This window comes from Triticum aestivum, chromosome 3B (assembly GCF_018294505.1).
Source record: "Triticum aestivum cultivar Chinese Spring chromosome 3B, IWGSC CS RefSeq v2.1, whole genome shotgun sequence".
Taxonomy (NCBI): domain Eukaryota; kingdom Viridiplantae; phylum Streptophyta; class Magnoliopsida; order Poales; family Poaceae; genus Triticum; species Triticum aestivum.
Window position 1 is genome coordinate 62,330,968 of NC_057801.1, and position 72,089 is coordinate 62,403,056.

Below are 72,089 nucleotides of genomic sequence, written 5' to 3' on the forward strand. Positions count from 1 at the left end.
GTAAGGTAGATGCCTATATTAATTCATACAAAGATCATTACTAATAATGATATGATTGGTAATACATTCATGACTACTCTATGTTGCCTTGACGCATGCAAGCCATGCTATAGAAACTGAAACTTGCAAAACAGAGTGAAGTAAATTACTTTGATTTGTTAGACACAATCTAGATCATCACCAAGAGTCGTCAAAGAACATAGAAAATAGTAAAATTAGTGTTATTTAAATTTGGCCTTATTTTGCTATAAGCAATAAAAATCAAGCATACAATAGTTGTTGGGTGATAATTCTTTGGTATTTCTAAGGCCGGCAGTGGCACGGGAGGTGTCGTTGGCGCCACGGGCTAGACACAAACTTGATTAGATTGCTACTACATTGCTGATCCGTACCTCTAGGAATGTTTTGCTGATCATGTCAACCTGCAGGCTAGCAATTTGAAGAGACAGTTGCACAGATATTGGCATATACAGTCCCGTAGATTCTGCCAGTGAACATATAAAAACAGCATGTCCGTGAATCTAAATAAACTATAGCAGTGAATTGTTGATGATGTATAACCTCATTTGCATCTAGCTTTCATCCAGCATTTTTTATTTATTTTATCCAACATCTTTGTAAGCATCTGTTGGGCCAGCCCAAGTAGACAGAACAATATAACAGTGTAAAAGACACCGTGCTCATATTATGATATGGTGTTAGGTTTACTTGCCTACAAGTTTGGTTCCACTTGGTACGGGCACCATGCTCTGCTATCAGCGTATCTGTAGTATCAGGGTATTGTTACTACCTTGAATGCTGAATTTAAGGCTGACTGATCATGTATTAGTCTGACTCCCTTCTGAATTATACATAAGCAGATTTTAGCAGGTCATCCCATGGTTGTCCACTAATCTGGTGTCTGGTCCATCTTCTTACCCTTGCAATTTTAGTATCATCTGTCCAATCTTGCCTTGACTGTGTATAGACTGTTGAATACTTCAAACAATGAGCAATTTGAAGTTCAGAAATATGACAAATATCTAAAAATGGATTCGTTTTTGGAGAAATAACATTGTGTAGAGTGGAAATGCAGAACTATATGTTCCTATTTCACCAACTGGTATTGAATATGTGGTCAATCTTTGTAGAAAAAACTACAAAGTCTAAACGTTAGTGTGTGATACATATGGAAAATTGTGATGTCTATTTTTTTGAAATATTTTTACTTTATAAAAAGTTTTAAACAGGGCATAGCATTAGGTTTCATATTTTTGGCCAAGACGCTCCGCGAGGCGATGGCACATGGCCGGCAAGGCTCGTTCTTAAGCGCACCAGCCCGCAATTGAGGCGGCGCCCACGGCGCAGCCGTGGCCTTCGGAACGCACCGCGGGGGCAGTGCTACCGGCCACCAGCGCTGCTCCTCCCAGACGGTGGTGCCTATGGCCATGGTCCACTGGCCCCGGCCGGGCTCCCTGCGGAGGCGTGTGGGTGGTGGCCTCTGACTTGAAGTCTTCTTGAGATTTGTACGTCGATTGCTTGGTCGTCTCTTTGTGCTGTCACTACGTGTACTGAAGATTAGTTACTTCGCTTTGACTTGGAGCGAGGTGCAGTGGTTTCAGGTTGCTGATGCTGATATTTTCATGTGATGTTTGAATGATTGTGTGTCTGACCAAGCGTAGTTGCGCTTCTGACAATGTATTGGCCTTCCTTTGCTGCACCGAAGTTAGTGAATTGTTCACCATGCTTGACTTTGTTCTTAGCAGGGAAATTTGTGGTGATTCGTAATCAAACTTGCAAAGAACATCCTTCTGATTATGTTTGAAGAGGTACGATGGATGGTTGAGCTGAGACCACTGTTTGATATTTGTTTGCCTTTGCTTTGTAACCAGTGAGGGCTGAAGTGAATGAATCTGGAAGTGCTTTAGTGATTAATGCTCTGTCCCAAGTTAAGCATATTCTACTTCCGGTCACTGGCCGCAAGCCTTACCTTTCAGTTCTAATTCCTTGAGGTACCTTTGTGATGCCTTTATTTGTCCATGTCATTATTGTGCCTGCCATATGGAATTTTGAGTTTATCTTTGGTCAGCTTTCTTATCAAATGATAGCCCTTTTTGCTCAAGTTGATTTGATTAAATCATTTTCAGATCACCACAGTTGTGAATATAGCCATTGTTTCAACAGAACAAACCTAAGCTTAGCATGAAAGAGAGTATGAAAGTTCTGATCTCTTCAAAATATGTGAGGGGCCTTGCTACCTTAGTTGTTGCATATGGCATTATAATCAATTTTGTGTAAGTCACATGGAAATCGAAGCTCAAGGCACAGGTAACTTTTTCCGGCTTTTGTTTTTCTTCTTTCCTTGTACTCCTTTAACCTTTTCATGGTTCCTTATTCATTTTGGCAGTTCCCCAGTCCAAACGAGCACTCATCTTTCATGGGTGATTTCTCTACCGCAACTGGACTTGCAACTTTCATGATGATGCTGTTAGGCTGGATTACATTCCAAAGATTTGGTTGGGGGGTGGCTTCCATTATCACCCCCATAGTTTTGTGGTGACTGGCGTTGGTTTCTTTTCTGACTTTTAACAAGTGCAGTTCATTGCCGCAGAGCAGTCTTAGAAGATCCGTGCACATGTAGCCTTATTTCTTATTCCAAATTTCATCATACAAAAAAAAAATACTCAGTGTAACCTCATTTCTGATGTTTGCGAAAATTAGATTATAAAAATGTTGCATAATGGCACATGAAGCAGGTTACATTTCATTTTTTGCCCGGTGCAACGCACGGGCATTTGTACTAGTAATAATAAAGAAAATTAGGTTTCTGTCGTACGTCATAAAAAATACCCTCGAAGTTGGCAAGAATTACCTACCAATGCCACCCGTAAGTTAAATAAAAAAACGATTCGTTTTTTCCCAAATTCGTCGTCATCAGCTGTTATATAAAGGTAATACTGCACATATAGCAAAAGCTCAGAATGGCGCAGTGGCGCAAACATTTTTGTCCCACCGCAGACACCAGGGTTCGAATCCCAGGTTTAACTAATTTTCCCAATGATTTTTGTCACGCACCTCCCCTCCCCACCCAGTGTGCGTTCATGGGCCGGCCCGGAGGGCGTGACGCCAATGTTTTTTTTCTTTTTATTGCATTTCGTCTTTTGTCTTTTTTTTCTCATTTCTTTTGTTTTGTGTTTTTCCTTCTTTAGATTAATTTGAGATATCCAAATTTCAAAACATTGCAAAAATTTGAAATCATGTTCGAGAAATCATAAAATATTTGTGATTTCAAAAATGTGTGGGACATCATAAAAAATCACAGTTTTAAAAATATTAGTGATTTTAGAAGAGTGTTTGCAAATTATTAAAAAATTAAAATTTCGAAAAAAATGACAGGAAATAAAACTATGTTCATGATTTTAAAAAATAATCGTGTATTCAAAACAAATTCATGAATATGAAAAAAATGTCCACGAAATGTTAGAAAATATTGAAAAACTCAAAAAAATTGCAAGTTTGTGGTCGATGAGATTTGTTTTAAAAGTTTAAAAGTGTGTCGTGCAATGGCAAGCTCATTGCCTTGGGATTTACCATGTCGACTACATTGCGATCACGTGGATATCGCATATGTCAGGGTATTGAGTCATACTTATTTGGCTAGAGTGTAATTCTTTATCCTCAAGTTCTGCAGATCCCCCCCCCCTTTTGTGATGCACCTCCCCTCCCCCAGTGCGTGTTCATGGGCCGGCACGCAGGGCGTGACTCCCCTATTTTTTTCATTTCATCTTTTGTATTTTTCTTTTATTTTCTCATTTCTTTTTTTTGTTTTCTCCTTTTTTAAATTAATTTGATATTTCCAAATTTCGAAACATTGCAAATTTTGAAAAACATGTTTGAGAAATCATAAAATGTTTGTGAATTCAGAAATGTGTGTGAAATCATAAATTTTTTGCAGTTTCAATAAATATTAGAATTTACAAAACTGTTCGTAAATTATAAAACATGTTCGCAACATCGCGAGTCATTGTGTTAAAATAGAGAACGCTCATATGTCAGGGTATTGAGTCAAACTTATTTGGCTAGCATGTAAATTTTCTCTCCCGTTGCAACGCACGGGCATGTTTGCTAGTCTTGTATTATCTATATATAATACTGCAGGTGTAGAAGCAGTATGGTTTTCTGGTGGTGACTGAACGGTAATCTTCTATGAGATCGACTGATCATAGGAAACTGATTCTTCAAGATTTATGATCACTATTGGTTCTTACTATTGACGGTTTTTCCTTGACCAGAGAGTGGTTTGTAAGGTAAAGACTTGCAATCAACTTAACTTTCATTAGTCCAGTCGAATAAACTAGTTATCAAGATTTCTAGGCTAGCACTGGGGCTATTCATCAGATGAATCAGAAAAGCAAAAAAGCCGCTGGTTGATTAATCTAGGTGTTGTAACAGATAGAAATATACTTCATCCGGTCCTTTGTACTCCTCATATACTTGACGCAACATTTTCTTTGGTTCCGATTGATATGTAGACTGCAGACTGTTATGCAGCTGCCATTGGATGGCGCCCTTAACTAGGCAAGACAAACTAATAAATATTTTTGTATGAAAAACTGAAACACATGTAAATTTGCGAGCAGAAAAACTTGAACTTAGTCCTTGATACATGGCACTACTCAAGGTGCTGAATCTATATGTATGTTGCATACATAGCTTTCATTAGGCAAAAAAAGAAAAAAAATGTAAGTAAGCAGCTTCTAGTGTATCTGTAGAGCCTTATCTAATTTTTGAAAGCATTCATTTTCAGCTTCCAATTTCTGCTATTCCCAGAACAAGTCACCGTGGTGGTTTGGGTGGATCTCCCTTGCCGAGTTTGTCTGATCGATGGCAGCCATACTTGAATCGTTGCTTGGATCATGTGCCAGTAAGTTGCAGAATATCATTACAGATGAGGCCATACTAATCCTCGGGGTGGAAGAAGTGCTCAGAGAAGTCATGCGACGAGTAGAACTGATAAAATGTTGCATATATGATGCTGAGAAAAGGAGGACAAAAGAGCTAGCAGTAAACAATTGGCTTGGCCAACTGAGAGATGTTATATATGATGTTGATGAAATCCTAGATGTGGCTAGATGTAAAGGAAGCAAGATACTTCCTGATGATCCTTCTTCATCATCAAGCAAATCAGCTGCATGTGCAGGCTTCTCAGTTTCCTCTTGCTTTTGTAACATCTGGTCACGTCATGATGTTGCTGTTCGGATTAGAAGCCTCAACATAAAGATAGAAAACATTTCAAAGGACAAGATATTCTTAACGTTCAACAATAGTACACAACCTGCTGGAAATGGTCCAACATCCAAACTGATAAGAAGTTCCAACCTCGTTGAGCCCAACCTTGTGGGAAAGGAGACCATACGTTCTAGCAGGAGGTTGGTGGACTTAGTTCATTCACACAAGGAAAATAAGTCTTACAAGCTTGCTATTGTTGGAACCGGGGGAGTTGGTAAGACAACACTAGCTCAAAAGATATACAATGACAACAAAATAAAAGGAAGCTTTAAGATACACACATGGATTTGTGTGTCGCAAGATTACAATCAAGTTACTCTTCTGAAAGAGGTTCTCCGTAATATTGGCGTGCATCATCAGCAAGGTGAAACCATAGCCGAGCTGCAGAGAAAGCTCGCAGAAGCAATCAAGGACAAGAGTTTCTTTCTTGTTCTAGATGATGTGTGGCAGTCAAATGTCTGGACAAATTTAATAAGAATTCCAGTAAACGAAACAGCTGTTGGAGTAATATTGGTAACTACAAGAGATGATCAAATTGCAATGACAATAGGTGTGCAGCATGTCCATCGAGTTGATCTCATGTCAGTAGAGGTGGGATGGGAGCTACTTTGGAAGAGCATGAATATTGATGAAGAGAAAGAAGTGCAAAATCTAAGAAACATCGGGATTGAGATTATTCGTAAATGCGGCTGCCTCCCTCTTGTAATCAAGGTTACCGCTAGTGTTTTGGCAAGCAGAGGTCGTACGGAGAATGAGTGGAAAAGGTTTTTGGGCAGATATGCTGGATCCCAGAGCATGCTTTCTGATGAATTAGAATGAGCTATACGTCTAAGCTACGACGAGTTACCGCATCGTCTGAAGCAGTGTTTCCTTTATTGTGCTTTGCATATTGAAGATTCTCTCATTCGGCGTAGAGAAATTGGCCAGTTATGGATTGCTGAAGGGTTCATCATGGAGCAGCAAGGCCAATCACTAGAAGACATAGCAGAAGAGTACTTCTACGAGCTAATCCATCGAAACCTCCTCCAACCAGATAACAAATATTTTGATCAGGAGAGATGTAGAATGCATGACCTCCTGAGACAGTTTGCTTTAAATATATCAAGAGAAGAATGTTTTGTTGGAGACGTTGAAACATTAAGAGGTGAAAATATGTCAAAGCTACGACGTGTTACGACTGTCACTAAGAAGGATATATTGGTGTTACCTAGAGTCGATAAGGTGAAAGTTAAGGTGAGGACTTTCCTAAGTGTTCATGGTGCACAGAGAATGGAGGATGCATTGTTCAAGAGGTTTCTGCTTCTTCGTGTTCTGGTGCTGAATTACTCACTTGTACAAAGTGTTCCTGTTACGGCCGTAGAGGCCCACCGGGCAATCTTAGCCCACAAGTTATCTTAGGTTAATTTTTATGCAAGTTATCTTAGGCTAGTCGTTTTGAGGTTGTAAATATTAGTTGTAAGATACCTTTTGAGATTAAGCAATAAAGATAGTTCTATCATATTGCCCGGCTCCAGAGGAGCCGAAAACCCTAGCCGCACCGAACCCTAGCCACCGCTGCCCTTCTCCTCCCTCGCGACGGCGCCCACGCGCCGGAGCCGCCGCCCTCGGCCCCAACCCTCGCTGTCGGTAGGAACACTAGTCCTACCAATTTGGTATCAGGTACCCGGGTTTCGACCATGTCTTCGCCGCCTCCAATTCCGCCACCACCGCCACCATCGCCGCTGCCCGTCAACTCCACCACCGCCGCCGCTTCATCGCCGGGCATCACGGCCTCGCTCTCGGCGGGCGCCATGGCGTCGCTCTCGGCGCCGATCTTCCCTGCAACCGGCACCGCGCCGGGCCACGGCCTACCGCCACCCCCCCCGTCCAACACGTGCCGCCGTCGCCTCCCCCCGTGCCGCAGCAGTTTACGCCGGAGGCCATGGCCGGCGTGCTCAACGACTTGGTCGTCGCGGTCCAAGGCATCCGCCTCTACTTGGCTAGCCCGTACGGGCTGCCCCCGCAGCTCCATCCGGCCGTGACTGCGGGACAGTCGGCGCTGCCATGGTACTCCGTCCCCGCGGCCATCATCAGGGGTTACCAGGCGCTGCCCTCACCGATGGCTCCGACGCCGCCTTGGCCACAGTGGTCGACGCCAGCGCTCGCGGCGCCACCCGCGCCGCCAGCAGCCGCCTAGGGCCCGCAGTGGGTGGCCTACTCCGTCCCTGCGGCCATCGCCGGGGGCTACCCGGTGCTACCATCACCGGCCGCTTCCACGCTGCCCTGGCCCCAGTGGCCAACGCCAGCGCTCGCGGCGCCACCCACGCCGCCAGCAGCTGCCCAGGGCCCGCAGTGGCCGGCCTGGGCCGCGCCACCCACCGCCTCGCCGTCCCTCCCGGTGGCCACAGTGCAGGTTCCACCACCGCCCAGCCCTAGCCTGTGCCGGTCCGCGCGAGGCGGTCTTCCGATCCAGGAGGTCCGGTTCCCGTCGTCACCATGTCCGCTTCCGGGCTGGCTCACGGGACATCGCCTCCGCTGGTTTACACGGAGGCCCGGGAGTCGTCGGGTTCCCAGTTGCAGCCCAGGGCGTCGGGGGCCACGGGGGCCTACGACGGCCTTCCCACCATGGACCAAGCACCGTCATCAGCTCTCTGCACCGCCGAGGCAGTGGGCCATGGCGCGCCAAACCAGCAGCCGCCCCGGTTCGCCAAGCTCGACTTCGCCACTTATGACGGCTCAGACAACCCGCTTAACTGGCTCAACCAGTGTGACCAGTTCTTCTGCGGGCAGCGCACACCCGCGTCGGAGCGCACTTGGCTGGCTTCCTACCATCTCCACGGGGCCGCCCAGACATGGTACTACGCCCTCGATCAGGACGAGGGCGGCATGCCCCCGTGGGAGCGCTTCCGCGAGCTGTGCCTTCTTCGCTTCGGACCGCAATTACGCGGGAGCCGATTGGCTGAGTTGGGCCGCCTACCTTTCACCTCCACGGTGCAGGATTTCGCCGACCGCTTCCAGGCCTTGGCGTGTCACGCGCCAGGTGTGTCGGCCCTGCAGCGGGCTGAGCTCTTCGTCGGCGGCCTTCCAGATCACATTCGCGTCGACGTGGAGCTTCGCGGACCCCAGGATCTCCAGTCGGCCATGTACTACGCCCGCGCGTTCGAGCGCCGCGCGGTGGCCATCCAGCAGGAATCACCATCTCGGACCGTTGGGTCGCTACCAGGGTCGGATTCCGTGCAGGGTCGACCTGCGCAGGCTTCTGTGGCACCCCTCGCCGTGACCGCGGGACGCCCGTTCAGCCGGCTCACCTCGGCCGAGCTCCTCGAGCGTCGCCGCCAAGGATTGTGCTTCAACTGCGACGAGCCCTACACGCCCGGCCATGCCTGCCCGCGACTCTTCTACCTGGAGGTTGCAGACTACATTCCGGAGGACGCCGTCGCCGCCGACCTGGCCGCCCCAGCTGTCGAGAAGGTGTTTGACGCTGGTTGATCGCCTCGAGGAGTTCCACCAGCGCTTCCCCACCTTACAGCTCGAGGACGAGCTATTTGTGCAGGCGAGGAGAAGTGTTACGGCCGTAGAGGCCCACCGGGCAATCTTAGCCCACAAGTTATCTTAGGTTAATTCTTATGCAAGTTATCTTAGGCTAGTCGTTTTGAGGTTATAAATATTAGTTGTAAGATACCTTTTGAGATTAAGCAATAAAGATAGTTCTATCATATTGCCCGGCTCCAGAGGAGCCGGAAACCCTAGCCGCACCGAACCCTAGCCGCCGCTGCCCTTCTCCTCCCTCGCGACGGCGCCGACGCGCCGGAGCCGCCGCCCTCGGCCCCAACCCTCGCTGTCCTGCCCCTACAACCTAAGGAGCCGAGTCGGTAGGAACCCTAGTCCTACCAGTTCCAGATTGTATAGGAAAATTGATTCATCTACGTCTACTTGATCTGAATTATACTGGCATATCTTGTCTTCCAGAATCCATTGGCTCCCTAAGAAACCTTCAAGTATTAAGCTTGGATTATTGTGGTTCTCTGCATAGTCTTCCTTCAACAATGACCCAGTTGTGCAGTTTAAGATGTCTTTCTCTTGACGGTACAAAAATAGATCAGATTCCAAAAGGGATAGCAAAACTGAAGTTCCTCAATACTTTACAAGGATTCCCTGTAGCTGACGGAAGTTATAATGTTAATGTACAAGATGGATGCAAGTTGGAAGACTTGTCTTATGTGTCGCAGATGAGGGGAGAGGGGCTTTGGTAACTAGTGCTGTTTGCTCTTGCTACAGTCCTATACTCCTATACTCCTGCTTGCCTCCAGTATGCTGGTGGTATTGTGGATCTGGTAAGGCAGCAGGAAATCAAGAAATTTAAAGATTTTGTTCGTTCCATTCATCTTCTCCAGTTAATCAGAGTATACCTCTACTGCATGCAGGGAAAATTTTGTCTCAGTCAATTGTGTTAGCCATTCCTATTGCTCCACAGATCACTCATGATAGAACTGATCCTCCGCCGCTCTCATCGATGTCGTATCACTCTCATCAGTGGTGTATCTGTTTAGTTACTGGCATCAGGTATGTATTGGGTCTCGGTGTTCTGCACATCTGGATCTCTAACGCAGTGGTACTCCTTTTGTTCACTAGTTGATCGATAATCTTCTATTATGTATTGCAGGTGTAGCAGCATGGTTTTCTAATGGTGATTGACCGATAATCTTCTATTATCCATTTTTATTCTAGCTTGGGCTCAATCTTACGAGATCTTATGAGTAGCGGTGGGCTGACTATCGGAGTAAACTGCATCTTCAAAATGATCACTATTGATTGTTGTCATTGATTAACTCGAAGACTGGTTTGTAAGGTAAGACTTGCTATGGTACAGAGCTTGCAACTTTACTTCCATGACTACACTGTAATAAATTATCATGTTTTCCAGTCTAGAAACCGATTATGGGTTAAGAACTTACGCCTGAGAAATAAAAATATGTAGCTGACTCAGTGCAACATTCGGTGTGTATTTGCAGCTGCCATCTGATGGCTATTCAACTGAGCAAAACAAAACAATTTTAACATACAAAACTAAAACACATGTTAATATGCAAGCACAAGCAGATAAAATGACAGAAGGCCAACTCAGGGATTTAGACCTCAATACTTGGCCTTGGACCTCAAATTGCATAGCTCCATTGTTCTAAATTCGTTAATATCTTCTATACAAATATATATTAGAGACACATATGGTCATTGTGAAAGCATATTAACAAACATTGTGTATTCATTTTCAGGCTTCACTTTTTGCCATTCTTTGAAACAAGTCACCCTTGTATTTTTTTGGTGGACCTCCGCCTTGTGCGTGCAATTTCATTTGTTTGATGGCAGCCGTTCTAGCATCTTTACTTGGATCATGTGCCAATAAGTTGAAAGATATCATTATTGATGAAGCCATATTAATCCTAGGGGTGGAAAAAGAGCTCACAGAAGTACTGCGACGAGTAGAACTAATACGGTGTTGCATATATGATGCTGAGAAAAGGAGGACAGAAGAGCAAGCAGTAAACAATTGGCTTGATCAGCTGAGAGATGTTATGTATGATGTTGAAGAAATCTTGGACGGGGCTAAATGTAAAGGAAACAAGCTACTTCCTGACCACCCTCCATCATCTTCAGGCAAATCAGTTGCATGTAATGGCCTTTCAGTTTCCTCTTGTTTCTGCAACATTGGGCCACACCGTGATGTTGCTGTTCGGATTAGAAGCCTCAACAAAAAGATAGAGAACATTTTAAAGGACAATATATTTTTAACATTCAAAAGTAGTGCAGAACCTAATGGAAATGGTCGAACATCCAAAATGATAAGAAGTTCCAACCTTGTTAAGCCTAACCTTGTGGGAAAAGAGATTATACATTCTAGCAGGAAGTTGGTGGACTTAGTTCTTGCATGCAAGGAATACAAGTCATACAAGATCGGTATAGTTGGAACAAATGGAGTTGGAAAGACAACACTAGCTCAGAAAATATACAATGACCAAAAGATAAAAGAAAGCTTCCAGATGCACGCATGGATTTGTGTTTCGCGAGACTACAATGAAGTGACTCTTCTTAAAGAGGTTCTCCGGAATATTGGTGTGCATCATGAGCAAGGTGAAAGCATAACTGAGCTACAGAGGAAGCTTGCAGAAACAATTGAATGGAAGAGTTTCTTTCTAGTTCTGGATGATGTGTGGCATTCAAACATATGGACGGATTTATTAAGACCTACATTACATGAAACAACTGTCGGAGTAATATTAGTAACCACAAGAGATGATCAAATTGCAATGGGAATAGGTGTAAAACATACCCATCAAGTTGATCTCATGTCAGTAGAGGTGGGATGGGAGCTACTTTGGAAGAGCATGAACATTGATGAAGAGAAAGAAGTGCAGAATTTAAGATACACATGGATTGAGATTGTTCGTAAATGCGGGCGCCTCCCTCTTGCAATCAAGGTTACAGCTAGTGCTTTGGCAAGCAGAGGTGCAACTGAGAATGAGTGGAAGAAGTATTTGGGTAAATTTATTGGCTCTCAGAGCATGCTCTCGGATGACATAGAAAGAGCTTTGTATCTAAGCTATGATGAGTTATCACATCATCTGAAGCAGTGTTTCCTTTATTGTGTTTTGTATGCTGAAGATTCTATCATTGCACGTGATGAAGTTACCTGGTTATGGATTGCTGAAGGCTTCATCGAAGAGCAGCAAGGACAACTACTGGAAGACATAGCAGAAGAGTACTACTATGAGCTAGTACATCGGAATCTCCTCCAGCCAGATAGGACAAGATTTGACCTTGCTAAATGCAAAATGCATGACCTCTTATAAGACAGCTTGCTTGCAAATTATCAAGGGAAGAGTGTTTTATTGGGGATGTTGAAACATTAAGGGGCGAGAATATGTCAAAACTGCTACGTGTTAACATTATCAGTAAGAAGGATAAATTAGTGTTACCTTGCATTGATAAGGTAGAAGTTAAGGTGAGGACTTTCCTAACTGGTCCTGGTCCATGGATTATTGAGGATACATTGTTCAAGAGATTTCTGCTTCTTCGTGTTTTGGTACTAAATTGTGAACTTCTGGGAAGCATACCAGATTATATAGCAAAATTGTTGCATCTACGCTTGCTTGATCTATGTAATAGCGGCATATCTAGTCTTCCAGAATCCATTGGCTCCCTCATAAACCTTCAAGTATTGAGCTTGAGAGACTGTTCTGCTCTGCACAGTCTTCCTTCGGCATTGACCCGGTTGTGCAGTCTACGGTGTCTTGATCTTATTCAGACACAAATAACTCAGGTTCCAAAAGGGATAGGAAAATTGAAGTTCCTTACTAGATTGCGATGATTTCCTGTTGGTGGAGGAAGTGATAGTGCTGAAGTACAAAATGGATGGAAGTTGGAAGAGCTTTCTTCTATGTCACGGATGAGGTTTCTTTATCTATCTAAATTGGAAAGAGTGACTCACTGTAGTACAAATACAGTGTTGACGGACAAAAAACATCTAAAAGAACTAGCACTGGTGTGGAAACGTACTAATGGATTGTATTTAGAAGATGTCAGCAATGCTGAGAAGGTGTTGGAGCAGCTAATACCGCCAAGCAACCTAGAAAGCCTCTTTATTTTTAGATTATATGGTCGTCAATATCCCACCTGGTTTGGTACCGCCTGTTTGTCCTCACTGATACACTTGGTCCTTGCAACTGTACAATCATGTGCGGTCCTTCCACCGATTGGGTAGCTACCTAACCTGAAATTTCTAAAAATTGAGGCAGCATATGCAATTACCAAGGTTGGACCTGAGTTTGTTGGCTGCAGGAAAGGTGATCCCATACGCAACAAGTTAGTTGCTTTCCCTAAACTTGAATGGTTGTCCATCGGCGATATGCCCAACTGGGAGGACTGGTCTTTTTTTGAAGAAAAAGAAGAGGATGCAGAAGCTGCTGCTGGTGATGAAGTGGGAGAGGATGGCACTGTTGTGATATGTAAACAGGATGCCCAGTCTGGAAGATTGCAACTGTTACCTCATTTGGCGCGATTGCTACTCCAGGATTGCCCAAAGCTTAGGGCTCTCCCACAAGAGCTTGGAGAGCACGCTGCCACCTTGAAGCAGCTTCATTTAATCAGAACAAATAACTTTCAGGCTGTGGAGGACCTCCCACCACTAATAGAAAAGGGGGCAATGGTCCAGGCCGGGCTAGCCTATTAGTCCCGCTTCAGTCCAGAACCGGGACCCATAAGGGCATTGGACCTGGTTCGTGAGCCCCGGGGGCCGGCCGGGCCACGTGGGCCATTGGTCCCGGTTCGTCTGGACCTTTTGGTCCCGGTTGGTGGGACGACCGGGACCAATGGGCCTCGCTCCTAGTCCACCACCATTGGTCCCGGTTGGTGGCATGAACCGGGACCAAAGGCTGCTCTTTAGTCCCGGTACATGCCACGAACCGGGACCAATGAATTGCCTATATATACCCCTCGCCCGTGAGCAGAGCACTCCCACTGCTCTGCTTTTCCTGGCCGGCGAGGGGAGAGCTTTGTGGTGCTCTAGCTCACCTCCTATGCACACGAGGTGTTCGATGGAATGCTCGAGCCACACTACTTAAGCTTTCTCCTCTCCAAGCTTGACCTCCAAGCTCCATTTTCCTCAATATTTGTCTAGGTTTAGCGGTCCGTCACGTTTCGTCCCCGTCTTTACCGCCGTCGATCGCCCGCGCCGATCTCATCGCCGGCACCACCATGGTGAGCCTCTTGTTCTTATCTTCTTTCTGAAAGGAAAAATATTCTTACTTGTATGTTTAGATAGATACTTGTATTATTTTATTACTTTTATTATTGCATCTTATATAGTGCGATGGTTTTGGTATCCGCCCACGTCAGCCCTCGTCCTGTCTATGATTCGGATGTGATATATATTATCTTTTCATAACTATTGGTTCATTTATTGTTTATGAAAATTATGCCGACCAACGTGACATAGATTTTATTTATCTAGGAGGTTGTTGAACCGGAAATTCCAACCGACCCTATTGTCGAGAGGTTAAATTTAGTTGAAGAACAAAACAATTTCTTAAAGGAAAAAATAAGAAAAATTAAGGAGGAGAAGATGATATTGGAGTTGCATGTTTCGGATGTCGTCGATGATCACAAGATCAAGATGGATGCAATGCGCTTGAAGATTAGAAAGATTAGAAAATATGACATTCATACCGAGGCTTGATATCATTATGCCGTTGGATCAGTTGTTACCTTGGTTGCGATTATGATCGCATTTGTTTTCGCATTGAAATGTTTTACATAGTTTCAATGTATGGTTTAATTAATTTATATGCTCTGCAGAGCTTTATGTTGTTAGATGAGAACTATGTATGTACTTTGGTTTTAATGTGATGCTGAACTTCTATTAATTTGATCACTTAATTATCTATTCATGATGTTCTGTAATGATTTTTGACACACTTAATTATATATAATGCACGCAGATGAACCGGCAATGGATGTACCGTGAAAGACACACCTTCGAGTACATTAAGGGCGTGCATGATTTTCTCGAAGTGGCTGAGGCAAATAAGCAGAATGGTTTTATGTGTTGTCCATGCCCTATATGTGGGAATACGAAGTCTTACTCTGACCGGAAAATCCTTCACACCCACCTGATTTACAAGGGTTTTATGCCACACTATAATGTTTGGACGAGGCACGGAGAAATAGGGGTTATGATGGAAGACGGTGAAGAAGAAGAGTACGATGACAACTATGTGCCCCCTGAATACGGTGATGCTACTGAAGATCAATAGGAACCAGACGATGTGCACGATGATGCTGCAACGGGCGAAGCTGCTGAAGATCAAGAGGAACCAGACGATGTGCCCGATGATGATGATCTCCGCCGGGTCATTGTCGATGCAAGGACGCAATGCGAAAGTTAAAAGGAGAAGCTGAAGTTCGATTGCATGTTAGTGGACCACAAAAAAGGGTTGTACCCCAATTGCGAAGATGGCAACACAAAGCTCGGTACGTTACTGGAATTGCTGCAGTGGAAGGCAGATAATGTTGTGCCTGACAAAGGATTTGAGAAACTACTGAAAATATTGAAGAAGAAGCTTCCAAAGGATAACGAATTGCCCGACAGTACATATGCAACAAAGAAGGTCGTATGCCCTCTAGGATTGAAGGTGCAGAAGATACATGCATGCCCTAATGACTGCATCCTCTACCGCGGTGCGTACAAGGATCTGAACGCATGCCTGGTATGCGGTACATTACGGTATAAGATCAGACGAGATGACCCTGGTGATGTTGACGGCGAGCCCCCCAGGAAGAGGGTTCCTGCGAAGGTGATGTGGTATGCTCCTGTAATACCACGGTTGAAACGTATGTTCAGAAACGGAGAGCATGCCAAGTTAATGCGATGGCACAGTGAGGACCGTAAGAAAGACGGGAAGTTGAGAGCACCCGCTGACGGGTCGCAGTGGAGAAAAATCGAGAGAAAGTACTGGGATGAGTTTGCAAGTGACCCAAGGAACGTATGGTTTGCTTTAAGCGCGGATGGCATTAATCCTTTCGGGAAGCAGAGTAGCAACCACATCACCTGGCCTGTGACTCTATGTATGTATAACCTTCCTCCTTGGATGTGCATGAAGCGGAAGTTCATTATGATGCCAGTTCTCATCCAAGGCCCTAAGCAACCCGACAACGACATTGATGTGTACCTAATGCCATTAGTTGAAGAACTTTTACAGCCATGGAATGGAAACAGTGTACGTACGTGGGATGAGCACAAACAGGAGGAATTTGACCTAAAGGCGTTGCTGTTCGTGACCATCAATGATTGGTCCGCTCTCAGTAACCTTTCAGGACAGACAAACAAGGGATGGAGGTGGACGAACACAGATACGAGTACGGGAAGCCTCTCGTCAAAGATGAAAAATCTCTAACAACGATGATGCGAAGATTCCATAATTGGTACATGAAAACCTGCAGAGAGTCTGGGGGGACGAATAGTTTGTATCTGAAAACATTAAAGAGGAGCACGACCTCGTTGGAACTAATCTGTTGTCTATTCCATTTGAGGTGTTCTTCGCGTTCTTCAATCAAAAGTCCCTCGATAAATAAACGGTCTTTTGCTACTGTCTGTAAGTACTATTTCTGTCATTAAGTCTCTATATATAGTTCGGCTCTTTCATTGCATGTATTATAATTAATTATCCTTAATATATTATGCAGATTGAAGATCGTCGGGTGCAGAAAATAAGAAATGTATGATATTGGGTTCATTAACACAAATATCATAGATGATATTCAGGTTAAAAAGCACGCCGAAGAGGCCGAGCCCAACTTGCTACAATCGTTGATCAAAAATCAAAACAAAAATACCATACTCTTTCCTTACAACTTCAAGTGAGTGTTAATGTCGTGTGCATATTCGATTTCCCTTATTACTCGAGCGAGGTTATAGTAATGTAATTGATGAGTTATGTATGCGTGCGCAGCTTCCACTATGTTCTTCTGGAAATTAAGCTTGAGCGGGGACTAGTAACCGTCTTAGACTCGAGACGAAAATATCCCGAAACCTATGCGAACAGTTCACCGCAGAAGCTCAAGGACTGCCGAAGGAGCTGCGATATACATACCCGAAAGTAAGTACTACTGGCTAGCTAGTTGCGCGCATCTCCCGTTGATTCTATAGCTATACTTTCATCAATGCCATTTATAATGCTTCATTATCAGTTTGATTGACCTCTGTTTCTCGTAAAGTGCTTGTGGTAGGAACAAGGGAATAATTTCTGTGGATACTACGTGTGCGAGTTCATCTACAACGCGAATTTGAAAAATAAGCCTAAAAGACAATATGAAGTGTGTAAGCAATAATATTCACAATTTCATTTTATTACACCATCATTTCTGTTGAGTTTCATTCATATATATGTATTAATTAACCTCCTTCAAATTAGACGTGGCAGATGCGGAATGAACTCCTAGAACAAGATCGCATGAAAGCAATTCAAGAGGAATTGGCGGGATTCTTTCTTGATCACGTCATCAATAAAGCCGGAGAATACCATGTGGAAGTTGATTTTAATTGCTAGGGGATTGTAATTAAGAGATCTTCCATATTGTATATGTATGTAGCTAGTAGCGTCGGATAGATAATACGAAAACTTGTTGTTCGACCAATCTCTCGGAGAAGGAGAGGTCGATCGATCACTTCTCTCGGTATGCATGACGAACTTCTGTACTTAATGGTTCCCTTCATTTTCTTACTAGCTAGCGTGTCGAGGGCCTCTCTACGTATAGTACGTAGCGTCGACCAAGCACGGTCATAAGAGAGAACACTTCTCTCTATTAATTAACTAGCTAACACAATATATGAAACACCTAAATTAACCCCCAAAACCCCCAACACCCCCCCTTTGAAAAAACAAAACAAAAACCCCAGCCACTGAAATGCTGACGCGTGGATGCCTTTTGGTCCCGGTTGGTGCCACCAACCGGGACCAAAGGCCCCCCTGCCTGGGCTCGGCGCACCGGCCACGTGGAGGCCCATCTGTCCCGGTTCGTGTTAGAACCGGGACTAAAGGGGGAGGTATTAATAACGACCCATTAGTCCCGGTTCATGAACCGGGACTAAAGGCCCTTACGAACCGGGACAAATGCCTCCTTTTCTACTAGTGCACACCTCTGTGAGCTCCTTGTTATTGATGATTGTGAAGGCCTGGAGAAGGTCTCCAACCTCCCTCAAGTGACAAAACTGCAAGTGCGTAGTTGTCCGAACTTAAGCCTTGTAGAGGGGTTGGGCAGTTTGCAGCAGCTGGGGCTAAGCGAGGATGTGCAACAAGAGATCTCTTCACGCTGGTTGCCTGGTCTTCAAGAGCAGCACCGGCGACTTCATGGGGACGACCTGGATGTCTACACGTTGTCTACCAGTTGGATGCCACAAGGTATATATCAAGTGCCGTATGTTGCTCTAAGTTGATTATGTGTTCCATTTCGAAATAACATGCATTGGAGACTCTCATAGTTGTCCTCATATAGTTAAGTTTATAATATCAGTAACTTAATAAACAGATAATAGTAGTAACAGTTGTTGAGGCATTGAGCTCTTGATAATAGTTTTATACCCCGGTGACAGTATTGCAAGACTATACAAAATTGTAGCTATACTGTCGCTGAACCGCCACATATACTTGTACCAGTTTGTGACTGTCCTTGTAACCGTCGACAGTCGTTCCGTTTATTTCTGAACATGGACAGGAGGGCTTTGCTGTACTAAAATGAGCCACTCATTCCTTGCAACTATACTAGAGTACATGCTTTTGATAACAATTTGGGGAAGCCTGTCAATGCTGAAGATGGGCAAGTAGCATGATGTGTAGCGAGCTGATGAGGAAGTGCCCTGTTTTTCTCTGGGCCGGTGCCGTGGAACTGGAATCAATGTATCGAATTTCGTCTTGTTTCTTTCTGAATTTGGGCCAGAAGCCTTTGTTGTAAGGATCCTCCTGAGTAGTATGCTTTCATTTTTCTTTTCTTGAACATAACCGCCAAATTTGCCGAAAAAGGGTTTCCCCTCGCTTTGTATACAAAGCAACCAACCGAACATCCAACAATAGGTGCTGGGGCGGAAGCAGCACAGTCACGCCCAAAAAGAAAGAAAAAGAAAATAGAAAAGAAACTAATGCCAACAACGGCGGATCGACAAAAAAACGAAGAAGCCTCGAGACCGCTGCACCCACCGGAGATCGCCCATCAAGCTCCGAGCTTCCGAAGCGCCGGTACCAATCAGCACCTCCAAGAAGGAACGCGACGATGACGACGCTGCTGCCAAGGGTTTCCCCCGGTACGCTGTGAGGAGAGAGGAAGGGTAGCCCCGACGCCCTTCAGGAAGGTCAGGCGGTACCCACAAGCGCCACCGCGTCAGTGTCGGCCAAGCCAACAGAGATTTCTCCCGATCCCAATCACCACCTCAGGCACTCCAGAGCTCGCCACCAAACAGACCCTCACCCTGCGCCAACCCGGTCACGAAGCTTCTCACGCCGTCTCACCACGGCACCGTGAAGCATGGTCCGCACAAAGAAGGAGAGGAGCCGGGACTAGGGCAGCAGCACCGTCGGCCCGCGGGAGGGCCCCCACCTCCACCGTCTCGACGGTAGCTGACCGGACGCAATAGCAGGAACATACCAGGTCCGTGGCCGCACAGGCCCGCCCGGGATCTCCGAGGCCTGTAAAGTTCCCGCCTTCGCGCTGCAGCCGACACGCCGTCGACGCCGCCGCCCCTGTCCAAGCCGTTCCCCTGCCTCCCCGCACAGAGAGCCGCCAAGTGGAAGCACCACCACCACGCGCGCCGCCGGCCACCACCACCAGGTCGTCGGACCGCCACCGGCCGAGTCGCACCACCACCGCACGCCCGCGACGGAGGGGAACCAACGCAGCCGCCGAGGGTCCGAAGCCGGACCCCAGTCGCCGCCCACGCCGCCCGCAGCCCGCGCCGCCTGCCGGACGGGACGGCCGCCACGGCGAGGCGCACACCACCGCGCAGCCGGCCACGCCGCGCCACGCCCGCCAGGAGGCGCGCGCCGCCACGCCGCGGTGCCCCGCGTCTGCACCGCGCCCACACCCGAAGGAGCGGCCCGCGCCGCCCCGTCGCACCAGGGGAAGACCAGGCCCCGCCGCCGCCGGCGCCGGTCGGGCTTCGCCCGGCCGCGCCCCTGGCAGCGGCGAGGGAGGAGGGGGGAGGAGGGGAGGCGCGCGGCGAGCGGATCTGGGGGCCCTCGCCAGCCGCCTCGCGGGTGGCGGCGCGGGGAGGGAAACCTAGCGCGGGGGTTCCTCTACCCTAGTGTTTCACGAGAACCGTTCACCTAACCGACAAATTTCGTTTTTATTTCTTTCTGAACTTGAGCCTGGAGGTCTTTGCTTTACTGAGGGTGATTTGCTGTTGCGTTGCTCCATAAATATTTTGTTCCTGTAAGCGTGTGTTTCTCTTTTGGTCAAGAAAAAGCATTATCCTCGATATACATTATCCTGTAAGCGTGTGTTTCTCTTTTGTTACTGTGTTCCATTGTATTGACAGGCTACATTGTCAGGACTGCTTGACTGGATATGTGAACCAACAATAATACTCTTCTCTATATACATATATGGTGGTTGTTGCAGGGAGTGGCGGACGATGACGATGATGCCAAACTGGCACAGCTGAAGACTGAACACCACGACGAACATGTGTGCAATGTAGTCAAGGTTGCTGTTGTTGTTGCCGAAGCCGGAAGGTACCCTGTGCCAGATCTCTGGAGCTCGGTCGAATGGCGAAAGGAAATAATGAAGCAGCTATCCGGGGGAGACTGAAGCCTGAGCTATGAAGGGCAACAAGCTCTGTTTCTATGGACTTAATTAGTGCGTGCTGCCACTCTCTTGACGTCTTACTTGCGTCTTAGAAATTAGAATGCACTTCACTCTGGTTTAGCTCAAGTGTCAACTGTGTTTGGCTGGTGTTAAGCGCAAATGCGCAATGGCTGTTTAGATGCATGGTGATTCCCTTAAGGCCGCGCTTGGAATCGGTGTAAATAAATACAGGTGTATTTTTCTTACGAGTGTATCTTACCGGCCAGTAGTGATTTGCAGGTGGAAACGAAAACGACGGCCGGTGGCCTGTAACTTTTACAAGTGTATTCAAAGTAGAAACGACATTCCAAACAGAGCCTAAAGCTTAAACTGTACTAGCCTCTAAAATGGTCTGCTCTCTAAAACCATTTTGGAGGTTTTGGATTGAGGTGCTATTTCAGATTCCCTGCAATATAAGCCTCTATCCAATGTATGGTGTCTTAATTGTTGTATTTAAAAAGACACCTGTTTGATTGATTTTAGGATAAGTACTTGTATTTCAACATCGTGGCATGAACTAACCCGGTTCATTTGCCAACACACATAAAAATTAAAACATGAACTTAAAATTTAGCGGCGCTCATATAATAAGTGTCAATTAATCATCATCAAAATATATTTACGGCCACAAGAATTAATTCAAGAATATATTTTATATTGGCCAAAAGTAATCTATTCATTATTGGCACCGGCGAATGCTACTGGTCAATCAGAAAAAACATGTCCCGCAAAAAGAAAAAAGAAAAGTCAGTGATAATAAGCAGCCAGTGGGCAGCTCGCCAATCTCTTTCAGAAGACTAGTCCAGCAGACCGCCTTTGTAGACTGTGCTGCGTGGCCACGAAACGCAAGCAGATGAGGGCCGGCCATTTATCATCTACTGCTGTGTGGTATGCTGCTGCTATTGGACCAGGCAAGGCATCTGGAAGTCTTAGAAATCTGAAGGTTTTATTCGTTTCCTTCTTCTGCTGCAACTGCAAGCCGGGGAATTTTCCTCTTGATCGCTGTTGAATGAAGTGATCCTGTAGATGCAGGAAATGGTTCGTGCTACCATACATCTGCTTTTAGTCATATATATTCCATGTCACTGCTCTGCACTTATGGATCTATAACACGGTGGGTGCATGTTACTCCATTTGTTCACTAGTTGATCTTGTATTATCTTCATATTGCAGGTGTAGCAGCAGCAATCATATTCTCTATTCTCTGTTTTCCTTTTAGTCTGGTGAGATTTTAAAAATAGCAATTGGGTAACCATTGGAGCCAATTGCGTCTTCAAGATGAGAACTATTGGTTCTTACTATCAGCGGGGTTTTCCATGTTGGGAGAGTGGTTTGTAAGGTAAAGACTTGCTATCGTACTTTCAGAACTATGATGGAATAAATTATCTTATATTCTAGGCTAGCATATGGGAAACCGATAAGGAATAAGATGGGCCAGACAAACAAATATATGGCTTGTATGCACATGCACTACTTGTTGTTATTAACCCAATGCAACATTTTCCGTGGTTCAGTATGTATGCTTCTATATGCAGCTGCCAGTCAGTGGCCCAAGCAAACTAGTAAACCATTTTAACATTCAGAGTTAAAACACATGTAAATTTGCAAGCACAAACAACGAAATGACAGAGTGCCAGCTCAGGGATTCAGACCTCAATATGTGGCCCAATTCAGGGCACTGTATCTGTATTTGAACCGATGGAGTCTTTTATGCCTGTATATATTTTGGAGACTTCACTCAATTTGAAAGCATGCTGACACATTTTGCGCATTCATTTCCAGCCTTCAGTTTCCGTTCACTGAAACAAATCACCTGGGTGTTTTTGGTGGATCTCCCTTACCGAGTTTGTCTGATCCATGGCGGCCATACTTGAATCTTTGCTTGGATCATGTGCCAGTAAATTGCAAAATATCATTACAGATGAGGCCATACTAATCCTTGGGGTGGAAGAAGATCTCAGAGAAGTCCTGCAGCGAGTAGAACTAATACAATGTTGCAGATATGATGCTGAGAAAAGGAGGACAAAAGAGCTAGCAGTAAACAATTGGCTCGGCCAACTGAGAGATGTTATATATGATGTTGATGAAATCCTGGACGTGGCTAGGTGTAAAGGAAGCAAGCTCCTGCCTGATGATCCTTCATCATCATCAAGCAATGCGGCTGCATGTAAAGGCCTCTCAGTTTCCTCTTGCTTTTGTAACATCTGGTCACGCCGTGATGTTGCTGTTTGGATTAGAAGCCTCAATAAAAAAAATAGAATACATTTTAAAGGACACGGTAATCTTAACACTCAACACTGGTATGCAGCCTACCAAAAATGGTCCAACATCCAAACTGATAAGAAGCTGCAACCTTGTTGAGCCCAACCTTGTGGGGAAGGAGATCATATATTCTAGCAAGAACCTAGTGGACTTAGTTGTTGCACATAAGGAAAGTAAGTCTTACAAGCTTGCTATTGTTGGAATAGGAGGAGTTGGTAAGACAACACTAGCTCAGAAAATATACAATAACCAAAAAATTAAAGGAAGCTTCAAGGTGCAAGCATGGATTTGTGTTTCATAAGACTACAATGAAGTAACTCTTCTTAAAGAGGTTCTCCGGAATATTGGTGTGCATCATGAGCAAGGTGAAACCATAACAGAGCTCCAGAGGAAGCTTGCAGAAACAATTGAAGGGAAGAGTTTCTTTCTGGTTCTAGATGATGTCTGGCATTCCAATGTATGGATGGATCTATTAAGGCCTGCATTACATGAAATAACATCCGGAGTAATATTGGTAACCACACGAGATGATCAAATTTCAAGGAGAATAGGTGTAGAGCATACCCATCGAGTTGATCTCATGTCAGTCGAGGTGGGATGGGAGCTACTTTGGAAGAGCATGAATATTGAGGAAGAGAAAGAAGTGCAGAATTTAAGAAACATAGGGATTGAGATTGTTCGTAAATGTGGTCACCTCCCTCTTGCAATCAAGGTTACCGCTAGTGCTTTGGCAAGCAGAGATCTGACGGAGAATGAGTGGAAAAAGTATTTGGGCAAATATGCTGGTTCCCATAGCATGCTCTCTGATGAAATAGGAGGAGCTCTGTATCTAAGCTATGATGAGTTGTCGCATCGGTTGAAACAATGTTTCCTTTATTGTGCTTTGTATACTGAAGATTCTATCATTGAGGGTGACGAAGTTACCAGGTTATGGATTTCTGAAGGCTTCATCGAGGAGCAGCAAGGCCAATTACTAGAAGACATAGCAGAAGAGTACTATCACGAGCTAATCCACCGGAATCTCCTCCAACCAGATATCTCATATTTTGACATGTCTCACTGCAAAATGCATGACCTCTTAAGACAACTTGCACTAAACATATCAAGAGAAGAATGTTTTATTGGAGATGTTGAAATATTAAGGGGTGAAAAGATGTCAAAACTGCGACGTGTTACTGTTGTTACTAAGAAGGATATGTTGGTGTTATCTAGAGTGGATAAGGTGGATGTTAAGGTCAGGACTTTCCTAACTGTTAAGGGTCCACGGAGAATTGAGGATACATTGTTCAAGAGATTTCTGCTTCTTCGTGTTTTGGTACCAAATTACACACTTGTGCGAAGCATTCCAGACTACATAGGGAAATTGATACATCTACGTCTACTTAATCTGAATTACACTGGCATATCTTATCTTCCGGAATCTGTTGGCTCCCTAAAGAACCTTCAAGTACTGAGCTTGAGATGGTGTGATGATCTACACACTCTTCCTTCGGCAATGACCCTGTTAAGCAGCTTAATATGTCTTGATCTTTGTGGCACCGAAATAAATGAGGTTCCAAAAGGGATAGGGAAACTAAAGTTCCTCACTTTTGTAGAAGATTATCTTATTGGTGATGGTGTGCGAGCGGTGAAACGTCTTGCCCTGTTGGGGGCGACGTGTTCGCGTTATATAGCAGGGGAGCCAAACCCTCGATGGCTTACATGTGTGCGGTTACAGGAGATAAGAGAGAATCAAGATACAACTTGAGGGAGAAGAAAAGAGAGGAGATATATCTCATACAAACTACCTCCTAGCTATATCTCTATATCTCAACTAACATGCCGCATAGGTGCTATGCTTAACACCCCCCCTTAATCACAACTTCATGAGGTTGAGATTATGTTTAAACTCTTCAAAGTTTCGGATAGGCAAGGCTTTGGTAAACCCATTTGCAACTTGATCTCTGGAGTGAATGAACTGAATATCAAGCTGTTTCCGTGCAACTCTTTCTCTGACAAAATGAAAGTCAATCTCTATGTGCTTTGTCCTGGCATGAAAAACTGGATTTGCGGATAAGTAGGTGGCACCAAGATTATCACACCACAAACATGGGGTTTGAGAACTTCGAATACCAAGTTCCTTTAGCATTGATTGAACCCATATGATCTCAGCTGTAGCATTTGCTAATGCCTTGTATTCTGCCTCTGTGCTGGACCTAGATACTGTGGCTTGTTTTCTTGCACACCATGAAATCAAGTTTGGTCCAAAAAATATGGCAAATCCACTAGTGGAGCGTCTGTCATCCAGACAGCCTGCCCAATCAGAATCAGAGAAAGCACTAACAAGAGTTGAGGATGACTTGCTGAAGTTGAGACCAATGCTCAAAGTATGTTTGACATATCTGACAATACGTTTTGCAGCAGTCCAATGAACAGTGGTGGGAGCATGCAGAAACTGACATACCTTGTTGACAGCAAACGAGATATCAGGCCTAGTTAAAGTCAAGTACTGTAATGCACCTACCAAACTCCTGTACTTGGTACTATCTTCTTGAGTCAAGAGTTGCCCTTCTGAGAGAGATAGCTTTTCTGAGCTAGATAATGGAGTGAAAGAGGGTTTACAACCTTGCAGGCCTGCCTTTCTTACCAAATCGGTTGCATACTTCTCTTGAGAGAGATGAAGTCCATCCTTGTGTTTCTTCACCTCAATCCCAAGGAAAAAATGCAAATCTCCAAGATCCTTGAGAGCAAATTCTGCACTTAAATCCTTCAACAATGATGCAATGGCCTCACTAGACGAACTTGTAACAATAATATCATCAACATAGATGAGAACAAAGATGCATGTATTGAGCTTATTGTAAATAAACAGTGAGGTATCTGATTTGGAAGGAACAAAACCAAGTGATTGCATCTTGTGACTGAGACGGGAGAACCATGCCCTTGGAGCCTGCTTCAAGCCATAGAGTGCGTTATCAAGTTTGCAAACAAACGAGGGATTAGACTTGCTCTCAAACCCAGGAGGCTGTTTCATATACACCTCTTCTTCCAGAACACCATGAATAAACGCGTTCTGTACATCTAGCTGTCTGAGACTCCAGCCTCTGGACACAACAATAGACAGAACAAGGCGAATGGTAGCAGCTTTTACAACGGGACTAAATGTATCCTCATAGTCAATACCATATCTTTGCTTAAAACCTTTAGCAACAAGCCTAGCCTTGTATCTATCAATAGTTCCATCAGATTTCCTTTTAACTCTTAACACCCACTTGCAATCTATAAGATTTTTACCTTTCTGTGCGGGAACTAAATGCCATGTTTCATTTTTCTTCAGTGCCACATATTCTTCCATCATTGCTTTTCTCAACTTATCATCGCCAAATGCCTCATCCAAAGTTCTTGGTTCGGCATGTTCATCTGTGGAACAAACAAGGCCATATTTGCTTAGATTTTTGTAATTAATGGGTTGAGTTACACCTTTTTGTAGCCGCGTGAGCCGCCTGGACTGTACTACGGAATCAGCCGGCGCAGAAGATCCGGAGGCATGCACAGGAGTTCCTGGTACAGGCTATCCCGAGGCGGATTCAGCTGACACCCGCGCCGGATCTTCTGTGGCTTCAGCACGCGATGGTGAAGTTGGATCAGTCGCAGAAGATCCTGGCGCTCCTCCTGCCGCGCCAGCAGGCTCATCATGGGCCAATGATTGCGCGGGGCCATGAGGATCAACACCGAAGCCCGCGCCCTCCTAGCTGGTCGGTCGGCACCCGCACCCGCACCGGTCGGCCGCGCCTGGGCCCTGGCGCCGGTCGGCCGCACCTGGGCCCGCCGCTGGTAGCAGTGCGGTTGGTCGGGGAATCGCGCGTCGCCCTCTCCACTGGGACGCCGCCGCGTGGCATCGGGGGAGCCACCAGCCGGGGGCTGGTCCACACGTGCGGAAGGTTCCGTCGCAGGCCGGCCTGGCGCGTCTGCCAGCACAGATCCCGGCGCGGATCTGCTGGACTGCAGTTGATTCGGCGCTGATCCCAAGGGAGATTTGTTCCCCAAATCTGGACACAACCAATATGCCTCTTTAATTTAAGAGTATAGAGCAATTTGGTAGCTAATAAGGCTCATAACCTTGGGGTTGCGGGTTCGATTCCCACTACCGGCTCGTATTTCATATATGTATTTCATACATATGAATAGAGACCATTTCGACGAAAGTTCGAGTTTGCCGGCTTGCTATTATTAGAAATGTCCAAAAAAATATCATATTCGTCACTTGGGGGCCATTTTCTTCATGATTTTCTTCGCGGACTGTTCCTGCAACGTCACGAGAGAGCTCGGGTGCACCATTAGAAAAGTCAGTCAACATTGAATCATCACAAGTAATTCCCCCATGATCAAGGCCGGTGAGAGAAGAGGGTAGAAGTATGATTTCTTTGCAAAGTAAGGCACCGGCGTTGGGACGAAGATCAGCGAAAGGAAACTTTGTTTCGTCAAAAGCAACATCACGGGAGATGTAAACTCGTCCCGTGGACACATCTAGGCACTTGACACCTTTGTGTTGGGCACTATACCCAAGAAATACACATCACGGAAGATAAATCCAGGAGAATTTACTGTAGTCATCAATAAAGCTCACGTAGTATGTATGTCTACCTACTGAGTTGGGGGCAGGGCCCCACACATCTGAAAAAATTAATTACAATGGTTTGGTAGACACACTAGTGGATATAGGATAGGGTAGCTGATGACTCTTAGCTCGTTGACAGGAATCACAAATAGTTTCAATATTACGCTCACCAACAAATGGGAGTTTATTCTTCCTAAGTAATTTTTCAACTAAAGAAAAAGAAGCATGTCCTAAACGATCATGCCATCGTGTGGATGAAAGCTTGATAGCACCACAAGCTTGTTTATTCAGTCTCCTAAGCTCCGGAATCAACGGGTAGAGTCCACGAACGCATCTACCTCGATAGAGAAATCTCCTCGTCACCTAATCCTTGATCAAAAAGAAGTAAGGGTGAAACTCAAGGAAGACATGATTATCAAGAGCAATCCTATGGACAGAGAGGAGACTTTTGTCGGCATTAGGAACATGCAAAAAATTTCTAAGATGGATTTTACGAGAAGGGGTACTAAAACTTGAATGACCAACGTGACTGATTTTCATACCTTCACCACTAGCCGTGTGGATTTGGTCCTTGCCGCGGTATTTCTCCTTCATGGTCACCTTCTCGAGCTCGTTGGTGATGTGATTGGTGGCGCCACTGTCGACATACCAGTTGGTGTCGATGCCATAGGAGCCATCTGCAGCCGCTGCCACCTTGTCATCATCTTGAGAGGAGTCGTCATCCTCTTCATAGCGGTACCAGCAATCTTTTGTTGTGTGCCCCAACTTGCCACATATCTGGCAGCGAGGAGCATCAGAGCGTGCGCGAGGGTTGCCGCCGCCGCAGCGAGTGCGGTTATTGGAGGAGACACGCCCGCCGTTGCGGGAGTGGAGCCGCCACCGTTTCCGCCTCCACTGGACCTCCCCCTGCCACGGGAGAAGCCGCCGCGCCGAGAGGAGCCACCACGACCGCGAGAGGCTGAGTTCGCGGAGGATTTGAAGCCGCCGCCACTGGACCCGTGGAAGTGCACCATCCTCTGATCAAAATTGGACAGCATAGCGAACAGCTCATCGAGGGTGACAGGGGTCACGCAAGCGTCCAGAGCAGAGATCAGAGGCTGGTAGTCAGCGTCGAGGCCGTAGATGATGTAGGAGATGAACTCGTCGTCGAGGATCGCCTTGCCCGCTGTGGCCAGCTCGTCGGCGTAGCCACGCATGTTGGCGAAGTAGGAGGCAACGGAGAGGTTGCCCTTCTACGCATTGATGAGAGAGGTCCGAATATTGTTGATGCGAGTTACTGATTGTGACGAGTACATGCCGGCGAGCGTCGCCCAGAGCGCGCCCGCGGTGGTGACCGTGGTCACCGTGAGGAGCACCTCCTTGGTGAGGTTGCTCAGCAGGTAGCCAAGGACCTGCTGGTCCTCCCGGACCCAGATTGGGTGGAGAGGGTTGGGAATTGAAGTCTGCTTGCCTTCCTTGTCGGTGGTGACGAGCAGCTTCACCGGCTCCGGCTGGGTGCCATCGACGTAGCCGAAGACCCCGGCGCCGCGCAGTTGGGGGATCATCTGCGTGCGGCACAGCACGTAGTTCGTGCGGGATAGCTTCTCGGTGACCTGGCCATTGAGATTGGCCGGGAGGGAAGCGCCGGAGGAGGAAGACATGGTGGCTTTGACACAAATGGTTTTTGGTAGCTAGATGAGTTGGAGAAGAGGGGCTCTGATTACCATGTGCGAGCGGTGAAACGTCTTGCCCTGTTGGGGGCGACGTGTCCGTGTTATATAGCAGGGGAGCCAAACCCTCGATGGCTTACATGCGTGCGGTTACAGGAGATAAGAGAGAATCAAGATACAACTTGAGGGAGAAGAAAAAAGAGGAGATATATCTCATACAAACTACCTCCTAGCTATATCTCTATATCTCAACTAACATGCCGCATAGGTGCTATGTTTAACAGATGGAAGTGATGATACTGTTGTACTAGATGGATGGAAGTTGGAAGAGTTGTCTTCTTTGTCGCAGATGAGGTATCTTATTCTTGCTAAACTGGAAAGAGCGGTTCCTTGTAGTACAAATGATGTGCTGACAGACAAGAAGCATTTGAAAAAACTAGTACTACAGTGGTCCAATTGTGGAGAGGGAACATATTCAGAAGATGACGGTGCCAACACTGAGAAGGTCTTTGAGCAGCTAATACCTCCGCACAACCTGGAATTCCTATGTATTGTCAGATTCTTCGGTCAGCGGTATCCCACCTGGTTTGGTACCGCATCTTTGTCTTCCTTAATATACTTGAAACTCATAGGTGTACAATCATGTGTGCATCTTCCACCGATCTGGCATCTACCAAACTTGAAATATCTGAGAATTGAAGGAGCACATGCAGTTACCAAGGTTGGACCTGAATTTGTTGGCTGCAAGAAGGGTGATCCTGTATGTAATGAGTTTGTTGCTTTCCCAAAACTTGAATGGTTGATCTTCGCAGTCGCAGATATGCCCAACTGGGAGGAGTGGTCTTTTTTTGAGGAAGAAGTTGTTGTTGTTGATGTAAGGGGAGAGGATCCGCAATCTGCAAGGTTGAAATTGCTGCCTTGTTTGTTGGAATTGAAACTTCACGGTTGCCCGAAGCTGAGGGATCTGCCGCAACATATCAGAAAAAGATACTGCTTCTTTGAAGGAGCTCAGTTTAAGAGAGCTAAACAACTTGAAGGCTGTGGAGGACCTCCCAGTGCTCTCTGAGGTCCTTGTTATTAGGTATTGTGAAGGACTGGAGAGGATCTGCACAAGTGACTAAGCTGCGTGTATTTGGTTGTCCGAAGTTGAGCCATGTAGTGGGGCTGGACAGTTTGCAGCAGCTGTGGCTAGGCAAGGATATGCCCGAGATATCTTCAAGATGGGTGCCTGGGCTTGAAGAGCAGCACCGGCGGCTTCATGGCGAAGACCTGGATGTCTACACTTTGTCTAGTCTAGCAGTTAGATGCCTCAAGGTATATCTGAACACTGCCTGCTGGTTCGATATTCAACATTGCTTCTTTGATTCTCCAGCAACCATAGTTCGCTTATGCAACAAAAATTTTCTTTGATGCCGTTGGCAGCAGACTGCTAGCGTATGAGTTATTAATGTTGCTCTAAGTTGCTTGTGGGTGTTCCTTTTTTAACTAACATGCACTGTAATAGTGCCATGCTGTGCTCTTCAGTAGATACTCTCTTCTGGACTTAATTATCGTACGATGAAGATCTGCGATACCCTCTTGACGTTTTATCAGCGTCTTTAAATAGTTATGGTCATGAACTGCATTTATTGTAATTTAAGTTAAGTACCCACTACTTTGGCTACTGTTGAGCGTGGTGGCCGTTTAGTTGTAAAGAATTAGATATATTTGGTTAATTGGACCGTTGTGTGTAATCAAAATGAAGCGAGGTGCATCTCTAGTGTATTTGTTTACTCTTACGCTGGCTCAAACTCATTAGAATAACTCAGACGTTTTCTCCAGAAAGAAAAAAAAATCTGTTTTGCCGAAACAATTAGTCCTTCTGATGATGATGTTCTCCTTTACGTACTCTGTCGTCAGTCGGCGTCTTCAGCTTTTTGATTGTGCTGGTGGATGGTGTTTAGTAGTCCTAAAATCTTTTGGTAACTGCACTCATGGACGGACTGCAATCAATGAACACAGGTTTTTGTTTTCAGAGGACACGGTTTAGTTGGCAACTGCCTGAGCACACTGAGCAAAGACATTCTTCGGATGTAATGTAACCAGTGAATTTCATTCTTTGCTGCTCTGCACCTGGACGATGAAGATGATGCCCAACTCACACACACTGTTGCGGAATCACACACTATCGTTCTTTTCTGAACTTATAGCGTGTGATCGAATCGAGGACTAGAGACTACTCTCGTCTTGTCTCTGGTTTCACTCTGCTTTAAGCTAAGAGTCTTATCTGTTTTTGGCTACTATCAGGCGCAGTGTCTGTTTAGCTGGAAGGAATTGGATATGTATAAGTATTAATTAGAATTAATAGACTGTTGGCTGTGATCAAACTGAAGCGAGGAGCATCGCTTGTGTAGTATACGTATTTGTTGACTCCTACGCTGGCTCAAACTTATTAGAATTACTTAAACTTATTCTCCTCTTTTTTCTCTTTGGCGAAACAATTAATCCTTCTTCTGATGATGTTCTGCTTCACGTACTCTGTCACCGTCAGCGGCTTCAGCTTTGCAGTGGTTGTGCTGGTGGACGATGATTAGTAGTGCAGCAGTAAAATCTTTTGGTAACACATGAATGAATGAATGAATGATCCATATTTTGTTTTTTGGACTAGTTAATAAGGTTACTGCACTCATGGACGGAGTGCAATCAACACAGCTGCAGAATAAACACGGCACCCGCATGTGCAGTGCGGCGAAATCTGTTGTTGCTGCGCTCCAGGAGCGCAATCCCGAGCAGGAGATACCATGTGCCGGAGAGCTGAACTTCGACAAAGAGTGGCCGATGACGACAACTGAGGCGCTCCGGATTCGGCAAAGGATGGCAAAGGGTGGCCATCCGGATCCTGTCTTTGGACACGGTCGGCCGCCGCAGGGTGGTGGTGGTCGTCGCTGGCCACGTCGGATCGCTGGATTCAGCGTGTGGTGATCTTTGATGGGTTCTCCTCAATCCTCCGTCCTGGTGGGTTGAGCCCCATGGCTCGGCCATCTCTGCAGGTTTCGGTTCATGGCTCATAGCCGGATCCAGAGCAGAGGGAGGTTTGGCGGTATAGGATGGGGACCGGAGGAAATTTTGGTCGGCTTGTTCGGCCCGGCATCGGCGACGTCACTCGACGCGGTTACCCTCCGTGGAGGCGAAGCCGAGGTCTTGTCCTATCCACCCCGAATCCCTTCGGACAAAAGTCCAAAATTCAGTATGGATTGGGCGGCGGCGGCGTTCTGCACGTCGTATCCTCCATGGAGGCGCCGTCTTGGGAGGACCTCGTGTCCGGGGGAGCGATGCCGTGGGTAGCGGGCTCCGCGTTGCTCCAGCAGTGGCGACGGTGTGGAGGTTGCCAGGTGGTGCGACGTTGTATCTACCGCGTCGATGACGACGAGTATTGGCGGCATGGTGTAGCTGGATATCGAAGACAGATGCGGCTGGATGAGCGAGCGCAAGGCGGTGGCACTGTCTGGCATCATGGTGGCGTTGACGGCAAGCTTGGCAAGGTCTATGCGTCAGTCCCTGCTCAGGAGATGGATCGCTGGAAGACGGCGGCGGCAGCCTCGGTGAGTGCGCCAGATCGGTCTGTAACTCAGTCCCGGTATTTGGCTGGGATGGGGCACCCGACATTAGATGTTAAGTTTTGCTGTGATGTTTGTTTGGTATTAGGCTCGGTCATTTGGCACCCCTGCATCAAGGGGATAGGAGTAGCGACAGGTGTTGTGAAGATGGTGGATCCAGGCTTACTGGTGTATTATTTTATAAACTCTTTGTGAATAATTAATAAAGTGGTTTTATGCATCGCTCAGATGCAGAGGCCGGGGTATATCCTCCTTTTTTAAAAGAAATTAGAAAAACTTACTCTTATCTTTCTTTGCAGAGGAAGTATTAGATTAATTACACTGCTTTTTTTTCATGGAAGATTAACTATTATCTTTGCCTGCAATCAAAACTGAAGCGAGGCGTTTCTGCTGTGTATTGGTGTACTACTACAAAGCTGGCTCGTATATAAAAAAAAACATTATTTCTCTTTTTTTATTGTTGTATTTAGAAAGACTTGCACTCAAATTGTTTTGGGGTCAATGCTTTCATTTGAACAGAACTGTTGCCTATGTGGCATGACATAACTCGATTCATGTTTGCTGACACAAAATAAAACTGAAAACATTAACCTAGAATTTAACACTAGCATCCGTAAGTGTCAATAATCTACTGTATATCACTGAAATATATAGTTCAGCTCACACGGATTAAATTCGTGAATATAATTTATATTTATATTGGCCAAACTTAATCTATTCGTTATTGGCAGTGGCCAATGCTATTGGTCAGTTAAACGAGCAATGACAATAAGCAGCCAACGGGCAGCCGCTTGCTAATCTCTTTCAGAAGACTAGTCCAGCAGGCCGCCTTTCTGGACTGTGTGCTGCGTGGCCACAAAACGTAAGCAAAGGGCCGGCCATTTATACCTCTGTCCGGATTTATTGGTCCTCATTGTATTTCGTAACAAATTTTGACCATAGATTAAACTAACAAAATGTTTACGCATGTCACCAAACATTATATTTTTGAAAACTATGTTCAAATACGAATCCAATGAGATAATTTTTCTTGACATGCATTAACATTTTGTTAGTTAAATATTTAGTCAAAATTTGGCACAAACTATAAAGGGGACCTATAAACCAGGACGAAGATAGTACTGCTGTGTGTTAGCTAGCTACTCCCTCCGTTCTTAAATATAAGTCTTTTTAGACATTTCAAGTGAAATACAACATACGGATGTATGTAAACATATATTAAAGTGTATATTACTCATTTTGCTCCGTATGTAGTCACTTGGTGGAATCTATAGAAAGACTTATATTGGGGAACGAAGGGAGTAGTATGTTATTGCTATTGGCCCAGGCAAGCCTTCAGGAAATCTTAGAAATCTAAAGATTTTGTGCAACTACAAGCAGAGCAAGTTTCCGTCTTGATCGCTGTTGGTTGAAGGACCATCAGTGGCTTCTCAGTCTAGCTACCTTCTGTATTCAGGTATATATATTCAGTTCAGTTATGTGCACTTCCGGTACTCTTTCGTTCTGCTCGCTAGTTTCTCAATAATCTTGTACTCCCTCCGTTCCTAAATATAAGTCTTTGTAGAGATTTCATCACAAACCACATACAGATGTATCTAGATGCATTTTAGAGTATAGATTCACTCATTTTGCTCCGTATGTGGTTCATAATGAAATCTCTCCAAAGACTTATATTTAGGAACGGAGGGAGTATCATTTATTGCAGGTGTTGCGGCATGGTTTTCTCCTGGTGATTGGCTATAATCTTGTACTCCCTTCGTCCGGAAATACTTGTCCCTTTTTATCCATTTTGATGACAAGTATTTTCAGACGGAGGGAGTATTAATATCTACTCCCTCCGTTCGGAATTACTTGTCGCAGAAATGGATGTATCTAGACGTTTCTAGATACATCCATTTCTGCGACAAGTAATTCCGAACGGAGGGAGTATTTTGATAGGCTGGAAGACTGGGTGCAAGGTAAGACTTGCTGTCGTACCTGAGAGAGCTTGGGACCTTCATTTCATAAATCATAACTACAGCGAAATAAATTATGATGATTGTAGGCTAGCATGTAGGAAACCGATTAGAGTTACGATGGATTAGACAACCACAAATAATTAGCTGGTTGATTAATCTGTATCTAACTGTATGTTGTAACTCAATGCAACATTTTTCAGTAGTAGCTCGGTGTGGAGGCTGCCAACTCATGGCCCTTTAAATGACGAAATCAAACAGGCAACCGGAGAAAATTGGAAGGGAATAATGCCAAATGATTAAGAATTTAGTCCTCAATACAGTTTCTATGGAAGCTGTGCACATATCCTCACAGTCACAGCTGGCTCCTGTATAACACAAAACATTATCACACTGGCTTCTGGTACTAGTTTGTTTTGTTCACTAGTTGGTCAATAATCTTGTATCATCCATTGCAGGTGCAGCAGCATGCATGGTTTTCCCCTGGTAATTGACTGATAATTTTCTGTTATCTATTACGATTCTAGCTTGCACTCAGCTTTGCGAGATCTTTAAAACTATCGATGGGCTAGAAGACTGCAGGTTTATAAGGTAAAAACTTGCTACCGTACTTTACAGAGTTTGCGACTTTGGTTTAAAGAGACTGCAGCAGAATAAATTATTATCATACCTTGTGCATTCATTTTCAGCTTTCGGTTTCTGCCATTCTCAGGGAATATCCTAGTGTTTTTGGTGGACCTCTGGCGTTGAGTTTGTCTGATCCATGGCGGCCATACTTGAAACTTTGCTTAAATCAAGTGTCAATAAGTTGCAAGATGTCATCATGGATGAGGCTATACTAATCCTAGGGGTGGAAGAAGAGCTCACAAAACTGCTGCGGCGAGTGGAACTAATTCAGTGTTGTATATATGATGCTGAGGAAAGGAGAACAAAAGAGCAAGCAATAAACAATTGGCTTGGTCAACTGAGAGATGTTATATATGATGTTGATGAAATCTTGGATGTGGCTAGATGTAAAGGAAGCAAGCTACTTGCTGAACACCCTTCACCATCATCACGCAAATCAGTTGCATGTAAAGGCCTTTCAGTTTCCTCTTGTTTTTGCAACATAGTGCCACGCCGTGATGTTGCTGTTCGAATTAGAAGCCTGCACAAAAAGATTGAGAACATTGCAAATGACAAGATATTTTCGACTTTCAATAGTAGTACACGACCTACTCGAAATGGTCCAACATCCAAACTGATAAGAAGTTCCAATCTTGTTGAGCCCAACCTTGTGGGGAAGGAGATCATACATTCTAGCAGGAAGTTGGTGGACTTAGTGCTTGCACACAAGGAATACAAGTCTTACAAGCTCGGTATCGTTGGAACTGGAGGAGTTGGTAAGACAACACTAGCTCAAAAAATAAAAGGAAGCTTCAAGATACATGCATGGATTTCTGTTTCACAAGACTACAATGAAGTAACTCTTCTTAAGGAGGTTCTCCGGAATATTGGTGTGCATCATGAGCAAGGTGAAACCATAGCAGAGCTCCAGAGGAAGCTTGCAGAAACAATTGAAGGGAAGAGTCTCTTTCTGGTTCTAGATGATGTGTGGCATTTCAATGTATGGACGGATTTACTGAGACCTGCATTTCACGAAACAAGTGTCGGAATAATATTGGTAACCACACGAGATTATCAAATTACAAAGAGAATAGGTGTAGACCATACCCATCAAGTTGATCTCATGGCAGTAGAAGTGGGATGGGAGCTACTTTGGAAGAGCATGAACATCGAGGAAGAAAAGGAAATGCAGAATTTAAGAAAAACAGGGATTGAGATTGTTCATAAATGTGGCCGCCTTCCTCTTGCAATCAAGGTTACCGCTAGTGCTTTGTCAAGCAGAGAACTAACAGAAAATGAATGGAAAAGGTATTTGAGCAGATTTATTGGCTCTCAGAGCATCCTCTTGGATGAAACAGAAGAAGCTTTGTATCTAAGCTATGATGAGTTACCACATCGTTTGAAGCAGTGTTTCCTTTATTGTGCTTTGTATGTTGAAGATTCAGTCATTGAACGTGATGAAGTTACCTGGTTATGGATTGTTGAAGGCTTCATCGAGGAGCAGCATGGCCAACTACTAGAAGACATAGCAGCTGAGTACTACCACCAGCTAATACATCGAAATCTCCTCCAGCCAGATATTATGAGTTTTGACCAGGCTAAATGCAAAATGCATGACCTCTTAAGACAGCTTGCTTGTAATATATCAAGAGAAGAATGTTTTGTTGGAGATGTTGAATCATTAAGGGGTGAGAATATGTCAAAACTGCGACGTGTTACTGCTGTTATTAAGAAGGATATGTTGGTGTTACCTAGAGTGGATAAGGTGGATGTTAAGGTGAGGACTTTCCTAACTATTGAGGGTGCAACGAGAATTGAGGATACATTGTTCAAGAAATTCCTGCTTCTTCGTGTTTTGGTACTGAATTATTCACGTGTGCAAAGCATCCCAGACTATATAGGAAAATTGATACATCTACGCCTACTTAATCTAGATTATACTGGCATATCTTGCCTTCCGGAATCCATTGGCTCCCTGAAGAACCTTCAAGTACTGAGCTTGAGATGGTGTGATGATCTGCACAGTCTTCCTTTGTCAATGACCCTGTTGTGCAGTTTAAGATGTCTTAATCTTTTAGGCACAAAAATAAATCAGGTTCCCAAAGGGATAGGGAAACTGAAGTTCCTCACTTGTTTAGAAGATTATCCTGTTGGTGATCGAAGTGATAATGCTCTTGTACAAGATGGATGGAAGTTGGAAGAGTTGTGTTCTTTGTCGCGAATGAGATTTCTTGCTCTTGTTAAATTGGAAAGATCGGTTGACTGTAGTATAAATGCAGTGCTGACGGACAAAAAGCATCTAAAAACTCTAATACTAGAGTGGACTGAAAGTGGAGAGGGGTCATATTCTGAAGAAAATGTTAGCAATGTTGAGAAGGTCTTTGAGAAGCTAATACCTCCAAGCAACTTGGAAGACCTATGTATTTTACAATTCTTTGGTCAGCGGTATCCCACTTGGTTTGGTACCACCTATTTGTCTTCATTAATGTCCTTGATCCTCAAAGATGTACGATCATGTGTGCATCTTCCACCGGTCTGGCAGCTACCAAACTTGAAATATCTGAGAATTGAAGGAGCACATGCTGTTACCAAGGTTGGACCTAAATTTGTTGGCTGCAAGAAGGGTGATCCTGTATGTAATGGGTTTGTTGCTTTCCCTAAACTTGAATTGTTGATCTTCTTAGATATGCCCAACTGGGAGGTGTGGTCTTTTTTTGAGGAAGAAGCCGCTGCTCCTGATGTAAGGGGAGAGGATGAAGCTGTTGAGATTCAAAAGGAGGATGCCCAATCTGCAAGGTTGCAACTGCTGCCTTATTTGGTGAAGTTGCAACTCATAGGTTGCCCGCAGCTGAGGGCTCTGCCGCCCCAGCTTGAAGAGGACACCGTCAGCTTGAAGAAGATCCTTTTAATTGGAATAAACAACTTGAAGGCCGTGGAGGACTTTCCACAGCTTTCTGAGCTCCTTGCTATAAAGGATTGTGAAGGCCTGGAGAGGATCTGCAACCTCGCTCAAGTGTCAGAATTGCAAGTAGGTGGTTGTCCAAACTTAAGCCATGTAGAGGGGTTGGCCAATCTGCAGGAGCTGGGGCTGGGCGAGGATATGCAAGAGATTTCTTCCCACTGTGTGCCTGGGCTTCAAGAACAGCACCAACGAATTCATGGTGAAGACTTAGATGTCTACACAGTTGTCTAGTAGTTAGATGGCTCAAGGTATATATGAACACTGCATACTGGTTAGATTATTCTTTATTGTATATTTGTCCAGTTCTATGCCATTATTTATGCTTATGCAACAGAAATGCTTAGACCTTTTACATACTATTCCAAAGTGTTGAGTATATTGTGTACGTGTATATGTGTGTGTAGGGCCCACCTCCTGTTTTCCTTGTATAGTTGAGGTTGTGGCCCACCTCTGTACTTATATATACGTGCCTGGTGCACCGATCAATATATCGCGATTGCACAGCCATAGCTTGTCCTTCTACATGGTATCTATCGCAACAAGATCCTAACCCTAGCCGCCGCCGCCGCCGCCGCCGCCGCCGCCTCACGCCGCCGTCACCAGCCGCCGCCGCCGCCGCCCTCCCCTACGCCACCGCCGCCTTCACCCGCCCGCCCCGCCCGCCGCCGCCGCCGCCTCCTGTCCCGAGGCCGCCGCCGCCGCCGCACCGCTTCCGCTCCCTCCCTTCCCCGCGCCGCACCTCTCTCCCATCCCCACCCGCGCCGCCCACCCCCCCCTCCCAACCCGCGCCGCTCCCTCTCCCTCTCTGTAACTCGCGCCGCGCCCCCACCCGATCACCGCCGCCATCATGAGCTCCTCCTCCTCTACAGTCTCCAACGCGTTCGCCGGTCCCGACGTCACCCTCGTCCGCGACCTCAACATCCATGAGCGCGTCCCGGTCAAGCTTGACCACACCACCGCCTCCTACTCCGCGTGGAAGCGGTACTTTTCGCTCGTGTTCCGTGAGTACCTCCTTCACGGCCACGTGGACGGCACCGTGGACTCCGCGCTCATGATCCATGACGAGGAGTGGATGATCCTCGACGCCACCATCATTCGCTGGTTCTACCTCACCATCTCCAGCGACATCTTCCACACCGTGGTGAACGACGAGGAAGACGCCCATGCGGTCTGGACCAAGCTCAACGGCCTCTTCACCGACAATCGGCTGCAGCGCAAGGTCCTCCTCTATGGTGAGTTTTACGGGTGCCAGCAACTTGACTCGTCCATCGATGATTTTTGCATGCGTCTCAAGAAGCTCGCCGATGAGCTCCGTGATCTGGGGGAGAAGATCGGCGACGAGCTCCTCATCAGCACCCTCTCCGGCGGCCTCAACAAGGACTTCGGGAACGCCGCCTCCAACCTCACCCTCATCCCGGAGCCCACCTTTGGCAAGGTGGTCGCGTACCTCAAGCTGGAGGAACGCCGGATGCGGGCGGCCAGGACGCGCGCCACCCATACCGCCCTCGTTGCCGGCACACATGGGGGTTCGGCCCCACCACCGTCTCGCCCGACGCCGCCCCCGCAGGCGCGCCCGCCTTCCTGCCGGGTTTCCCGCCCACCCCACCCGCCCCCTTTCCGCCGCCCCAGCCGGCGGGCAATGGGGGAGGCCGTCGCGGCGGCCGCCGGGGTGTCCGCAAGCAGGGAGGCGGCGGCGGTGCTCAGGGAGGAGCGCCACGCCAGCAGCAGCCGGCTCCTCCGCCGGCGGCCCCGTGGTACGCCGGTCAGAACCCGTGGACCGGCGTCGTCCACGCCTATTCTATGCCGGTTCCACGGGCTCCTACTCCGGGTCTTCTCGGCACTCGGCCTCCGTCACACCAGGCGTATTACGCCGCGCCGCAGCCTTATGCGGCACCCTACGGGCAGCAGCCGCCGCCAGGCGGGCCGCCGCTGCTGCCCCTGACGTCTGCACCGTCTCTTCCGCCGGCGCCGTGGGACCCGGCTCTCCTGGCGGCTCTCCACACCGCCCCTTCCCCGTCCAGCTACACCGACGGCGGCGATTGGTACATGGACAGTGGCGCCACCGCTCATATGGCGGCGTACCCCGGTAACCTCCATACTGCCCACCCTGTCCACACCTCCAACCGCATCACCGTCGGTGACGGTTCTTCTCTTCCTATCACCCATATTGGACATACATATTTTCCGTCTAACTCCACCCCTATATCCATGTCTAATATTCTTGTTTCTACTGATCTTATCAAAAATCTCGTTTCCGTTCGTTCTCTTACATGTGAAAATCCGGTGACCGTTGAATTTGACGACTGTGGTTTTTCTGTTAAGGACGCTCGCATGCGGATGGTGCTCCACCGATGTGACAGCCCCGACGAGCTCTACCCGGTTCACTCCGCCGCCTCCACCACTTCCGCCGCCCCTGTCGCTCTCGCCACCGGAGTGGATCTCTGGCACGCTCGCTTGGGTCATCCTAATCATGCCACCCTTCGCCACATACTTCGGAGTTTTTCTTTCACGTGTAATAAGAACGAGGATCACTCGTGTCATGCATGCCGTCTTGGCAAACATGCTCGTCTTCCGTTTAGGGCTTCTTCCTTTGTTGCATCGTACCCGTTTGAGTTGATTCATAGTGATGTTTGGACATCTCCTGTTGCAAGTAATACGGGCTTTCTTTATTACCTTGTCATCCTTGATGATTTTTTGCATTATGTGTGGACCTTCCCGTTGCGCCGCAAGTCGGACGTTATCTCCACTCTTGTCGGCTTCTACTCTTATGTCCGCACGCAGTTTGGCCGGCCCATTCTTGCGTTGCAGATAGACAATGGGAAGGAATTTGACAACACCGCTGTCCGCGATCTTCTCGCCACACATGGCACGATTTTTCGTCTCACTTGCCCGTACACCTCGCAGCAGAACGGTCGTGCTGAGCGCATCCTTCGCACTCTTAATGACTGCGTTCGGACTCTTCTCTTTCATGCCAATGTGCCTCCGCGCTTTTGGCCTGACGCTCTAGCCACCGCTTCCCTCCTCATAAACATCCGTCCATGTCGTACTCGCGGGAACTTTACACCGCTCCGTCGCCTGCATCTTTCTCGGCTACCCACCTAACACTAAGGGCTACCGCTGCTACGATCCAGTCTCTCACCGTGTTTTCACCTCCCGACACGTTTACTTTGATGAGATGGTCTTCCCGTTTCAGCAGCAGGCACCCCTCGTCGTCTCGTCACCGCCGGCCACCGGCGGCCCATCGACGACCTCATCAGGTGGACGAGCACGCCTGGTTTGTGGACCGCCTTCGGGCTTTGGCGGTCCACGAGCCCTACTGCCGGCGCCCTCCACGGCCGGCCCTGCCGTTGCGGCCGGCGCCCCGCCTTCACCCGCCGCCCCCGACTCGGGCGCCGCGGGGTCGGGCGCCTCCTCCGCCGCCCCGACGCCGGCCGCCTCGCTGGCCGCCTCGCCGGCCTCGTCGCCAGCCGCCTCGCCGGCCCCGTCGCCGGCCGCCTCGCCGGCCCCGTCGCCGGCCGCCTCACCGGCTCTATCGCCGGCCGTGACGCCGGCCGCGACACCGGCTGTGACGCCGGCCTCCTCGCCGGCCACCTCGCCGGCACCGGTGGCCCCATCTGGTCCTGTCACCCGTGCTCGCGCCGGCATTCACTGCCCGAGCCTCCGCTACTCGCGTGATGAGTACGTCCTCGCCGCCTCTGCTGCGGAGCCGTCACCCATTCCTGCGTCCGCCCGCGCCGCCCTCCGTGATCCTCACTGGCTTGCGGCGATGCAGGAAGAGTTCGACGCTCACCAACGGAACCGCACCTGGACTCTGGTTCCCCGGCCTCCTCGCGCCAATGTCATCACCGGCAAGTGGGTCTTCCATCATAAGACCCGCTCAGACGGTTCACTTGAGCGCTACAAGGCTCGCTGGGTGGTCCGCGGTTTTCGCCAGCGCGCTGGAGTTGATTTCACGGAGACATTCGCCCCGGTTGTCAAACCGGGCACGATCCGCACTGTCCTCCAGCTCGCCGTTTCTCGCGGCTGGCCCGTTCACCAGATGGATGTCTCCAACGCCTTCCTCCACGGCCATCTTGAGGAGCAGGTGTTTTGTGAGCAACCCACCGGTTTTGTCGACGCCTCATTCCCCGGCCATGTGTGCCTGCTGTCGCGCTCTCTTTACGGGCTCAAGCAGGCACCCCGCGCCTGGTACCAGCGGATCACCGGGTTTCTTCAGACACTGGGCTTCAGCGTCACTCGCTCGGATGCCTCACTGTTTGTCTATCGCCACGGTGACACGACTGCATATTTGCTGCTTTACGTCGACGACATCATCCTGACAGCCTCCTCCGCAGCCGTTCTTCAGCAGATTACTCTCCGGCTGCGTGACGAGTTCGCTATCAAGGACCTGGGTGCTCTCCATTATTTCCTTGGCATTGAGGTCGTTCGGCGTCCGGACGGTTTCTTTCTTCATCAACAGAAGTATGCCCATGAGCTTCTTGAGCGCGCTGGCATGCTCAACTGCCATCCGGTTGCTACTCCTGTTGACACGAAGGCCAAGGTTTCTGCTCTTGCGGGTTCGCCTGCGTCGGATGCTCCGTTCTACCGGTCTATTGTCGGCGCCCTACAGTACTTGACTCTCACCAGACCGGATCTTCAGTATGCTGTCCAGCAGGTGTGTCTCCACATGCACGCCCCTCGTGACTCTCACTGGACTCTCGTGAAGCGGATCCTTCGCTACATCCGCGGCACGATGTCCCTTGGGCTGACACTCACGGCGTCCACTTCTCTGGAGATGGTGGCTTACTCCGATGCAGACTGGGCCGGCTGCCCCGACACTCGTCGGTCCACCTCTGGCTACTGCGTCTACCTCGGTCCTTCCCTCGTCTCGTGGTCGTCCAAGCGACAACCCACGGTTTCGCGCTCTAGCGCGGAGGCTGAGTACGGAGCTATGGCCAACGCTGTCGCCGAGTGCACCTGGCTTCGACAGTTACTTCAGGAGCTCCATCATGATGTCTCCCAGGCTACGGTTGTCTACTGCGACAATGTCTCTGCGGTGTACCTCTCCGCCAACCCCGTTCATCATCGCCGGACCAAACACATCGAGCTGGACATTCACTTTGTGCGCGAGCAGGTGGCTCTTGGACGCATGCGGGTTCTCCATGTGCCGACTGCTCAGCAGTTCGCTGATGTGATGACGAAGGGACTGCCGACTTCCACCTTTGAGGAGTTTCGTTCCGGTCTCTGCGTCACTGGCGCCGCTTCGACTGCGGGGGGGGGGGGGTTGAGTACATTGTGTACGTGTATATGTGTGTGTAGGGCCCACCTCCTGTTTTCCTTGTATAGTTGAGGTTGTGGCCCACCTCTATATTTATATATACGTGCCTGGTGCACCGATCAATATATCGCGATTGCACAGCCATAACTTGTCCTTCTACACAGAGTTAGTACATGTCCACTGGCAGCAGACTGCAAGCGTGCAAGATATTAACTGTCATAAAATTTTGCTTTTAAGTTGCATATGTATGTTCCTTCTCTAGCTAGCATGCATTGGAAACCTATGGTGTTGCTTACATTCTCAAAATTATCCTGGTAGAGTTATAACATTGAGATCACCATTAGCAGAGATATGAGTAGTAATAGTTTTTGAGGCATTTGATCTCTTATTCAGACGGATCATACCCCGGTTCTTTATGTGATGAAGTCCAAGACTACAAAATTGTAGCTACAAACTATACCCTAGATCTCAGCATCTACAAAACTGTACCAACCTGTTTGTGATTATGTTGTTGCTTTGCCCACAGAAACTGTGAACATGACGAAGTTCTTTATGTTCTTTATGTGATGGATGCCTCAGTCCTACATATGCGTTCAAGTGCTTGTCAACCGTAATAGATATACTTATTATTTTGGTCTGTTTTGATGGCAGCGTAGGACTGATGGTGTGGCTCGCTTCAAAGGACAAAGCACCAGACGTACTAAGTTGAAGAAGCCTGCACAAGTATCATGATGATGGATGTGTAACGAGCTGGTGAAGAATGAAATTATAGTGTTTCCTTTGGCGTTCCCTGTGAATACTGTATCGAATTTCGTTTTGTTTATTTCTGAATTTGGGCCAGAGGGCTTCGCTGTACTGAACCTCCTGCCTGTGTGATATTGTTTCACTTATTAATTCCCGAACTGTCTGCTGGAAGGCTTTGCTGTACTGAACAACGATTTCATTCTTTTAACTGATGGTTTCATTCTTTGAGTGGAAGTGATGGATTTTGTTTGATTTGTCTTTCTGAACTTGGGCCTGAGGCTTTGCCTGCGTGACCTATATGGCCAAACCCTGTGTTGTATTGTATCCAAAGTTTTAAATAGCGCGCTAAGCATCTTAGCGCCGGACCTCTTTCAAATGCTATAGCGTGCTATAGCGAAGCTATAGCGCGCTATTTAAAATGTTTGTTCATTTGTTTGGACCGAAATCTCTTAGCGCAAGACCTTTTGTAAACGCTATAGCGTGCTATAGTGGAGCTATAGCGGGCTATTTGAAACAGTGATTGTATCTCCAAACTACATTGTCAGAGAGATTGTTCTACTGGAAATCATGACCAAATAATATAATACATAGGTATTTATAAATATACTGGTGATTGCAGGAAGTGGTGGATGATGAGGATGCCAAAGTGACATCCTCATTCAGAGGTGAAAGTCAGCATATTCTGTAGCTCTTTCAGAGGTGAAAGCACATGCATGTTGCCTTCGAAATTGCTATCTCTGAAGCATACGCACATTGCACTAACAACTAGGAGGAGGTTCAGACATCATAGCTGTTAGTGACCGGTCCATTCGGCCCTGCGTATAGGGACGATTTGGGGTGCCAGGATGTCGATGCTCTCAAGTGGGGTGTAGTGGAGGTGGTTGGATCGACGAGTGAAGAGAGAACACAAAAAATTGGAGGAAGACGAGCGACAAGCGAGATCAACTAAAACATAAATTTCTTGTTAGTTAATCGCAAAGGCACTCCCTTGGAACTAACATGCATCATGACTATAATACATTTTATTTGTATTATCACTATATATTCAAGATAATACTCCCTCCATTCCGCAATATAGGGTGTATAGTTTTTGGCACGGAAATTAAAGAACGCACGTGGAGGAAAAATTTCACAAGTTTTGGGCGATATTACACCTGACTAATTGGCATGAGAACATAGAGGAGATTGCCTAATATAAGGAAATGTAATCAAATCCCTGAAAAAATTATCCAAACGAGTGGTGCAATGCAATACACCTTATATTTCGGGTTTTTTCTCAAAAATCTATACACCTTATATCAAGGAACGGAGGGAGTATTAATTTAGCAAATTGCAGAGATTTTTTTGGCTATTTTTTTGTTATGATCTGGTGGAATGGTAAAGAATTAGTTTCTGGTTTGTACACTGAGTATTCCCTATTACACATATTAAGACCTTCAACCTGAAGGATTCATGCTAATTGCATATTTTGCTTGTGCATGATGGGTATGAGTTGAGGAAGACGTTTTTATTTACTTGCTCAAATATTGTGTCAATGAAGATAAATACAACATTTCTGATATTGTGCGAGAATTTCTTAAGCGCATTACATAGATCTTAATTTGTAACCGATTTTTAGTTAGATCATCGTTTTATATGTATGCATAGCCAAATTGACTTTTTGTTATCAATTCACATTGTGAAGTTGATTTAAATTATTACTCGATTGTGCCCATGCTATCTTTCTTTATATATGAAATTTAACATGAACATGCATTATGTTTACGTGATTCCAGCAAAATATTTCAAAAGCCCGTGGCAACGCACGGGCATTGTACTAGTATTAAATTGCTAATGGCTAATGTAGCGGTGTGCTAATCAGGCTGGGTACATTTCCAGGGAGGCTTTAAGAAAGAAATAGTTTTTCCTGTGTGTGTCTAGAACTTCACAAAATGCAGGTCGGTACCCCTTCCCCTCCCACCGATCAATGCACACAGCCACACATGAGTCATTCTTGTTGCCTCAATTTATTATAATAATGTACAGATTCGATCTATATGTCAATATATTCCCATACTATCACCACTCTTTCTAGACATAAACACTACCTCATATTTCACATTCCTTGGCGATCCATTTTCAGAATGTTTTTTGTCCATAGCAAACGTCCCTAATCCTGTAAGAACTCATTTGCTTCGAGATATGACACAACTTGATCAGCCATCGATTTAGGCGTGGCGCAGTCACCAGCTTTACACTGTATCACTATCTGCAAGGAGCAGTTAAAGGGCTCACTCAGCGAAATGAATACCCATCATTATTGAACTAGCTAGGAACCTCTTACAGAGCAGCTGGTAATAATACAACTATGTTGCTTTTGATAACATTTGGGTGTTCAAATATTTGCGCTTGCTAACCTCGCAGTCAGAAGGTGGTTCATAAGGATCATCAATTCCGGTAAACCCTGCGGATGATTTACAAAGTAAGATTTGCAAAACATAGTAAAAATGGTGGTCAGTTGGTTCTTTTACCTTTGATTTTTCCTGCACGGGCAAGCTTGTACAAGCCTTTTGGATCTCTAGCTTCAGAAACTTCAAGTGGGACATTCAGAAACACCTACAGAAAATACACTTTTCTATGCCGGTTACCTTGATAATAAGATCGACCAGATATGGTTTGAAGGAATTCTACAGTGTGTGAAAATATACCTCGATGAATGTAGAATTGTGCAGTAATTTACGGCAAGCGCTGCGTTCACTTCTGTAGGGTGATATCAAGCTAGCAATGCAGATCAGACCAGCATCTGCAAACAGCTTTGCTACTTCTCCTGAAAAGTTGGACATGAACACACTTAGAAATGGTATAACTACAAGGCAAAAAACGACCACAATACTGGGATTTCTGAACGGACAAAACATACCTACTCTGCGTATATTTTCAGCACGGTCCTTTGCTTCGAAACAGAGGTCTCGGTTTAACCCATGCCTTAGATTGTCACCGTCTAGAATGTAGGTCAGATGACCTCTGGAGTGCAGCTCGCGACTTAGCGCGCATGCTAGTGTGCTTTTCCCTGAAGTATATGTTGAGATCTTACAAATATAATAGAGGCTCCACAGTTTAGTGTATGACTATGATGGTTTGATCAGCTCGTGAATACCTGAACCACTTAACCCTGTTATCCACACAACACAACCCTTCTGATTTAGCAGTTTCTGCCTCTCAAACTGACCTATTGGACAGTCATGCCAAAGAATGTTTGTCGATTTCCCAACAGTTGAGGTCACAAGCTTGTCAATACCTGGTAATTCAGGCTTGTAAGGTGAGGATCTTGAAAGGATAAATCTTGTATTGTATAATGCTGGCAAAGATAATCACATTTGGCGTATAGTGTTCTAGGATTGTGATTGCTCATAACTGAAGATCTACGAAAGGTGCTTATTCATGCACTCTGCTATGATTGGTTCCATAAAGAGACATGATAAAACTGAAAATGTTTGGTTGCATGGACATGTCATTGAGGTGAGCATCCATTGCAGGGTCCTAGTTCCAGACAGTATCAGCAAACTATGATTTTGTCAGCACCAACCAGTCCACACAGAACCATGTGCTGTCTTAATAGTATATCAAGTTTTTCATTTTCTTCTTGAAGTTCTCTATGTTAGTACATGAAACTATGGTTTTGTCAGCATCAACCGTTCCTCGCAGCACCATGTGCTGTTTTAAAAAAAACTTGAGACATGTTCGAAAAATGACAGGGTTTTTTTGTCTTAGTTTTATACCAGCGAGCAGCATTTTTGAACTGCACTAAAATTCCAAATAAACCCCTGTCACTTAAATTAACTTTTTGGCTCCCTTTTTGCAAGCCCCACGGAGAAACTGTTACACTATGTATAGTCAAACAGAGGATTACTGACAAGCCAAACTCAGCTGCTATTCTGTCATACTCACCCAAATCGTTCTCATCCGTACATGGAGGTTGTTGCTCATAATAAAATCAATTGAATCAGAGACCAAGTTGGTGGGGTTGGTTTTGAGGATTGGAAATCCACAAATATGTTAATGCACCATGTGTTGCACATGGTAAGAAATATATCTGAAAAATCAGCTAGGGACTCATAAAATGGATTGAATTATTTTCCTTTTCCTTGAACAGAAAAGGATTGAATGATAATTCCTCTGTTTCTTTTTACTCTTCATGTAGGCTTTGTCAGCAGGTCAAATTTCACAAAGTTTAACCAAGATTATAGAAAAATGTCATTAGATGCATCATGTAATTTGTGAAATTTGACCAAGATTATAGGAAAATGTCATTAGATGTTGCTATATTTTAATATAAACTTTGTCGAACTTAACGAACTTTGACTTAAAGCAAATCTTATATGCAGAGTAAAAAGAAACAAAGGGAGTAGTTATAAGCATCGAATTTCCACGTTACTTCTTCATTGCCAGTTAGTATGTCCAAGCAATTATTTGGAAGCACTCATTTATGATTCAAGCAGTGGCGGAGCTACGACTGGGCAAAACCAGGCCATGGCCCGCCCAACTCAACTAAAGTTTAGTGAAGACTGGTGCTTAATTTAGACCATAAAAGCAAAACTTTAGATGTATAGTGTAATATTTATCTTAGCTGGCCCGCCCAAACATGTGGATGTAGCTCCGCCACTGGATTCAAGTAATAAAAAATCAGATAGAAAAATAAATTTCAGTGCCCGTGATCCATGCACTAGTTTTATAATAATGGAAGTATGCGTGGGATATTTTTACTTTGGGAATAGAAATGATTTTAGTTACTTGTACCGGAAGTTTTAACTTTTCAATGGTTCGTATGACGGCGGTCTTGTGTCGTACCATCCTTGGGGGCGTCATTTTTGGAGATGTGCATAGGCTCGAGGGATCAATGGACAGCTTATGTGGTGGAGCGGCGTTCCCTGTGATGCATTAACGAAGTGGCGTCTCCGCGGCGTGGCGCTACAGGGTCTCGGCGACAGCTGCGTGACGATGGACGCGTGTAGGAAGGTGACGTTGTCGGGGGTTGTAGTGGCATGAACTACAGGCCCGGCAAGGTCGATGCATTAGTACCTGCTCTGAAGATGGATCGATGAAAGACGGTGGCGATAGCCTCTGCAGCGTGCACATGCAGTGTCCGCTGAGAGTGCGCCGGACCGGTGTGTCACCAGACTCGGCAATTCGGCTTGGTTGGAGCCTCCGGCTTTAGATGTTGGGCTTTGATGTGATGTCTGGGTATGCGGCCCCGACAATTTGCATCCTTCATCAACTGGCTAGGAGTAGCGGCAGTTGTTGATGATGGCTTTAGACTTATTGATGCATTACTTTATAAGGTCTTGATGAATAATTAATAAAATGGGCATGCCTCACCCCGGGGACATCCTCCTTTAAAAAAACTAGTTCATATGATTTTTAACTTTTACTTTATGTTATGAGAAGAAGAACAGAGGAAGAAGGCTCACATCATTTTTCTAATTCCATTTGTTTTTCTAATTTCTATCCAAAACCATATGTACTTCTCTAGGCAATAGCCACTATATAGAAAAGATGGCATTTTGGTTATACAACACAAAACAATACTAGAAGGTTTCTCCCGGCGTTGTCAAAAGGAGATGTATTGACAAATGACAATAGGTTTAAATGGTAGTATTAACTGCAACGAGAAGGAAGAAGACTCGCAATCAATTACTAAGTCACCTGCCATGGCTGATCCATTGACGGGCTGCTTCCCGCCGGCCACAGCCACCACCGGCACGGCTTCTGACCCCGTCATCCTCTCCCCTGCGTCCGTCGCCACGAGCCTGCCACCGGCTCCTCCCCTCCGCGGACCTCCGGCGACGCCGATGGACCACAGCCTCGCCGCTGGCGCGCCATGGCGGCCAGTGCCGGAGCACGGCCGAGGAACAACCTTCGCTAGCATGGTGCGTTCCGCGTGGTAATAAGTGACAGATACATGCTATACACGGGCATGAGAGATGATTTGACAACGCCGGAAACGGAAACGGAAACGTCTATATATATAGCAGATTCTTGCGTCAGTGAGTAAATCTATATCAATACCAATATAAAAAGACTCAAAAGGGTATATCTAATTAATCTCGACCATCAAATCATGTTAATCCAACGACCTAGACTGCTTTAATGTCGAGCGCTCAACACGTTAGCGTGCAGTTTATTTCATGCCAAATATAATGCTAATCACATAATAACACGCAAATAATATCCTATTTAATATCCGCATGCACTTAATATACTTCTAAATTAACGTGCATTGCACGTACACATTGACTAGTAGCATAAAACTACCACATTTCGGGTTAGCATCACGTATGACTATCATTTTTTTCATATACCTACCAAAATTTGGTTTTTGTATTAAAAAAATATTGAGGATCGTTTTGATTAAATCTGACCCGGATTATGATAGTTGTGGCCTACTCGCCAAGGCTGCATAAAAAGTTGACTCTCTTATGTTAGATGTTTATGACCCGTGGGGCTCACTTATCCTTTTTTTTACACAAAAGGAAAAAAGAGAGAAACCCACCCTCATCGTTGCTGTCTGATTTCCTGATCGAGAACATTTGGAAGGAACCTAACCGTCCAATTTTTCAACGGGGTCATTCTTACATGCATTGAGATGGCGGCTCTTGCTTTCAAAGACATATTAACCTCAATTATCCCCCTCGACTCTTCCTAAGACTCATTTAGCTCTCTCTTAATTTTTGCCAAAGCTTCGCCACTGCTTGCAAAACATCGCACCTCTGCACATGAACCCTCTATTCATCTAAATGAAAAGGCATTGCTCTTGCCGATTCCTTGATTTTCTTATTATTATTCTATGACCGAACACGATAACTCAATTTTACATGCGCAGTTTTGTGTGTGCCCTATGATATATGTAAGCTTACAATCGAGAAATTGGTATGCTAGTTTTGCTTGTGTATATAAATTAAGTGTGCATTTTTTTCTACATTGCAAAAAACAAGGTGATTCTCAAGAAAAAGTGTACGAGATTTGGGAAGCCGGAAGCCTTATATACCAGGAAAACGCCATTAAAATGGACAAGAATTATTCCCCATGGAGGTGTTCCTGCCCAAAGTTAACTAATAGACCAGATTCAACGAACCTGAGTTCAAGTTGTATGCAGCTAGCTTATGTGTCAGTAAGTAATAGCGTGTGAGTTCATCATTTTCCTCTACTTTGTAGGTTTTGTGAGCTCCCAGTCAGCACCACATAATCACATAGTACATATCAAATGCCTGCCAGATGCTGCTCAACTCAAGAGCCACAATGGTTGGACACCTCAATCACAATTAGATAAAGCTTAGGGCACCAAATAAAGTAGATGATATCTTGTTAGTTGTTGTGAAAGCTACATATATGCACACCGCAGTCAATGATTAGCGAAATCGAGGATTTTTTCAATAACGCTAGTATTACTGCTTAACTACATCAGTTCTAGCAAGAAACCAAGAGCATATGGTGCAACTTTGGCAACCTAATTGGGGCATACAAAATGGCGACTCACGGTCCACTAATGTAGTGCTACAAACTCTTGTCATGGGCAAGTTGCACTTTCTGGCTATTGGCCCAGGTCCCTTGTGTTAGGAATAATCCTTTAGGATCAACATAATAGGATCTTAAACTCAAGACTAAAACACCTTTTATGTAGAAAATTAGGGGCTAACCTTGACTGGCAGGAATCATTAGTGGATAGCCCATGGCTGCACCTTGGGGTCTCCGGCAGTTAAAATATGGTTGAGGAACAAGGGCGGCACGTAGATGGTGTGGACATGTAGCAGGAGCGCCGGCGGCATAGCCTTGCGGCGGCAGGCAGTGGAAACAGCCTTCTGAGCCCTCCTAACGGCCTACAAACACTTGTGAGGGCATGTACAATGCATAGCCCCAGGATGATGTCTCGCAAACCATGTAGGATCGGATATTAGGTAAAGTAGGTTCGGATAGGGAAATGGAATCCTCTGCAGGAGGCGGGTGCTTGGAGAGATAAAATATAGTTTGGTATCAAAAGCTGGAAAGGTTTGAGTGAAAAGTAGAGATGCATGTGTATTAGAGTCTTTATTTTCTATTTCTTAATGAGGCCCACTAGTGATGGCTTACATTGAGGAGAAAAAAAATGCAAATGGCTCAAACTATTTTTTATCATGAAGCATCTGTATCCATATGTTATTATTATATTTATGTCCTTATGACCAAGTCGCACTTTCTGTCCCTTTGTACATCGCTTGTACACGATTGCTTTCCGCTGAGAGCACACACAGTCGCTGAACCGGCAGAGTATTTTCCAGCAGTACGCAGACTATATGGCACGTAGTACAGGGACTTGATTTCGCCGAGATTCAAGTGCTTGATCGATTTCTCTTCAGGCTGGCTGGCACGTGAAGCTAAGCTTGTACAGTACTAGTAGCTACTACACGCACGTACACCATATACGCGACCCGGAGTCGCTCCCGTTAATCCCTTAATTATTGCCTGTTAATCCCTTTATTATTGCTTTTTCCTAGTCTGGTACAAAATGGAGGGTCTTCGTTCTTCTAATTTAGCCGGTGGATTTCGTTTTGGCATGATTTTATTCTTGGAAATGCAAGTGATGGATTTCGTATTATTTTGTTTCTGAACATGGGCCTAAGGTTTTGCCTGTGTGACTTGTATTGCCAAACCTGTGTGGATAAACTGACCATGAAGATCTAGATAAATTGAAGACAAGAATTTTGACGGAGGTAATAATATATAGGCGTGCCTAGAACTCATCTAGCTGAGTTATATTATAGTTTCATTCACTTGATGTAAGCTGATGTCATGTGTTAGTTGTTCAGTCTGTTTATTGTTGCCCCTGGCCCGTTTACTGTTATAGTGGGCGTCCACATGGAAGATCAACTAATTGAGGAGCACCCGTTTCGAAGCCTCCCCAAGGGTCATTTGGGGTGGGCTGAGAGCGCACCACTCGGCCGCTGCCGCGTGTCGCGCTCTGGGCACTCCGTCCGTATTCTGTTTTTATTTTATTTTCCCTCACGTATTTTTTGCTTTTTAGATGATTTTTCCTGGGCTTTTTTGGCTTTTTGGTTTTTCATCTATCTTTCTTAGCTTTTTGACAGAAAAAATTGCATGAATAAACGCGTATTCTTTTTTATTTTTGCTTCCGCGAGAAGTACGGCCGCGCCTCACGAAAACGAAAAAATGCGGGTTTTTTTTTCCTTCCGCACGAGATACGGTTTTTCTTTCGTGAGAGGCACCGATTTGCTTCCATGAGAAGTTAGTTGTGCCTCTTGGAAACGGAAAAAAATGTGTTTTTTTTTACCTTGCGTGAGAGGCACGGGCGTGCCTCTCAAAAGGGAAAATATATGGTTTCTTTATTATTATTTTGTTTCAGTGAGGGGCTGCTACTTCATGCCTCTCGAAAACGGCTTTCAGAAAGGAAAAAATACGTGCTTTGAGTGTGGTTTTTTCGTCTGATTTTTTTGTCTGGTTTTTCCATGAAAATAAAAATTCGTCAAAACCTATCAACATGGGGATCTGGTTTTGAAGATCTTGACGCGAGGAATCCGGCGAAAATGTTTTGAGATTTGAACGTACGATTTAAGAGATAAGACATTTTGAATTAACGGATTTACGAAAAAAGAAAAAACTCCAGGTTCATGTGCCACTTGTCGCGATGTTGGGAGGGTGATCTTTCGAAAGAGTACTTCTCAATTAAAGATTTCATGTATGAGATTGTCAAATTGTAATAATTCCCGCACAGCCTGTTTGGGATTTTGAGCCTGTTCACAAGTCGTTGGTGTTAAAAATAGCTGGACCATTGGCAGGCGCGACGCCAGCCACTACAGATGATGGACGTTGGTGTTTACTAAACTAGACAGTACCCCACGCGTTTCTGCGGAACATTTGCTCCAAACTACCTATTGAATAGATGTGCATAAATAGATAAAAATAGACGATTAGTAGTAAACAATTGTGTGCACAGTTCATCATATTTAGTTTTGCATCTAAATTCCTAACATACTTATTGTTGGGGAACGTAGTAATTTCAAAAAAAATCCTACGCACACGCAAGATTATGGTGATGTATAGCAACGAGAGGGGAGAGTGTGTCCACGTACCCTCGTAGACCGAAAGCGGAAGCGTTAGAACAACGCGGTTGATGTAGTCGTACGTCTTCACGGCCCGACCGATCAAGCACCGAAACTACGACACCTCCGAGTTCTAGCACACGTTCAGCTCGATGACGTCCCTCGAACTCCGATCCAGCCGAGTGTCGAGGGAGAGTTTCGTTAGCACGACGACGTGGTGACGATCTTGATGTTCTACCGTCGCAGGGCTTCGTCTAAGCACCGCTACAATATTATCGAGGAGGACTATGGTGGAGGGGGGCACCGCACACGGCTAAGAGATCAAGAGATCAATTGTTGTTCCTCCAAGGGGTGCCCCCCTCCCCGTATATAAAGGAGTGGAGGAGGGGGAGGGCCGGCCCTCTCTATGGAGCGCCCTAGGAGGAGTCCTACTCCCACCGGGAGTAGGATCCCCCCCTTCCAAGTAGTAGGAGTAGGAGTCAAGGAAAGGGGAGAGAGAAGAGAAGGAAGGAGGGGGCGCAACCCCTCCCCCTAGTCCAATTCGGACTAGGTCTTGGGGGGGCGGGGCGCCCAACCTCTCCTATCTCTTTCCCTTAAAGCCCAATAAGGCCCATATACTCCCCGACGAATTCCCGTAACTCTCCGGTACTCCGAAAAATACCTGAATCACTCGGAACCTTTCCGATGTCCGAATATAGTCGTCAAATATATCGATCTTTACGTCTCGGCCATTTAGAGACTCCTCGTCATGTCCCCGATCTCATCCGGGACTCCGAACTCCTTCGGTACATCAAAACACATAAACTCATAATATAAATGTCATCAAAACCTTAAGCGTGCGGACCCTACGGGTTCGAGAACTATGTAGACATGACCGAGACACGTCTCCGGTCAATAACCAATAACGGAACCTGGATGCTCATATTGGCTCCCACATATTGTACGAAGATCTTTATCAGTCAAACCGCATAACAACATACGTTGTTCCCTTTGTCATCGGTATGTTACTTGCCCGAGATTCGATCGTCGGTATCCCAATACCTAGTTCAATCTCGTTACCGGCAAGTCTCTTTACTCGTTACGTAATGCATCATTCCGTAACTAACTCATTAGCTACATTGCTTGCAAGGCTTATAGTGATGTGCATTACCGAGAGGGACCAGAGATACCTCTCCGACAATCGGAGTGACAAAACCTAATCTTGAAATACGCCAACTCAACATGTACCTTTGGAGACACCTGTAGAGCTCCTTTATAATCACCCAATTACGTTGTGACATTTGGTAACACACAAAGTGTTCCTCCGGTAAACGGGAGTTGCATAATCTCATAGTTGTAGGAACATGTATAAGTCATGAAGAAAGCAATAGCAACATACTAAACGATAAAGTGCTAAGCTAACGGAATGGGTCATGTCAATCACATCATTCTACTAATGATGTGATCTCGTTAATCAAATGAAAACTCATGTCTATGGTTAGGAAACATAACCATCTTTGATTAATGAGCTAGTCTAGTAGAGGCATACTAGTGACAATATGTTTGTCTATGTATTCACACATGTATCATGTTTCCGGTTAATACAATTCTAGCATGAATAATAAACATTTATCATGATATAAGGAAATAAATAATAACTTTATTATTGCCTCTAGGGAATATTTCCTCCAGTCTCCCACTTGCACCAGAGTCAATAATCTAGTTCACATCACCATGTGATTTAACACTAATGTTCACATCTGCATGTGATTAACACCCATAGTTCACATCGTCATGTGACCAACACCCAAAAGGTTTACTAGAGTCAATATCTAGTTCACATTGCTATGTGATTAACACCCAAAGAGTACTAAGGTGTGATCATGTTTTGCTCGTGAGAGAAGCTTAGTCAACGGGTCTATCACATTCAGAGCCGTATGTATTTTGCAAATACTCTATGTCTACAATGCTCTGCACGGAGCTACTCTAGCTAATTGCTCCCACTTTCAATATGTATCCAGATTGAGACTTAGAGTCATCTGGATTGGTGTGAAAGCTTGCACGGATGTAACTCTTTACGACGGGCTCTTTTATCACCTCCATAATCGAGAAATATTTCCTTAGTCCTCACTAAGGATATTCTTGACCAATGTCCAGTGATCTACTCCTAGATCACTATTGTACTCCCTTGCCAAATTCAGTGCAAGGTATACAATAGGTCTGATACATAGCATAGCATACTTTATAGAACCTATGACTGAGGCATAGGGAATGACTTTCATTCTCTTTTCTATTTTCTGCCATGGTCGGGATTTGAGTCTTACTCAATTTCACACCTTTGCAACACAGGCAAGAACTCTTTCTTTGACTGTTCCATTTTGAACTATTTCAAAATCTTGACAAGGTATGTACTTATTGAAAAACTTATCAAGCGTCTTGATCTATCTTATAGATCTTGATGCTCAATGTGTAAGCAGCTTTACCGAGGTCTTTCTTAGAAAAACTCTTATTCAAGTATCCTTTCATGCTATTCAGAATTTCTATATCATTTCCAATCAACAATATGTCATCTACATATAGTTTTAGAAATGGTCAGAGCTCCCACTCACTTTCTTGTAAATACAGGCTTCTCAAAAAATTTGTATAAAACCATATGCTTTGATCAACTCATCAAAGCGTATATTCCAACTCCGAGATGCTTGCACCAGTCCATAGATGGATCCCTGGAGCTTGCACATTTTTTTAGCTCCTTTAGGATTGACAAAACCTTCTGGTTGCATCATATACAACTCTTCTTCAATAAATCCATTAAGGAATGTAGTTTTGACATCCATTTGCCAGATTTCATAAAATGTGGCAATTGCTAACATGATTCGGACAGACTTTTAAGCATCGATACGAGTGAGAAAATCTCATTGTATTCAACACCTTGAACTTTGTCAAAAACCTTTTTCGACAAGTCTAGCTTTGTAGATAGTAAAACTACTATCAGTGTTCGTCTTCCTCTTGAAGATCCATTTATTCTTAATGACTCACCGATCATCGGGCAAGTCAATCAAAGTCCATACTTTGTTCTCATACAAGGATCCCATCTCAGATTTCATGGCCTCAAGCCATTTCGCGGAATCTGGGCTCATCATCGCTTCCTCATAGTTCGTAGGTTTATCATGGTCTAGTAACATTGTTTCCAGAATAGGATTACCGTACCACTCTGGTGCGGACCTTACTCTGGTTGACCTACGAGGTTCGGTAGTAACTTGATCTGAAGTTTCATGATCATCATCATTAGCTTCCTCACTAATTGGTGTAGGCATCACTGTAACTGATTTCAGTGATGAACTAGTTTCCAATTCAGGAGAAGGTACTATTACCTCATCAAGTTTCTACTTTTCTCCCACTCACTTCTTTCGAGAGAAACTCCTTCTCCAGAAAGGATCCATTCTTAGCAATGAATGTCTTGCCTTCGGATCTGTGATAGAAGGTGTACCCAACTATCTCCTTTGGGTATCCTATGAAGACACATTTCTCCGATTTGGGTTTGAACTTATCAGGATGAAACTTTTTCACATAAGCATTGCAACCCCAAACTTTAAGAAACGACAACTTAGGTTTATTGCTAAACCATAGTTCATACGGTGTCGTCTAAACAGATTTAGATGGTGCCCTATTTTAACGTGAATGCAGCTATCTTTAATGCTTAACCCCAAACCGATATTGGTAAATCGGTAAGAGACATCATTGATCGCACCATATCAAATAAAGTGCGGTTATGACGTTCGGACACACCGTTATGCTGTGGTGTGCTACCTCTTGAGCACTGCGTTGGATTCCCCCGAAGAGGAGAGGATGATACAGCAAAGTAGCGTAAGTATTTCCCTCAGTTTTTAAGAACCAAGGTATCAATCCAGTAGGAGACCACGCACAAGTCCCTCGTACCTACACAAAACGATAGCAACTCGCAACCAACGTGATTAGGGGTTGTCAATCCCTTCACAGTCACTTACGATAGTGAGATCTGATAGAGATGATAAATAATATTTTTGGTATTTTTGATAGATAGATGCAAAGTAAAAAGTAAAATGTAAAGTAAAACAAATCAAGTAAATAAAGTGATAGAGATTGATATGATGAGAATTGACCCGGGGGCCATAGGTTTCACTAGTGGCTTCTCTCAAGAGCATAGATTTTCTACGGTGGGTGAACAAATTACTGTTGAGCAATTGACAGAATTGAGCATAGTTATGAGTATATCTAGGCAATGATCATGTATATAGGCATCACGTCCACAATAAGTAGATCGAAACGATTCTGCATCTACTACTATTACTCCACTCATCGACCGCTATCCAGCATGCATCTAGAGTATTAAGTTAAAAACAGAATAACGCCTTAAGCAAGATGACATGATGTAGAGGGATAAATTCATGCAATATGATAAAAACCCCATATTGTTATCCTAGATGGCAACAATACAATACGTGCCTTGCAACCCTTTCTGTCACTGGGTAAGGACACTGCAAGCACTACAAGAATCCTGTTAATACATGACAGTCTTAATCCATCATGGACCTATGCAAATCTGTCATGTAAAAGTATATGTGACGGATTTAAAATCCGTCATGTATATCACATCATAATTTGATCACCGTACACTCCATGACGGATCATCCGAACCGTCACCGACCATGACGGATCTTGACCGTCATCGATAACACCTAACTACAATGCTCATAACGGAGTTAACTTCTGTGCCACATCATCATCTGACATGGATCTGACGTGTCAGCCCATGTAGTAATCAGCCCATCTAAGTTTTGTCCCACCAAATTTCAGCCCGGTCAAAGAGTGGCGGCCCATATAGTAATCAAACCATTTATAATTTAAGCCCATTAATTTCAAGGCCCACTAATTTCAATCCAAGAGATTCACGCATCTCTCATTTTCCATGAAAATTTTGAACAAATAAAAATTTGAGTAAAAGTATATGCTCATGTCATTAGAAAAAGAAAATTACAACATATCCAAAAATACACATGTACTGGAGCAAAAAGAGAAGACCCGAAACCATTAATTTTACAAGCATGTCTCGAAGAACACTGTGCTACTCTGCAGCCAGCACCGCCCCCATCAAGCGAGGCAACTCTTGTTCGGCCGCCACACACCAACCAGGGGTCATCCAACATTTATAGCAGCAAATCAACCCGTCCACCCCAAAGTTGTCAAAACGCATGTCTTTGTTGTTGAAAATGTTCCCGTAATCAATATCTGCCACATGATGAAAAGTATGCCGCGTTATAAAATATTACAGCCAGTAGGTTAAACTACAAGTAGCTTACTTCACATTATCAAGTTCTACATTTTTTTCACTCCCAGGATGCAAAGTAGTACAACAAATTAACAAAAGTGTGAAAAGAACAACTGGTGGCAACAAAAAAGGGAATGATGAGCATACATAAATCAATAGAATTGGTAGTAAACTCCGTTGCGCTTATTTTACGCTTTCACTACAGTAAACTCGATAAGAAATGCAGCCCAGCTGAATATTGGGCATTGATGAGAATTTATGGGCACTTTCCTCAAAATGTAAAAACGGAATGTACCAATTCCATGATGATTATGATGTGTCATGATATTCTACAGGAAAAGGATCTGGCATATGTGGCTTATGATTAATCTAGCTGAAAAGACATTTGTAAGATACCACTTCTAATAAAGGATTGGAACAAGTAGAATTCAGTTTTCGTATGTATTATTACACACGTAAAAATAGTACGGCTATAGATACAAAAAAATATTGTCTAGTATCACACTTCAATATCTTATGAACATTACCTACCCTTGCATATTTAGCTAAAAAAACTAAAAAGTTAGTATAACAAATTCTGACTGTATAGCATTCAATATTCGTACTTGGTTTCCAAACCATCAAATGCTTGGTACACTCATTAATTATCATCAATACAAACAGTTTTGATCATTATAAATTTATAGTTCGCTTGCCTTAAAAAAACTTGCACGAGCAAGAGAATGCGTTTCTGTCCAGATGAGATGAACCACAACCAAATCATGAAAAGGAAGAATGAAGGGTATGTGTTGCCCAGACCAAAATACTGCTACCTCTTCTCTCTGCTTCCAGTTACTCTGTTTTTCTCTGAAACTCTAAAGCTAGCATCGTCTCTATGTGTCTACAGTAATTATAGAACACAGAAGTCATAGGGAGCCACAGTCTACAAATCCAGACGTACCAATGAAGACTAAAGACAACACAAGAGGCCATACGATGCCAGGGCGAGGTTGAGCATGGCGGCACGTTGCCAAAAGTAGCACCATAATTCTCGTGAGATCTTTTGATTTAGATTCAGCAGGTAGAGGAACAATATCTTTTGATTTATTCAGCAGGTTCAGAAATGTGCAACATATCTTGATTCAAATTCAATAGGTTCAGAAGTACAAAACTTTTGGGACACATATATGGTTGTTTGTGAAGTCTTATGAAGGGTAATCTTACCAAACTCATACCTCATGGCCGTGTGTGCAAACTGGATGGCTGCATAGATGGGATTTTCCATGCTGTAGGAGGCAATGTAAGGATTAAAAATCTGATCCATTATCAACCAAGACTCCATGCTATAACATCTCTAGCACTATACAGGACAGGGGATGATCAATGATGAAATCACTACTTTGGCCAGTATACAATCAAAATATGGAAATTGATTACTCTTTTAGCAGATGATATACTAAGAAGAAAGCTAGCAGGTAATCAAGCACCAACATACCTCTCAATAAAATCAGCTGACAGAAATCATGAAAAAGAACAATTTATATTATCAAGATTATGTTAGGTAGGCTGGTGATGAACTCCTAAGGCACTCGGACGCATCCTCATGGGGATAACAAAATTCATACAGACTTACTGTTGACACAAATCTTCTTGCATTAACACTCAAAAAATAAATTATAAACTTTGATTAATCAGAAGTAGGAAACAGAAGAACTACAAAGTGAACTTCCTAAAACACTAATAGAAAGAAGTATACATGGAAGTATGTTTCTTTCATAGATATATCTGTCCTGTTTCAAACCAAGTGAAGACAATGTAATTACAGTAAATCATTGTTTCCCCTTGCATACTATCTGTCACTGGTAGTATTCTCATTCAAAATGGCATGAACAGAAAAAAGGGAAGTTAGTCGAGCAACAAAGAAGATAATTTTTGGCATCCAAACGAAAAGATATATGCAATACACAAAGACTGGCAATTTTTTAGTTCTGGCGTACTTATCATGTAGTACTTTTTCTCCCTTTTCAATAAGAAAATACTATGACAGTGACCTACATATATGAATGTTTTAGCATCTATCAGTTCTTTTTAATTCACACACCAGGCTAAACATCCAGTTAGCCATACTTCTACCTTATCTTACCAGGCTAAAGATCATCTTCAACTCTGGATCTATTGCTGTAGCATTAAAAGGATGTTTTTCGGCATCATATCAGAGAAGGTTAATTCCAATTTTGCAACTCTCGACACCTGAACTGATCAGAAAAGTCACATCAACATAAGCGCAGACACGGCTAACTACAATTTTTAAATTGATGCAAGTTAAACATGTCAAAACTAAGTTGAAATCCAGATATTTTTTTCCTTTTAATATGTATATATCTATAAAATCAAACAGATTAACACATGGATACGGCGCTACATATATACGATTACTCAGAATGATACATAATCCAGATAAACGGCTTGCACATTCCGACAATATGTGTGGTTTCTTGATATTTAAGAACTTTATATGACATCCAAGTTTATTGCTATTTCCAGTTAATAATAAGACATTGTTTTGGTTAATCATTAGGTTTCTTCTTAAGTACAACATACACGCATATGCAAAACAAGTCCATTCTGGCGAGAAGATTGGTGCATGTTAGAAAAATAAATAGCCATATCATACTATATGGATTAGCATTAAGTTGCCCAGATTAAAGTATGTGTAATAGTGCAAGAGAACCAGATCCACGACAGCAACTAATAAGCTCACATGTTCATCTCAGCAATTGAATCCACCTCTAAACTGAACAAAAACATGATTCGTATTCAGAGTGCAAGAATCATACAGATTTGGGCGTAAAAGGGGGAGACGGGAGAAGCTCACCATGCTAGGAGGGCAGAACGCAGCCGACTGTGAGGTCGTCCACGCACTACAAGATAGGAGGCCAAGGGGATGCCTGACTTGTTGCTCCGCCTCCTCCGGCGAAGAGAGCTCGTTGGGAACAGCCGCATCGAGGAGGAGCACATCATGTACGCCACTGGATGGGTGAACAACGGGGGTTCAGGGGCTGGGCGTGCTTGTGCTATACCGGCGCTCCCCCTTGGAGGTCGAGGAGGAGGAGCACCGGTGTTCGCCGCCACCGTTGTCTAGCAGGACAAGGCCGCCGTGCCCGCCCTCGTCCGGGACCGGTGTCCACAAGGTGCGCCATGTCCGTGGATCCTGCGGGAGGAGGTCCTCCGCGCCGCCGTGCTGGAGGTGGGCCACCGGGACGCGAGGGCGCACGTGGGGGCGCGTAGGCAATGGAGAAGATTCGCCGGAGATGCGCCTACGAGGAAGGCAATGCCAGAGGCCGAAACCCTAGCACGGGTGTGGGTTATTGGCGAGCGGTAGAGGCCGGGAAGGGAAAATCTTGTCGGAGGGGAGGATGGAGCAGAGCGAGGCGAGCTCGGTGGTGTGCACCGCGCCGGCTATATCCGCCGGAATCGCCGAAATCTGGAGTGGGCAGTTCTGGCGGCTGAGGGAATGGAGGAGAGAATGGGGATTAGGTTAGATGGGCATTGACCGTGGGTTAAATAGGTTGGCTACAAAATTTGCAATGGGCCGCGTTGGCGACTCAAAATTTTGCATGTCCACGCGCACGCTCTCAAAATTTCTGGCGCGTCCTCCATTTATTTTTAAGTTATGTACTGTTGATGCCTAGACATTCAACTGACATATGGGCCAACAAAGGAACCATACACGACACATCAGCGAGAGCCGTCGGTGACGGTCCAGATTGTGCATAAAGAAAGAAAAAGAATAGACCAACTAGTTGATCTGTGACAGTTTCTGTGACGGCTCATCGACGACCATCATAAAAGGGCCAAATTTTTTGAAGGGCGGTCACATCCTGCTGATCCATGACGTTTTCTGTGACGGATAAGAGAAAACTGTCATCGTCCATGACGATTTTCTAGAATGTCACGAGAAATCTGTCATGTATTAACAGGTTTCTTGTAGTGAAGATTGAACCCAAAGCTAAGCACTTCTCCCATTGCAGGAACTACCAATCTAGTTGGCCGAACCAAAAAGGATAATTCAAAGAGACTTGCAAAGATAACTCAATCATACATAAAAGAATTCAGAGAAGAATCAAATATTTTCCATAGATAATACTGGATCATAAACCCACAATTCATCGGTCTCAACAAACACACCGCAAAAAGAAGATTACATCGAATAGATCTCCACGAGAGACGGGGAGAACTTTGTATTGAGATCCAAAAAGAGAGAAGAAGCCATCTAGCTACTAGCTATGGACCCGAAGGTCTGAAGTAAACTACTCACACTTCATCGGAGGGGCTATGGTGATGATGTAGAAGCCCTCCGTGGTGGATGCCCCCTCCGGCGGAGCTTCGAAACAGGCCCCAAGATGGGATTTCGTGGGTACAGAAGGTTGCGACGGTGCAATTAGGTTTTTGGCTCCTTTTCTGATCGTACGGGGATACGTAGGTATATATAGGAGGAAGGAGTACGTCGGTGGAGCGTCAGGGGGCCCATGAGGTAGGGGGGGCACGCCCAGGGGGGCGCGCCCTCCACCCTCGTGACCGCCTCTCGCACTTCTTGGAGTAGGGTCCAAGTCTCCTGGATCACGTTCGGTTGGAAAATCACGTTCCCGAAGGTTTCATTCCGTTTGGACTCTGTTTGATATTCCGTTTCTTCGAAACACTAAAATAGGCAAAAAACAGAAATTCTGGGCTCGGCCTTTGGTTAATAGGTTAGTCCCAAAAGTAATATAAAAGTGGAAAATAAAGCCGAATATAGTCCAAAACAGTAGATAAAGTAGCATGGAGCAATAAAAAATTATAGATACGTTGGAGACGTATCAAGCATCCCCAAGCTTAATTCCTGCTCGTCCTCGAGTAGGTAAATGATAAAAAAGAACTTTTGATGCGGAGTGATCCTTTGGCATAATTTCAATGTAAATCTTCTTAATTGTGATATGAATATTCAGATCCGAAAGATTCAAGACAAAAGTTCATATTGACACAAAAATAATAATACTTCAAGCATACTAATCAAAGCAATCATGTCTTCTCAAAATAACATGGCAAAAGAAAGTTCATCCCTACAAAATCATATAGTTAGGCTATGCTTCATTTTCGTCACACAAAGATGTTCCCAACTTCTATACCCCCGATGACAAGCCAAGCAATTGTTTCATACTTAAATAATCTCAAACTTTCTCAACCTTCACGCAATACATGAGCGTGAGCCATGGATATAGCACTATGGGTGGAATAGAATATGATGATGGGGATTGTGTGGAGAAGACAAAAAAGGAGAAAGTCTCACATTGACGAGGCTAATCAACGGGCTATGGAGATGCCCATCAATTGATGTCAACATGAGGAGTAGGGATTGCCATGCAACGGATGCACTAGAGCTATGAATGCTCAACAAAATAAAACTAGTGGGTGTGCATCCAACTCGCTTGCTCATGAAGACCTAGGGCATTTGTGGAAGCCCATCGTAGGAATATACAAGCCAAGTTCTATAATGAAAAATTCCCACTAGTATGAAAAGGATAACTTTATGAGACTCACTACATGAGGAACAAGGTGCTACTTTGAAGCACAATATATGAGACTCACTACATGAAGAACAAGGTGCTACTTTGAACCACAAGTGTGGAAAAAGAGATAGTAGCATTGCCCTTTTTATTTTATATATTTTTTTGGGCCTTTTTTTGGCCTTTCTCTTTTTTTTGGGCAATGCTCTAATAATGATGATCATCACACTTCTATTGATTACAACATAAGGATTACAACTCGAAACTTAGAACAAGATATGACTCTATATGAATGCCTCCGGCGGTGTACCCGGATGGTGCAATGAATCACGAGTGACATGTATGGAAAATAATGCATGGTGGCTTTGCCACAAATACGATGTCAACTACATGATCATGCAATGGCAATATGACAAAAGTAATGTATGTCATGATGATGATGATGGAAGTTGCATGGCAATATATCTCGGAATGGCTATGGAAATGCCATGATAGGTAGGTATGGTGGCTGTTTTGAGGAAGATATAAGTAGCTTTTTGTGTGATAGAGCGTATCGTATCACGGTGTTTGGATGCACCGGCGAAGTTTGCACCAACTCTCAAGGTGAGAAAGGGCAATGCACGGTACCGAAGAGGCTAGCAAAGGCGGAAAGGTGAGAGTGCGTATAATCCATGGACTCAACATTAGTCAAAAGAACTCATATACTTATTGAAAAAATTTAGAAGTCATCAAAAATCAAGTACTACGCGCATGCTCCTAGGGGGATAGATTGGTATGAAAAGACCATCGCTCGTCCCCGACCGCCACTCATAAGGATGCACAAGCCAGGTACACTTCATGTTTCAAATTTGTTACACAACTTTAACCATACGTGCATGCTACGGGACTTGCAAACTTCAACACAAGTATTTCTCAAATTCATAATCACCCAACTAGCACGACTTTGATATTATCATGTCCATTTCTCAAAAAATTATCAAGCATCAAACTTATCTTAGTATTCAACGCACTCAAAGTAAAGTTTCACATATCTTGAACACCAAGTATATTAACATTAAGCAAATTACCATGCTATTAATGACTCTCAAAATAATCTAAGTGAAGTATGAGAGGTCAATAGTTTCTTTAAAACAAATCCACCACCGTGCTCTAAAAGATATAAGTGAAGCACTACAGCAAAAATTATCACACTCAAAAGATATAAGTGAAGCACATAGAGCAAAACTATCAAGCTCAAAAGATATAAGTGAAGCACATAGAGTATTCTAACAAATTCCAATTCATATATGGCTCTCTCAAAAGGTGTGTACAGCAAGGATGATTGTGTTAAACTAACAAGCAAAGACACAAATAATACAAGACGCTCCAAGGAAAACACATATCATGTTGGTGAATAAAAATATAGCTCAAGTAAATTACTGATGGAAGTGGACGAAAGAGGGGATGCCTTCCGGGGCATCCCCAAGCTTTGACTTTTTGGTGTCCTTGGATTATCTTGGGGGTGCCATGGGCATCCCCAAGCTTAGGCTCTTGCCACTCCTTGTTCCATAATCCATCAAAAGAATTCACCCAAAACTTGAAAACTTCACAACACAAAACTCAACAGAAATCTCGTGAGCTCCGTTAGAGAAAGAAAACAAAAGACTACTTCAAGGTACTGTAATGAACTCATTCTTTATTTATATTGGTGTTAAACCTACTGTATTCCAACTTCTGTGTGGTTTATAAACTATTTTACTAGCCATAGATTCATCAAAATAAGCAAACAACACACGAAAAACAGAATCTGTCAAAAACAGAACAGTTTGTAGAAATCTGTAACTAACGCAAACTTCTGGAACTCTAAAAATTCTACCAAAATAGGAAGTCCTGGAAAATTTGTTTATTGAACATAATCAAAAAGAATCAACGCAAAAGCACGTTCTTATGATTTAACAAAATTATATTCGTGCATGCAAAGTTTCTGTTTTTCAGCAGAATCAAATCAACTATCATCGTAGGTTATCCTATAGGTTCTACTTGGCACAAACACTAATTAAAAGATAAAACCACATCCAAACAGAAGCTAGATGGATTATTTATTCCTAAACAGAAGCAAAAACAAAAAACACAAAATAAAATTGGGTTGCCTGCCAACAAGCGCTATCGTTTAACGTCCCTAACTAGGCATAATAGCAAGGATAGATCTAGCTATTGCCATCTTTGGTAGGCAATCCATAAGTGGCTCTCATGATAGATTCATATGGTAATTTTATTTTCTTTGTAGGGAAGTGTTCCATGCCCTTCTTTAAGGGAAATTGGAATCGAATATTCCCTTCCTTCATATCAACAATTGCACCAATCGTTCTAAGGAAAGGTCTACCAAGAATAATAGGACATGAAGGATTGCAATCTATATCAAGAACGATAAAATCTACGGGCACATAATTCCTATTTGCAAAACTAAGAACATCATTAATTCTTCTCATAGGCTTTTTAATAGTGGAATCCGCAAGATGCAAGTTTAGAGAGCAATCATCAAAATCACGGGAATCTAGCAAATCACATAAAGTTTTGGGAATAGTAGAGACACTAGCACCCAAATCACACAAAGCATGAAACTCAAAATCTTTAATTTTAATTTTAATAGTAGGTTCTCACTCATCATAGAGTTTTCTAGGGATAAAAACTTTCAATTCAAGTTTTTCTTCATAAGATTGCATCAGGGCATCAACAATGTGTTCGGCAAAGGCCTTATTTTGACTATAAGCATGAGGAGAATCTAACACGGATTGCAACAAGGAAATACAACCAATCACAGAGCAATTTTCATAATTAAATTCCTTGAGATCCAAAATAGTGGGTTTAGCAACATCACGGTTTTTATTTATTTCAATCTCACTATCATCAAATTCATCATCAAGATCTAGAAACTCCGAATTCTTAGAACGCCTTCTAGGTAAAGGAAGATCATATTCAGATTCATCAAGATTCATATTGCAAAACAAAGATTTAATGGGGGACACATCAATAACTTTTAGATCTTCATCTTGATTTTCATAAGAATTTGGTTTAGCGGCCATCTTATTGACTAAGGTAGCTTGCATATCCGAAATTTTAGCGGTCATCTTTTCAAGACGAGCAATTTGGGCCCTTATACCATCAAATTCTTTAGACATATCATCGAGTTCTTTATTCATATAACTCATAAAACTTTTTTGTTCCTTAAACTCGTTTCTAAAGAAATTATTGTGCTCAAATTGCAAAACCATAAACTTTCTGACATTGCTTTCGATCTCCTCTAGCATTTTAAGGTGAAGGTCACCAAATCTAGGTAGAGCCATCGCGACAAACAAGCAAACTAACACACGAGAAAACAGAAGGGCAACGGAGAAAAGGCAAACGGGAAAGAGAGGGCAAATAAAATGCCAAGGGTGAAGTGGGGGAGAGGAAAACGAGAGGAAAATGGCAAATAATGTAATGCGAGAGATAGAGATTGTGATGGGTACTTGGTATAGTTGACTTTCTTGCGTGAGCCTCCCCGGCAACGGCGCCAGAAATTCTTCTTGCTACCTCTTGAGCACTGCGTTGGATTTCCCCGAAGAGGAGAGGATGATGCAGCAAAGTAGTGTAAGTATTTCCCTCAATTTTTGAGAACCAAGGTATCAATCCAGTAGGAGACCACACACAAGTCCCTCGTACCTACACAAAACGATAGCAACTTGCAACCAACGCGATTAGGGGTTGTCAATCCCTTCACGGTCACTTACGATAGTGAGATCTGATAGAGATGATAAATGATATTTTTGGTATTTTTGATAGATAGATGCAAAGTAGAAAGTAAAAGGTAAAGTAAAACAAAGCAAGTAAGTAAAGTGATGGAGATTGATATGATGAGAATAGACCCGGGGGCCATAGGTTTCACTAGTGGCTTCTCTCAAGAGCATAGATTTTCTACGATGGGTGAACAAATTACTGTTGAGCAATTGACAGAATTGAACATAGTTATGAGTATATCTAGGCAATGATCATGTATATAGGCATCACGTCCACAACAAGTAGATCGAAACAATTCTGCATCTACTACTATTACTCCACTCATCGACCGTTATCCAGCATGCATCTAGAGTATTAAGTTAAACACAGAGTAACGCCTTAAGCAAGATGACATGATGTAGAGGGATAAATTCATGCAATATGATAAAACCCCATCTTGTTATCCTCGATGGCAATAATACAATACGTGCCTTGCAACCCTTTCTGTCACTGGGTAAGGACACTGCAAGATTGAACCCAAAGCTAAGCACTTCTCCCATTGCAAAAACTACCAATCTAGTTGGCCAAACCAAAAAGGATAATTCGAAGAGACTTGCAAAGATAACTCAATCATACATAAAGGAATTCAGAGAAGAATCAAATATTTCCCATAGATAATATTGGATCATAAACCCACAATTCATCAGTCTCAACACACACCGCAAAAAGAAGATTACATCGAATAGATCTCCACAAGAGAGGGGGAGAACTTTGTATTGAGATCCAAAAAGAGAGAAGAAGCCATCTAGCTACTAGCTATGGACCCCGAAGGTCTGAAGTAAACTACTCACACTTCATCGGAGGGGCTATGGTGATGATGTAGAAGCACTCCATGGTGGATGCCCCCTCCGGTGGAGCTCCGGAACAGGCCCCAAGATGGGATATCATCGGTATAGAAGGTTGCGGCGGTGGAATTAGGTTTTTGGCTCCTGTTCTGATCGTACGGGGATACGTAGGTATATATAGGAGGAAGGAGTATGTCGGTGGAGCGTCAGGGGGGGCACGAGGTAGGGGGGCGCCTAGGGGGGCGCGCCCTCCACCCTCGTGACCACCTCTGGCACTTCTTGGAGTAGGGTCCAAGTCTCCTGGATCACGTTTGGTTGGAAAATCACGTTCCCGCACTACTAGAAATCACCATATTTCCGACGGTGAAATTTATTAGCCGACGGGCCGTCGATTATTACTATAATAGCCGACAGTAGTATCAGTGGCCGACGGTTATTGGAAACTCACACATATTACTACTAATAGCCGACGGTATAACAGATTACCCGACGGTGAAAATCCAACTCTCGGATATCCAATTTAATGCCCGACGGTTCAATATAATATTCGACGGTTTTAGATACACTCACGTGGATTACATGTAATGCCCGGCGGTGAAATTTAATATTCGAAGGTGAAAACAAAACTCTCACTTATGAGTGAAAATGGCCGACGGTACATGTGTGACTCTCGGTTATTTGAGTAAATACCCGACGGGGTATAGCAATAACCGACGGTTAACTTTCACTCTCGATGATATGTTTCAATGGGCAACATCGATAAACATTTGGAATGACCGATGTTATATACCAGATTTTCCGAGAATTGAGATCTAGCATTTCTATTTTTAAGTGCATTATGTTGTTTTCACAATTAATATGTATGATGCTTAATAAAGTTGGTACTAAACAATACGAATAGGAGAAGCTCTTGTTCGTGAGTGAACGTGGCTTTGATTAACTAGGTATGTTGATGAGAGATGTTAGTGTGTCGGCTTGATCATTAAGTAGCAGTAAGCAAGAGTCAAAACTACAAGTAGAAGAGACACTGCTTGTGTTGGCTTTAATTATTATGAGGTACTATTATTATTTTCAATTTAAATAAGTATGATCTCTCGAGATGAAAGTTAAGAAGTTGACGTGTGTAAGAAACCTAAGGATATAAATACAAATTTTCTTTTTTTAGAAAGCTTGGTCTCCAAAACAATACAAATAAGATGTTTTTTTCTTCTAAAAAGGAGACGTCTGAAAAAAATGAACTTACAATGTGGTCCAAAAGAACACAAACAATATGGTCCAAACTAATAGAAGTAGGATGGTTTAAAAATTGGTCTGAATGAATAGGAAAATTGCTCCAAAAGAATACGAACAAGATGTTTCTTTAAATGGCATGTGTTTGAAAATGCGCACTTACAAAGTACCTTGAAGTAATAATTAATATCCTAAATTATAATAAACATGCATTCAATATTTCAAAATTAAGAAACTGAACTATGTGAGAAACCTAAAAATATAAATATGGTACTTTTGAAAGAGAAAATCACTCCAAAGAAAAAAAATAAGATGGTTCTTAGAATAACGATACGTCTCGAGAAAGAACTGAAGGAGCATGATTCAAACTCAAGACCATAAGGTCTAACTCTAGCGACTTTACTAGGAAGGTGTCAGAAGAGTTGTGATTCATGTGCTTTCAGATTTTCTTATACATAGAGCGTTCTCTCCAACGCAGGGAGCCAAAGTGCCGCAACCGATTCACCCAATCGCCTCGGTCCTCACTCTCAACACCATTTGTTGCTTAGACGTACAATACCTCCTGACTTCACCTCTCTCAACACCAGTGGCCACCTAGGTGTGTCGCGTGTCCTCTCCTGACTCTCCTACATCAACGGACAACAATGGACCTTTACGGGCTCCCTTTACAGAAATTAACCCCCCCCCTCCGACTTTCATTAATACGATTGACATTAATGTATTTTTATTCAAGTTTTAACTATTTCAATAACATACACTGAATTTAATCCGTTGTATTTGAAGGGATGAAATATAAACAGGAACAATGTTCTAATGTGTACATACGGAGCAAAATGAGTAAATCTACGCTTTAAAATGTGTCTATATACATCCATATGTGGTAGTCCATTTAAAATCCTAAAAAGACAAATATTTAGGAACGGAGGGAGTAGAATATAGGAAAAAGGTTCAAAGTGTGTTTACACGGGCGGCTGAAAAAAATTCAACCCATAAGGGCGCGAAGAGAAATTCTAAATAGCCCACACCGCACGAACTTGGTTTCCTGTAACCACCTATGGCCTGGTCGTGGTCCTCGTGGAGGATGGAGACATTTTCTCCTCTCCCTCCTCCCGTAGTAACCAGTCCACCAGATCTTGTATCT

General features: G+C 44.5%; 2 protein-coding genes, 1 long non-coding RNA gene and 3 pseudogenes across 3 annotated transcripts; 5 read left to right on the forward strand and 1 right to left on the reverse strand.

The window, feature by feature from the left end:
• The first annotated feature begins 1,481 nt into the window (after window positions 1–1,481).
• On the forward strand, window positions 1,482–2,555 carry LOC123068578 (uncharacterized). The gene is made up of 3 exons (XR_006431849.1): window positions 1,482–1,991; window positions 2,127–2,307; window positions 2,387–2,555. It is a non-coding gene; the product is annotated as an uncharacterized lncRNA (long non-coding RNA).
• A 2,308-nt stretch (window positions 2,556–4,863) lies between these two features.
• LOC123067306 (putative disease resistance protein RGA3) lies at window positions 4,864–6,752 on the forward strand (annotated as a pseudogene).
• Window positions 6,753–10,604: 3,852 nt separating this feature from the next.
• LOC123067307 (putative disease resistance protein RGA3) lies at window positions 10,605–21,813 on the forward strand (annotated as a pseudogene).
• On the forward strand, window positions 21,491–32,103 carry LOC123067308 (putative disease resistance protein RGA4; annotated as a pseudogene).
• A 3,353-nt stretch (window positions 32,104–35,456) lies between these two features.
• Window positions 35,457–38,506, forward strand: LOC123064768 (putative disease resistance protein RGA4). The gene has a single exon (XM_044488165.1). The coding sequence runs from the start codon at window positions 35,457–35,459 to the stop codon at window positions 38,490–38,492; it is 3,036 nt and encodes a 1,011-aa protein (XP_044344100.1). The 3' UTR covers window positions 38,493–38,506.
• Window positions 38,507–46,249: 7,743 nt separating this feature from the next.
• On the reverse strand, window positions 46,250–50,214 carry LOC123064769 (adenylyl-sulfate kinase 3). Its single transcript, XM_044488166.1, has 7 exons — window positions 49,945–50,214; window positions 47,399–47,539; window positions 47,162–47,311; window positions 46,950–47,068; window positions 46,773–46,857; window positions 46,659–46,705; window positions 46,250–46,510 (listed from the first exon to the last, which is right to left on the reverse strand). Exons 1-7 carry the CDS (start codon window positions 50,165–50,167, stop codon window positions 46,412–46,414), a joined length of 864 nt encoding a protein of 287 aa, XP_044344101.1. The 5' UTR covers window positions 50,168–50,214; the 3' UTR covers window positions 46,250–46,411.
• Between the last annotated feature and the right edge of the window lie 21,875 nt (window positions 50,215–72,089).

Coding starts and splice junctions, on each gene's coding strand:
- LOC123064768 (XM_044488165.1), top strand. CDS start 35,457: ATGGCGGCCATACTTGAAACTTTGCTTAAATCAAGTGTCAATAAGTTG.
- LOC123064769 (XM_044488166.1), bottom strand. CDS start 50,167: ATGCTAGCGAAGGTTGTTCCTCGGCCGTGCTCCGGCACTGGCCGCCAT. Junction 46,858..46,949: donor ACAATTCTACATTCATCGAG/GTATATTTTCAC, acceptor TATTTTCTGTAG/GTGTTTCTGAATGTCCCACT. Junction 46,706..46,772: donor CCGTGCAGGAAAAATCAAAG/GTAAAAGAACCA, acceptor AATCATCCGCAG/GGTTTACCGGAATTGATGAT.